We start from the raw sequence: 69985 nt of genomic DNA on the forward strand, positions 1-69985 counted from the left end.
GGGCCTGAGGCTTCTCGAGGACACAGGCGCCACCCCCTGGACCTGCAGCCTGGCCAGCAGGCAGGTGCCAGCTTGTGTCCGCTCAGACTCTGCAGCCCATTCCCTCGACAACCTCAGGGTTGCATGGATTTGAGTCGTGTCCTTATTACACAGAGGGTGCCTCTAAACCACTGTGCTCGTGACCAGCCATCCCCGCAGGCAAAGGCGGAGAGCTTGGGCGCCCTGCCCGCCTGGCTCTGCCTCCCTGTGGAGTCTGTGCTGCTGTAGGTCACCCCTTAGGCCCAGAATTAGCCTGTATATCGAAGATGCTCAGGGCAATGTCACCAAAGACCAATTATGGCCCAGCCCTGAGTACCCATTCATTGCAATATAAGCCCACCCTTCAGAAAGAACTCCTTTAAAAACTGCCCTGACCAGTGTGCTCAGTGGTTAGAGCACCGGCCTGCGCACAGAAGGGTGGCAGACTCAGTTCCCAGTCAAGGGCACTTACTGGTCAGGCGTGTGCATGAAGCAACCAATAGATGTGTCTCTCTCACACTGATATTTCTCTCGCTCTCCTCCCCTCCCTCCCTCCCTCCCTTTCACTCTCTCTAAAAAGAAAAAAGGAAAAAAAAAGATCAATAGGAAAAATATCCTCCAATGAGGATTAACAAAATAATAATAATAATAATTTTTTCTTACAAACCTTCCTAGGAAGTAATTCCAATAGCAAAATACTATTGGGTGTTTTTTTTGTTTGTTTTTTGTTTGTTTTTTTTTTTGGGGGGGGGGGGGTCATATTTTTATTGATTTCAGAGAGAAAGGGAGAGAGAGAGAGAGAGAGAGAGAGAGAGGAACATAAATGATGAGAGGATCATCTATCGGCTGCCTCCTGCACACCCCCCACAGGGACCGAGACTGCAACCCATGCATATGCCCTGACCCAGAATCAAATGCATGACCGCCTGATTCATCAGTGGACGTTCAACCACTGAGCCACACTGGCTGGGTCTATTGGGTTTTTATAACTGCTGGAAAGAGCAAAACATCCACCCACAGAAGTAGAACAGCGGCTGGCGGCCTCCCGGCGCCTGGCCCCTTCCACGGAGCTGCTGCCCTGCCACCCGGCTCAGTGGACGGACTCGCACAGGGGCCGCACCACATGCTGCCCACCACAGGCCCCAGGCTGTCCGCGGAGGGCTCCCCTCTGCCCGGGGTGATGGGGACACCGTGGGAGGCACAGCAGATGGGAAACCAGATCCTGCTGGCGTCACCGAGCCACTCAGATCAAACCAAGCCCGAAACTCACCCCACCTCTGGACTTTCCAGTTTCAGGAGCCAAAACCCTCCTCTCATTGTTCAGACCATCTGAACCGGGTTTCTGTTACCTGGGCCGTACGCACTCCCTCCTGGCACAGAGCCAGCGTCACTCATGTGTGCGGTCAGTCCTGAGGCAGCGTGACCGCGGGCTGCCCCCTGGACGGCGGCCCCCGGGGGGGCGCTCTGAGCCGAAGGAAGTGAATGAGCTGTAGGACATTCTGTAAACAGCTAGGAGGACAGGGGTGGGTGGGGACCCAGGGAAGCTGGGTGGGGGGTGACCAAACAGCTGCCTAGGCTCTGTGCAGACAGAGCCCGTGCTTGTTGGGGACCCCACATGTGTACCCCTTATTCTAGGCTTCTTTTCTGTTCTCATATAACTACTCAGAGTCCAATGAGGTGGCTAAAAATGGCTCCATGCTTAATAAACTAACTGGAAAACAAACCCAGCACTAGACTTCCCGGAGAACTGGGCTGTGGTCTGTGAAGGTCTGTCCTCCAGGTCTGCCTGAATAAACGGGACCAGGAGCTGCTGGTGCCCACACCCCAACAGGGAAGGCCAGGGGCCTCCACCTCCCCAGGCAGGCGGCTCAGAGGTGCCTGCTGAGGAGGGCCTGCCAGCGACCCCGCCAGAGAGGCCAGCCGGCACCGGGCCCAACTCCATGCCCCAGCCACGTAGCCTGGACCATCCTGCCTGGGGCAGGACAGACTGACCCAAACCTGTGGCAGGACAGATTGACCCTCTAGCCTCCAAAGTCAAGTTCTTCCCCCGGGCTTCTCGCAGGCAGAGCTAACCGCCAGCTGCCGGCGCCAGCGGTAACCTCCACGGTGGACAGCCATCTTAAATCACCCGACACAGCGCGTTTCAGATCACACAGTGCCCATGATGGGTGCCTTCACCCCCGCCCTCCAGTCTGCTCCGCCACACCCTGCACCTGGCAGCTGCGGATCCTGCCTGTGCCATGTGATGTGACCCAGACAAGAACCACCAGAACCACAGCGTTATTATAAAGATATATTCCATAAAAGAGCTTGGCAGTCAAAGAAAAGCATCACACGTCCCAAAACGCAAGCATTCTTCTTCCCCTAGTCTACAGGGAAAATTGTAGGAAAAAAAAAAAGGGGGGGGGGGGAGAGAGAGACATTATAACAGTATCATCAACAAACACCCACCAGCTACCCACAGCGGCACGCGTGCCCACCAGGCGGAGGCGGCCTCCGTCCACCACGGGGATGGAACAGGACCCGGCCCGGAGGAGCAGGACCCGAGCCGCAGCCGCCCACCGCTCCTTCGGGCTCCGCACACACGGCGATTTCATTTCCGAGAGCCAGCCCCGCGCAGCCGGCAGGAGGGCGGCGGCGTGGCCACAGGATCCCGGTCGGGGAGAAAGGAGTCACCTCAGAAGTTACCATCACAATGTCCCGGCTTCTCCCAGCGGCAGCCGGGCGGGCAGAGGCCGGCCAGCTCTGCAGGGAGCTCCTCTCGTGTGGCCGGAGGGCCGGGGAAGGTGCGGGCGCCCTGGCTGGGCTCCCGGCCTCGCAGGGGAGGGGTCACATTCAGCTTCCAGGTGACAGGTTCAGTAGCACCAAGACCGGAAGACAGTACGGCCGAGCGGAGGGCAGTGGTGCGGCGGGGGCGCCTGGTCTGGGGATGGAGGAGCAGCTGGCGGGCGGGGCTGGTTCTGAGACTCACAGGAACGGGAGGGATGGCTTCAGTCCCAGACACAGTGTAAGGCTGCTCGGGGAGAATGCCCGAGGAAGCAGATGGAGTGAGAACATTCTGGCCCCTATAAATAAACTATTTACACGCGTTAAGAAAAGGAAAGCGAGTCTCGGAGAAGAGCCCCGCCTCAGTCCCTCGTGCCTCCGGGGCCTGAGCCTCCAGGGCGTGATGCTGAGGAGCCTGGAGCAGCTCTGGGCCGGGCTGGCCAGGAGGGAGGGCAGAAGGCCGGGCTCACCGCACCGCTCCACGCACTGGCTCAGGCTTACTGCGCTTGGACACGGCCGAGGATCCTGCAGACCCTGCCAACCTCCGAGGTCCACCTGATGCCCTGTCCTCCCGAGAAGCCCGTTCGTGCTGCTGGTCCCCTACCCAAGTCCCACTCGCAGAGGACACGGCGGCCAAAGGCGAGCACCGACGTCAGGGGTGGAGAGGGGCCAGGGGCCTGCAGACACTGGGCTCCAGGAGGCCCCGCCAGCCTTCCGGCAGCCACAGGAGCCGGTCCCTCGGTCGCCACCTCCACCTCCACTGTTCTGTCTCTGGGCTGACCCCGCAGGGAGCCCCATCACAAGTTCCTTCCGTTCAGAGGGTGAAGAGGAGGCCCTGGGTCTTCAGCACCAGCAAGCAGGGTCAGAGGTCGCCCACGCTGATGCCGAGGACGGTGCTGGCTCCGGCAGGGCGGCCGCTCCGCTCCCTCCGGACATAAAGCTGACATGGAGGGCTCTGGCCTCCACACGGGGCTCCTCAGAAGTGATGTCCGGCCTTCACCGCCTCGATGTCTGAGATCAGGGTCTTCGCCAGGAAGATGCCAAATATCTGAAACGAAGGCCGGCAGAGGCAGCAGCCGTCAGCGTGGGACACAGGGGGTGTGGGCCCCGTGGGCAGGGCGATGAGGGTGCCGCACACCACAGCCCGACACAGGACACAGCAGGAGGAACCGCGGGCCGGGGGGCAAAGCGAGACCAGCCTACAGTGAATGGCGAGCCCCGAGCTGTGTGGCTGCACCCCTGGCCCTGAAGGGGCGAACAGCAGGCACCAGAGGCGCCCAGGGTTCAACAAAGAAAAAGACAGGCTCCCCCTGATTGGCTCAGATTCGCAAAGAGTGACTCCTGACCGAGCCCTATAAACCTGACTCCACAGAAAGCCAGGGCGGCCTGACCCCGGCCGGGAAGGCTGATGGGAACAGACAAACGTGACCCTGGCCTCCTCAGAAGTTCTACTTTTTATCTCCCCTTTCCATTCTCGTGGTTTGTATTTGATGAGCTGATTCCTTTGCCCGCTTTGCAAGTAAATGTTTTCTTTCCTTTTCTGGATGCTTCTGTCTCCCAGCCTTCTGCTGAGATCAGGTGCCTTGCTGCTGAGGGAGGGAGGCGTGTGTGGGAAGCGGCAGGCGGCCCCACGCCCTCCTCAGACATCTTCCTCACGGCCAGGCCAGAGCCAGCGCTTTCCAAAAGGTGCATCTCCAGACCTAACAGCACGGCAGCCCCTGAGGCTGGTGCCAGAGGCTGCTGGGGGCTGCGCCTGCTTGCCCCAGCTCTGGGCACGCCGGGAAAACAGCTCTGACTCCCTGAATCCCTGACTTTCTGCTGCCCGTTCTCCCATCAGACTCTCGCCAGGCTGCTCCCCCGAATCTCACTGCCCCTGGTCACCACCACCTTCCCCCCGTGGAGTCTGGGTGAACGGAGCAGGTGCAGCCGCGGGGGCAGGGACAGACCTGGAGCAGGGAGATGGCGATGAAGACGCCGGCCACGATGTAGATGTTCCGCGGCAGCCAGCCCTCCAGCGCCGGGATGCAGCCCTTCGTGAAGATGAACTCGTCCCACTTGCTCTTCAGCTGCAGGAACACAGCACAGACCCCTGAGCCAGGACCCGATGGGCCCCCCTGCACAGGGCCCCTCGGGGGCAGGAGCGGTGCCCAGGCAGACAGAACACAGAAAGAATGTGGCCTCGGGCAGTTTGTGTCAATAACCTGCCTCGCCTACAGAGCCCCCGAGGCCTGGCCCGCCTCCCTCCTCGCTGCCCCATGGCCTCCAATCGGCAGCTGGACCGAGTCAGGAGCTCCTGCAGCTGCATCCTGAGCCCCTAAATAACAGACACCCCTGGGCCCCAAGAAATCTCTTTTAAAATGTAGACTTTGTCCCCAAAACCTTTGTTCTCTTTCCAATAATAGAGCAACTGTGAAGTTCTGTGACTACAGCTCTGAGGGCTTGAAATCACAGCCACTGCTGCTCCGGGCGCGAGCGCTGGCCACTGCCTCCCCCCCCCCCCTCAGGTAGCCCCGGAGCTTCCCCTCCCCTCGTCCCCCCTCTCCAGCTGCACCGCAGCGGGGGCAAACCAGAGGACCGAAGCGACCGGGGCTCTCACCTGAGTCCTGACGTCATAGCCACACTGTGTGTTCAACACTTTTTGCTGCAAGAAAAGCAGAAACATCAGTCACTCTTGTTCCCTGAGAAGCTGGTGGTCGAGGCTCTGGAAGAGTCACAGCCAAACACCGCAAACCCCTCACCCATCCCAGCCTGGCCGCCGTCCTCCCGGGCGAAGGGCACCCGTGCAGCTGTGGCCACGTGGCAGGAAAGCAGCCAGTGCCAACATAAGCACGACGGGCGGCTACCGCTCAGTCGAACGTGGGGTATGGACACGAGGTTCAAATTTCACATAATTTTCACGTGTCACAGAATATTATCCTCCTTAAATTTTTCAACCATTTTATAAGCTGCTGAAACATTGTTGACCGGCTTGGCCGGCCCTGTGCTGGGAGCCGGCCCTTCAGCAGGGAGGCGGCCAGCCCTGCAGCAGCACCAGGCCTGTGGTCACCGGACGTCCTGTGAAGGCTTAGCCCCGGCACACTCTCCCGGCTCCTTCCCAGGTTTCTGACCACCACGGGCTGGGCTGTGGCTGGGAATGAAAGCAGGTGAATGAGGAACCACAGAGCAGCGTGCTCTGCCACCCCAGTGCCACCCACAGCGCCAGAGGGCTTTCTCTAAGGACTGAGCGTTCCCTTGTGGAGGGAGAGGGAAGAGGGCAGACCAGGCTGCGTACACTCGGAACATCGTGCCCAGCACCCAGGTCCGAGCCCTCGGGGAGAACAATCCTGCTTTTCTCCTGCTTCTCCCGGAACCTGGAGCCAGTGGGCATGCAGGAGAGCCCGGAAGGCGAGCCTGGCCCCGTCCGCCTGCAGGGAGCCGAGCGCCGAGCACACAGCACTCACCGCGGGGTCGGGCACGCAGCAGGAGAAGGGCACGCCGCACTTCTCGCGGCTGTAGCTGGCGCCGCTGCAGTTGAAGTAGACGTTGAGGTCCCAGTCTTCCGGGCTGTACGCCCCACAGCACTGGTTCTGCAGCAAAGACAGGCTGTGAGGCTCCGGCCGGCCTGGCCGCCATCACAGGGCACCTCTCCCTGGCACACACATGGCTAAGCGCACCTCTCCCCGCTGCACCGGGGAGGGCAGCCCCGGCCGTCACCGGCACAGAGATGCCGAGCGACGTGCCAGGCAGCCCTTTGCGAAGGGAACTGCAGCCACACCCTGGCTTCCACAGACTGGCTCCGCGTGGCCCGCCTTGGCCCAGGGCAGAGGCCCCGCTCTGGTCCTCCTCCACCTCAAGCATTCCCTCCCCTCCCACCTCGGTCCACAGCTGGGGTCTCGCTGACCTCGGAGGCCCCTCTGCACACGGGTGTGGTCCTCCCCCTCCTCCCCCACGCAGGCCCACCTACTCCCACAAGAACAGCTACCCCGCCACCCTGCCATCCTGCCACCCCGCCACCCGGGGCAGCTACCGAGAGAACCCCCTTTGCCTGAAAGTGTAAAACCAACCCTGTGGGAAGCACCGTGCCTGGCGGCGCCGTCCAGGAGCAGCCCCGTCCCGGTGGCCACGGCAGGGGTGGCCACGGCAGGGGTGGCCGTGACCACAGCACCCCCCCCCCCCGGCTGCTGGGTTCTTATGTGCTGATAAAGCCCACCTCCCACCCCCACCTCCGTGACTCCAGCTGCTCTAAGGATCACATGATATTCACCAGGAGGAGGTTTCACAATTCACTGGGAACCTCAGGGACATTCTACTTTTAAAAGGAAAGGAAGACAAGGGAGAAACGACCATGTTCCAGGCCAGTGGGGGGGAGCCAGCAGCCCGCTCGATGCCATTGAGCGAGGAAATGCAAAGAGGAGACGCGAGGCTGGTGAAAGACACAGTGAGAAGACAGGGAGTGGCTGGGATGGATCCTGTGAGGCAGCCGGGCAGCAGCTGCCCCTGGAGCTCTGCTTGCTGCCCAAGGACAACAAGGAGGAGCTGCGGGAAAGTCGGCCAAGAAACAAAGGCCCAGTGAGCTGCTCTGGGGCAAGGCCAAGAGGAAGACGTGGTCCAGAGGCCAAGTCCGGGAAGGTTAATATCCCAGTTTTGTCTGACAGCAGCACAGGACAAACCGTAAGAGGCTCCCAGCTATTATCAGCTTGTGCCTGGCCGCTGTCTCTGAGGCAGAAGAACGCGGCTCCGTGGCCAGGGCAGCCCAGCGGGAGCTCCCAGGACAGGATTCAGTAAACTTGTTTCTGAGCCCAGAGCCAATAACTTACACCAGCAACGCCAGGGGGTGGGGGAGGCCCCGCCGCTGGTGAAGATGCAGGAACAGGCCCACAGCTGTACATTTTTATCAACAAAACTTGGTTAAATTTAAAAAAGAAAGAAAAGCAAATGGCTGGGCGAGGTGACTTTCACAGACTCACACAGGTAACCCTGCACAAGGAAGGCTCTCTGGTCACATGACCGGGTTTGGCTTTATCCCGAGATCCGTGAAACAAGGCAAACAACACGTGTTGGTAAATAGTAGGAGCAGAGCACAGTTATTTTTAATGCTCCTTGCTCATTTTCTCCCAGAACTAACGTGTTCCATACAAAAGTGCCTGAGAAGCAGGCTTTCTGGCCGAGCACAGAGCACAGATCATGCAGGAGCCGCCGCTAACAGGCCAGCGAGGCAGGGAGTGGTCCTCCGTCCAGGCCTCCAGGTAAGGGCACGGCCCGGGGCGAGGCCAGCTAGGGGAAGGCTGGGCTGGGCTGCTGAGGCAACCGCGCCCCCCCAACCCCTCACCCTCCACCTGCTCCAGGTCGCAGTCCTCTCAGACAGGAAGGGAAAGGTCCCTGGAGGAAGGACACAAGAATAGCCGGAAAGTGAGTCACGTGACTGGGGAGGGGAAGGCCTGGCCCTCGGTACCCACAGTGCCCAGGGGGCTGCAGCACCTGCATGGGCAGGGATCGAGAGGTCTGGGCCCCGAAGGACTGGGCTCCTGGGGGAAGGTGGCCACGGCACAGCTGGACTTGCCTGCCCAAACCAAAGGGGGAGAGGGCACACGAAGAGAAGCCTGACTGCCCAGCACCCATGAGTAGGCAGAGCCGAGCGGACCAGCGGCAGAGGCGGCCCTCCGAGCCCCACGCTCCGGGCTCCTGAGAGCACACAGACGCCTGCCCGGAAGCACGCACTCTCGGGGCGCCGCAGCGGACTTACCGCTTTCTGAAGGGAGTCGATAAGGTTCTGCAGGTCAATGTCGTCCCGGTAGGACCTGATGTTGCTCTCGAAGAACTCTCGGAACCGGTCCCTCACCCAGTCCTGGAACAGGAAGGCCAGCACGGCCACGGCCAGCTCGAGGAAGAAGATGAGCACGATGGTGCCGCAGAACTGGGGACGAGACGAGAGCGGGAGTCACCACCCCGCCCCGCGGCCGGCCCTGCCTGGCCTTCCCCACCTGCATCACTAGCTCATCCCTCCCCTCACCACGCACTGCTGGTGAGAGAGCCACCGGACAGATACTGAGAAAGTCCCAAACCAACTTGTCAGCCATTTCCTCTGCAGGAAGCCAAGGCTCACACAGGCTGCCTGAGGTCACAGACCTCACCCAGGGCGGTGAGTTTCCTGGCGGGCTCGGCACCGCTCAGTCGGTATGTAGGATAATCAACGGCACAGAGCTGGCGCCAGAAGGTCCACACGCCTCCCTCCCACCATGTTCACTGGCCTTCCTGAAGCCTAGGACAGAGGGTAACAAGCATGCATGCACATATACATACATGCACACATGCACACAGGACTTCCAAAATGGAATTTCCCTTCACACAGAAGCAAGATACAAAACATAACGCTTTTAAGAAAAATAAAATTAGGAAAAACCACACGTGTTTTGCTCAGGAAAGAGGAAGCTTGCTTGGTCTAATGAATTCAACAAATAGCATGTTGTAAAACACAACTCTGGCGTGTCCCCCTCAGGTGCTATTTAACGGAATGCACTTCAAAATAAGAGAGCTTCTAAATAGAAAGCTAAACTCCCGTGACTTGTTCCGCCAGCACAAGCAATACCCCCTGGAGGAGGGAAGTGCTTTCCTCACTGACTCACGGACAGCACCTCCTGCTCTCAGCCAGGAAGGGCAGGGGTGAGCAGCAAACAAACAATTCCTCTGGAACTGGGGGAGGAAGATAAAAGGCAAGAGGGGAGGGCGTGGCGCAGACTCGTCCCCTGGGAGCTGGGGGGGGGGGGGGCAACTTCTCTCCTGGGAGGAGGAGCCTGCTCCGTGGATTGTGTCCTGGAATCTCACCACCTGGGGCGGCAGCACCGGGGCCCACGGAGGCTGTGAGAGCTGCTGCCAGCGCCCCGGTAAGGAAAAGCCTGCCCGCGGAGCCCCCCCCCCGCCCCCCTGCCCCCGGGCCACTCACAAACTTGAGCAGGCAGATGTTCTCCCGCAGGGCGCCCACGCAGCCGGCGAACCCCAGCGTGAACATGACCACGCCCACCACCAGCACCAGCACCACCGGGTCGATGCCATGCAGCCGGGTCACTTTGGTGAGGTCGGACAGCACCCCCTGAAAGGAGCAGAGAGCAGGGCGGGGTCAGCCTAAAGACAGTCCTGGTGCGGCAGGCTGGGCTGTGTACGGAACGGAGTGAGGACAGGCTCCTGCCTGGCAAGCCAGGGAGCGTGTGGCCCTGCCCTCCTGCCCCTAGAGGCCTCTCTGCCCAGCAGATCCCTGCCCACCTCAGCCCCTGGTCTCCGCCCAGGCCTGGGTGAGGGGAGCCCTGAGGGGCCCTGGGACCTGTGGTCAGGTCACGCGGAGCCGGAGCCTCGCCCTGGCCTCCACATCTGGCAACTGACTGCACTCAACTGACGGAGAACCCACTGTGCCGAGAGGAAGGGGGCCTCGGCGTGGGAACACGCAGCAAGGCCAGGAAGGCAGCTGTCCCTGGAGCTCTGTGGTGACGGTGCCATAGCTGCCTGTCCACATGGCAGCCCTGGTCACTGATGCCACCGAGCACCTGAGACACATAGCTGCCTGTCCACATGGCAGCACTGGTCACTGATGCCACCGAGCACCTGAAACACGGCCAGGGGAACTGAAGAAATGAATTTTAACTTGTATTTTATTTTAACTAATTTAAATATAAAATCACATGAGATTCCTGGCAACCAAAACAGACACAGCAATTCTGTGGGATTCTAAGGAGGAAGGAGAAAACAGCAGCCAGACCAGGCCACCCAGCTGGGCAACCAGGCCTAAGCGCCAGGCTCTGCTGTTTGAGCTGCTGCTGTTCCAGAGGTGGCCACACGGTGGCGCTATGGGCTATGGCTTGCACCTGCTTCCAGGCCACTAGGACAAAGGGACAGTGCACCTCAGCTCCCGCCTGCCCTTTAGGGGTTCACAGGCCACCATGAAGGGGTCCAAACCCAAAGGCGGGCTTTTCCAGTTCCTAAGGCAAGAAAGCCCTCCGATCCTCCACCTCCACCTTCTAGAGAGGCTCCACTGAGGAAAGAGAGCCCTGGGCCAGAGGCTCAAGGTAAAATGTTAGTCCCCACTGTTCCCTGCCGGCCTGCGGGGCCTTGTTCCTTCTCTCCCCTGCTACGAGGGCCTGGTTCAGCCCTCACCATCTCCCAAAACCCGCCCGCCCACAGAGCAAAAGGTCCCCAGAGTTCCCACTGCCCTGCCCTGGAGAGTCAGAGCCTGTCTCTCACCTGCCTCCACGGGCTGCGCAAGGAGGCGCACAAGGCCCAGGACCCCTGCCCACAGGGCTGGTAGCAGAGCCCTGCTCCCCGGTTTGAAGTCTTTCTGGGGGAGGACAGAGCTTCAGGAATAGACACAGGGACCTCCTGCTCCCAGAGGCTCAGACCTGCCGGACACAGCTGCCAACCACCCAGGGCGACCGGGAGCTTTGGGAACGGGAAAAGGACTCTCCACACTCACAGGGCTCAAAACCCGGCCCCCAGCCCGGCCCCTGCCCACTCCAGGCTCCGGACCCACACACCCGCCTCCATCCAAGAACTCCCTAAAGATGGGTGACTGCAAATCACGGCCTGGCACGGAAATGCCTGTCGGGGAGGAAGGGACCGTGGACGCTGAACCAGCCTGGCTCTGGCTGCCGATGCTCAGGGTCCCAGTGACAGCCACACTCACCTTTTCGCTCCATGCCCACAGTCCGGCTCCGAGGAAGGCAACTCCAGCCAACTGAGCAGGGGTGGGGGGAAGGGCGGGAGAGAGAGGGAGAGAGAGAGTTAGGTTGGAAGATAGCATCATGAACCGACTCCTCAGAGTACCATGAATGGACTCTCCATAGGGCCAGCAGGAGTGGCAATGGCTCATGTCCATCCTGGTGGATCAGGGCCCCGGGACCCTGCAGATGACAGGGTGTGGACCCCAGAACAAGGCTCTGAGAACCACAGCTACCTTCCCTGAGCATTTAAGCAAACTCCTTCAGCCCCCGGCTCCACTCGGAGGCAGAGGTCCCAGAACACACTGCCCGGCCAATACACTAGTCAGAGCCGGCAGGCCCCGGCTGCGGACCCCCTTCCACAAGCACCCCCATCCCACAAGCACCCCATTTCAGTGCGGTCTGTGTTACGACATCGCCCAGGTGCCCCCACAGGCTCCGTGCAGCACAGCCTGGCACCAGCCCACCCGGCTCCGGCCTCAGGCCTCAGGCCTGGACAGACTCAAGCAGCTTTCTCGCCTCTCCTCTACTCCCCCAAACCCTCCCCCCCAGCCCCCGCACACGTGTGCTCGGGATAGGCTGGGGCCCTCATTACTGTTAAAATAGGCCTGAGCTAAGCCACCTGCAGGAACCCACTGGGGTCAGGCTGCCTCAGGTGTACCCCCGCCCCCCACACCCACAGATTCCTGAACGGGAGGACTTTCCCGAGGGAAACAGCCCTCCTGGCCGCAGTTATCAGCCTCCTGCTTGCTGTCTCACTCCTCACACCGCCTGGCATTCGCTGCCGTCCCCCAGGTCCTCGTGGGAAAGAGCAGAGCCAGGGTGTCCGTGGCTCTCACCTCTCCCATGCGGATCCTCCGGCCTCAGGGCGGCCTGACCACGCCGCCCACGCCGCCTGGGAGGGAAGAGAGGCCCGGAGAGCAGCCCTGGCTGTCTGGGCAGCACAGGCGGTTCAGAGAGGTGGGCATGCCCCCTTCGGAGGGAGCTCCCGGCTCAGCCTCCGTACGGTGGCTCCCGCACAGCCTGTGGCCGAGTGAAGAAGCCGAGCGGGACCATCCGCCACCTCACTGAGGGGAGCACGGGCCACAAAGAATGCCAAACGGGGGCGGAGGGCGCACAGCCTCCTCCTCTCCCCAGGCTCAGGGGTCAGTGAGCCTGAAGGTGAGCGTCACTGCCCAGGGGGCCCGGAGGCTCCCCCACCCCGAGCCCCGGGTCTCACTCCCTCCGGCCACCGCTGGGCGTGGAGGCTGCCCTCAGCTGGTCTCCAAGGAGCTGTCATTCCGTCTCCACAGACCACTCAGCTTTGGGCCACGAGGCACATTCCCAGGCATCGTCCCTGTCACTCCTCCTCCCCCTCCTCCTCCTCCTCCTCCCCCTCCCTCCCTCCTCCTCCCCCTCCCTCCCTCCCTCCTCCTCCTCCTCCTCCCCCTCCCTCCCTCCTCCTCCCCCTCCCTCCCTCCCTCCTCCTCCTCCTCCTCCCCCTCCCTCCCTCCTCCTCCTCCTCCTCCTCCTCCCCCCTCCCTCCCTCCTCCTCCCCCTGCTCCTCCCCCTCCTCCCCCTCCCTCCTCCTTCTCCTCTTCTTCCTCCCTCCCTCCTCCTCCTCCTCCTCCCCCTCCCTCCCTCCTCCTCCCCCTGCTCCTCCTCCTCCTCCTCCCCCTCCTCTTCTTCCTCCCTCCCTCCTCCTCCTCCTCCTTCTTCTCCCCCCTCCCTCCCTCCTTCTCCTCCTCCCCCTCCTCCCCCTCAGAGCTCTCTAAAGTCTGCCGGTCCTCCCGCGCAGGCCTGCCCCGCCCCAGCTCTCTGGATGAGGTTCACAGGCTTCCATCCCCTCCACATTGCACACCGCTGACCACACCCCCGGCTCAGCCACAGCTGCTCCACGTCAGACCTCGGCATCTACTTGCCTCGTCACCTGAGCGCTCGAAGGAGTCGTCAATCTGCACATGCCCCCAACTGGACCCTGCCCCTGTCCCGCCCCCAGCTAGCTCCTCTACAACTTAGCCCTCATTACATCATGGCACCTACTCAGTCACTAAGACAGAAAGCCTGGCCGCATGCTTGGTGCCTCTTTCCCTCCAAGTTCCTCCTTTCAGGCCCTCCGCTAGTTCTCCCTCCAGCATTCGTGGCCAGTTCTCCTCCTGCCTCTGCTGCCACCTGCCCATGCTCCACCTGGGCCTCCTCACAGGTCCCCAAGCAACCACAATGATCTTTTACAAGCACAGAGCACACGGCTCCGTACCCTGCAATGGCTTCCGTCACCCCTCACTCAGAACAAAAGTCAAACACCTCGACACAGCCCACCAGGACCACCAGGGCCAAGCCCACCCTCACCGTCATCTCCCACCCGTGTCCCCTCCCCACTCCACCCCAGGCCACGCTAGCACCGGCACCAGTTCTGAATTCTGCCCGTCTCACGGCCGCTTTCCTTGGCCTCGAATGTCCTTCTTCCCTCTCCCCCCCTGGCCCGTCCCTCCGTTCACCCAGGCTCTCCCAGGTCCCCTTCTCAGGAGCCTCCTTTCCTGGTCCAGGTGGACAACCCCCCCGCCCCAATCCTGACACCTCCGTGCTTGCTTTCCTCGCCGTCAGCCAAGACCACAGGAGCTACCTGTCTCGTGTCTCTCCCGTTTAAGCTCTCTGGGCAGAGAGGTTTTCGGTTTGTTCAGGGTTGTACCCCAAGAGCTTGGCGAGGACTCGGCCTTGTAGGTATAGAGCAGGTGTGAGCGTGTGAGTCGCCAGAGCCCGGAACGGAGCAGCCTGCCCTGGTCCTGCTGCTCCCTCCCAGCACACTCCGGGTCTAGCTCAGTCTGCATGCACCCCAAGCAGGAGCGGGCCAGGCAAAGGCCCAGCTAGCCGGGTCCGAGGCCGGCCCCACACGGGGACATAGGGTCAGAGCAGGTTAGGCCTGGAGGCTGTCATCCGATCCCCTCCAGCGGCCCCAGCCAGCACCCAGCCTACCCAGCTGGCTCCACGGGAGACGGCGAGGAAAGCCCACCCTCCAGCCTCTGGGCCCAGTGACTGCGGCGCCCCCCACTGGGCACAGCTCTCCTCTCCGGGCTGTGCTCGCAGACCAAGGGCCGGCGCTGCCTCCACTCGGCTTACAGGAAGGACTCACGTGAACCTGCACCGGGAAAGCCGGAGCGGGGTCACATGTCAGACCCGGGTTTAAGGAATGCTGACCCGGCAGACAGTCTGGGCCCAGCACTGCGTTAGAGACGAGCTGGCTGAGGAGGGCCAGACGGGAAGTGGCCTGTCTGGGAGCTCACGGGGCAGCCCTGTGACCGCCAGGCTCGCCGCAAACTCTCGTACCGATGGTCGGTGGGGCTGGGCATGCTCACGGGAGAGCCGGTTCGCCGGCCCCGGCTTCGGAGCAGCCCTCCTCGTCCCTCTTCCAAACCGAGGCCGCGCCTCCCAGACAAAGGCCAGCTCCCCCGCCCGAAGGCAGGGCGCGGGGACGCACCGCAGCGCCAGGGGGCAAGTAGCACCAGCCTTCCCTCGGTGCCAGGCCCCCCGTTAATCACTGAGCACCCGAGAGGCCCTTCCATAACCATCACACGGGCACTGTTACCCCCACTGTTCAAACAAGGAAACTGAGGTGCAGAATGACTTGGTTATTTGTCCAAAGTCACCCGGCTGGCTGGCTGGCTGGCTGGCAGCCACGAGGTAAGACCAAACCTGAGTTCCCGCATCCCTTCTCTCTGGCCACACGGAGGGGCCGGTCAAGGGGCCAGGGGTGAGGCCGTTTCTCAAGGGGCTTCTGAGCTGTGCGACTCTAAAGCCAAGGACCCCACTGTCCGCAGGGTGGTGGGATCGCTGAGTCCCAGCCAGGGCTGGTGCCTCCTGGGAGGGAGGGGGTGCCCTGTAGAGGTCCCGCCTCAGCCTTCCCGCCAGAGACAAGGCCCCGCCTGCCCGGTCAGGGGTGCCGCACAGACCCACCCGCCGTGCGAGCTGTGCTGCTGGGCCCCGGAGGCTCCTGCCCGGCCGGCCTGCTGGGTGCAGGTCCCCAAACCTCTCCTGCCGGTGTAGTGAGGTTCCTTACGAAATTTCATTCCAGTGTATGGCCATACTTGGGCCTCTCCTGTGGGCCCAGAGGGCCTTGCTCAACCCGCTGGAGGCAACCCCCGGCCTCTGGCGCTGACACTCATAAAGCCCTTCCTTCCCCTGGGCCCCCCCGGGGGCCTGGAGAAAACCAGAAGTAACCCCAAGAAAGGGAAGGTTGAACCAACAAGCAAGCAGCACAGGGCAGGGTCCTGGCTCTCCACCCCCCTCTCTCCACCCTCCGCCCTCTGCCCTCATCCTCCGCCCTACAGCTTCCTAGAGACGGGACCTGTGTGGGCACCTGCGTGGGGACCGTGGGAGTCGGGGAGCCCCCTAGGCCTGCTTCCCTCCCTGGGTCACAGAGGGCGGGAGGACTGAGGGAAGTGTCACAGGTGATGTACGGAAGCCTGGGGCACGGCGCCATCTGAGCGGCCCGGCCTCCTGGGGGACAGAGCAGAGGCACGAGGGGCAGATCCACGGACGGGACACATACTTGGCCCCTCCTCGCCCCTGCACTGCCCAAGAAACCTCCCCGCACGAGGCTCCATCCTAAGGCAAGGTCCTTCCTTCCAGAGGCACCTGTCTCTTAGGTCTCCGGAGACAACAGCACATCAGAGTTGAGGGGAACAGCCTTCCGGGGTTTCCCAAGGGGGACAAGGAAAGACTGATGGGAAGGAAAGGGGTGGGGGGAGAAGCTAGCACAGTCACCTCTGTCCCTAACTCACCGTGGCCTTGAGCAAGCCACCCCTCCTTCTGTCTAAACTGTCACCCAAGTCATGCGGGTGGAGCCCGTGGCTCCGGCGGCTCCAGAAGGGGAGCCCTGACTCCAGGCCTGGGGAGCGGGGAGAGCACCAGAGATGCTCGTGCCACGTGAACAGCCAACGATCACACACCGGCCAGAAAGGACGCCTGAGCCGGGCCCACGCCCAGCCGGGCCCAGAGGCCAGTGGGCTGGGGGACACCAGGGTGTCCGTGGGGTCAGGAGGCCTTGCCCTCAGGACTGTGGCCACGCTGAGCCCTATTAGAACAGGGAATATTCCTTTCAAAATGGTCCCACATTAAAATGGTCCAAACCGAGACACCTCTCAGTGGGAGGCTGGGAGCCAGAAGGGACGCTGGGGCCCAGCTTCCTCACGGGGAGAAGCAGGGCCCGGCCAGCCGGTGCCTCGCACAGGGTCACACAGCGGCCTTCCTCCGGCCGGAAGGGCGGTGCTGAGCAAGCAGCGCCTGTGCCCTGCCCAGCACCGCCCGAGCGGCAGGACTCCCAGGGTTCAGACCGGGGCCTCTGCCTTCCCAGATAACAGAGCCCCCCCTCCGAGCCCCGCCCAGGAATCTGACTGTGTCAAGGCCTTTGAAAGGGAGGAAGGAAGGAGGGCAGACTTATCTAGGGGAGGTGACAAGCAGCTCCTCAAGCCACTAAGAGGAGGAACCCCAACCCAGCCGCCCCGCCCCGTCCCTGCCACCGCGGGCACAGCTCAGTGACCGCAGGGGGCGGAGAGCCGAGATGCGGAGCCAGGTCCGCACCGGGGAGTGAACGCGTGCAGCTCTGCCTGCTGTTCCAAGGCCGCACCTCCACCAGGAAAGCGGCCGCAGATGAAACGCAAATGCACGGGCAGGACTGTGTCCACTGAAGCTGTGAGCACAACAGGCAGAGCCAGGTGTGTCCTGCTCAGCTATCACCCTGAAACCATCTGGAGCTGGAGACAAAACAGGATTTCCTTCAGCTCGGCCGGCCACGTGAATCCCGGGAACATCCCTACAACTCAGGTCCACAACCCTGGGATCCTATATAACAACAGCCTAACGTGCTAAGTGTCCAGTTGTCTGGTCGAGTGTTCAACCAATCAAAGCGTAATATGCTAATGATGTGCTAAGGCCACTCAACTGCTCACTATGGCATGCACTGATCACCAGGGGGCAGACAGCTGACCAGTCGACTAGTAGCTATGATGTGCACTGACCATCAGGGGGCAGACACTCCGACTGGTAGGATAGCTTGCTGCTGGGGTCTAGTGAATTGGGACTGAGTGAGATGGGCTGGACACACCCTACAGCCTTCCTGCGTCCCTCCCCAGCCCCAATCTTGCACCGGTGGGGTCCCTTGGCCTGGCCTGCACCCTCCCACAATCCGGGACCCCCTCAGGGGGATGTCAGAGAACCGGTTTCAGTCCAACCCTGCAAGCCAGGCCCAGGAACCCCACTGATCCACGAATTCGTGCACCAGGCCTCTAGTTTCTTCATATTAATCTAACCCGTCTTCATAGCCTAAAACTGTAAATGACACAAAGGATACATTTCCACAAAGAAGATCACACAACAATGAAAATGAATGCTACAACTACACACAATGGCATGAATGAACCTTACACACAATATTTAACAAAAGGTGGCAGGCTAAAAGGATACAATACTGGTAAGGAAGGGCTATGAATGGAACTGAATGTTTGCTGTGCTCCCACTTCAACTCCACGAGTTGCAGCCCTAACCCCTGGGATGCCACTGGAGGATGGGTTTTGGGAAGTGATTAGGGCTGGAGGAGGTCAGAGGGTGGGGCCTCCGTGACTAGTGTCCTGTAGGAGGAAGAGGAGCCAGAGCACTCTGACATGTGAGGACACAGCCCGAAGACAGCCATCTGCAAGCCAGGAAAAGAGTCCCCATCGGACTGCCCACGCTGGCACCCTCACCTCAGACTTGCAGTCTCCAGAACGGTGGGAGAATAAGTTCCTGTAGGGTACCTGCCTGCCTTGGGTACCCTGTTAGGGCAGCCCAAGCTGAACAAGACAAGGAGAATACTTAGGTGAAAGAGCTGTACCTAGCATCTAGTCAAAGTTAGTAGCGAGGCAAAAAAAAAAAGGGGGGGGGGGGGGGGAGGGGGATGTGACCTATAATAAAGGGGTAAACCAGTAAGGTATGATGGGAAATTGAATTAGCAAAGATTTTAAAACAAATATGGTAAATAGCCTCAGGGATTTAAAGGAAAAAATAAACAGAATGAGGAGAGAAATCAAAGCCTGATCGACCGTGTGACCATTCAAATGTCCCCCTGGTAGCTATGGCGCGCACTGACCACCAAGGGGCTGACGCTCAACGCAGGAGCTGCTAAACTGGGGTGACCTGACAGCTGCAGTTCTCGGATGATGCATCCAGAACCAGAGAGGAGGGCGCCCAATTCTGGGTTCACCCGAGAACCACCCTCTCACAATCTGAGACCCTTCGGGGAAAGTCAGAGAGCCGGCTCCGCCCAATCCCCACAGGCCAGGCCAAGGGATCCCACCTGCGCAGCACAAATCTGTGCTCCGGGCCTCTAGGAGAAATATAAAAAGGACCCAAATGAACTATTAGAACTAGAATAAAGCCCAGCCAGTTAGCTCAGCTGGTTGAGCATCATCCCATGCATGCATCAGGAGGTCACCAGTGAGATCCCGGTCAGGGCACATACGCAGGGTGCAGGCTCAATCCCCAGTAGAAGGCATACAGGAGGAAGTTGATCAATGATTCTCTTTCATCATTGATGTCCCTATCTCTCTCTCCCCACCTCCTTTCCTTCCTCTGGAAGAAAAAAAAAAAAAAAAAAGAAAGAAAGAAAAAAAGAAAGTCAGACTGAGCCAGAGGAGGAAAGAAAAGACATATGGCACACAGAGTATGCATGTATATTTTAACCACTGAAATGAAAATATGCCAAATGTGTGGGATGCAGAAAGCATATACATAAAATACTTATACTAGGAAAGAAAGATTTATAATCAATGACCGAATCTTCTACCTTAGATGCTAGAAAAACAGCATAACAATTCCAAAATAGGAGATAATAAAAATAAGAGACATCAATACAAATTTTTATTTCAAAAGAAATCAGTGAAGTTAAAAAAGAAAAACAACAGAAAAAAACATCACCCAGAGAAGGCAGATCCCCGAGTCACACTGCTTTGCGGTGGCAGGAGGCGGGCCGGAGGCGGTGGGCGGCTGCCTGCAGAAGGGGGACCTGCAGAGGGCTCAGGGCAGCTTCCAAGTGGGGACATGTTTTCTGTCTTCACTGGGTGACGATGGGGGTCCCCTGGGCACCCAGTTCTCAACACACCCAAGGGTACACTTGAAATGGCCAAATGTTACTGTCTCATTAACACCTCCACGGGGTGTTGTTTTCAAAACGCATTTCTGAGGGAAAGGTACGAACAAGATGGAAATGAGATTCCCAGGCCATGCTGAGTAGGTGCTGGCAGCGATGCTGAGTCACACGCACTCCAGACAGAGACCTGAGACCACCTGTGAGCCAGAGCCGGCGCCCCGCGCAGAGCAGTGCTCCCCAGAAATCCCCCGGGATCAGCCTCCGGCGCCCAGGCCCTGCAGCCCAGCTCCACAGGCAGCAACTGGCCAGGAGAGCCTCCGGTGAAGCGGCCTTGGCCTCCGCCTTCGCAGGCGCTGGAGAACACGCACACACACAGTGATTAGCTGTTCTGCTTCTTAGGAACTGGGACAGCCCTTCTGGAGAAACGATCCGGACTATGAATACGTCAGGCCATCGAAACAACCAACACACCTTCTGACCCATTTATCTCCCTCCTGGGACTCGACTCCAGCAAATCATCCCTGCCTCCCGCCCCCTCGCGGAAGAATCTGTATTCCACAAAGCCAACCGCCACATCCTTATCCGGGGCCATAAAAAAAAATGAAAACAACCTGAATGCGCAATCCGGGAGTTTCCAGAAGCACATTCAGGAAAACCGAGCACCTGGACGTGCTCCACGCGGGTACGAGGCGCGGAAGGCAGGCCCTGGCTGCTGCCGGAGGAGAGCTGAGCACAGGAGGGAGGTGTGCAGCGGGGGTGTCTCCTGCAGAACTTCCAAGCAATTACAAACGTTCATGAAATAAAACTTGAAGCCAAAACCGGTTTGGCTCAATGGATAGAGCGTCGGCTTGGGGACTGAAGGGTCCCGGGTTCGATTCCGGTCAAGGGCATGTACCTTGGTTGCGGGCATATCCCCAGTAGGGGGTGTGCAAAAGGCAGCTGATCGATGACTCTCTCATTGATGTTTTTAACTCTCTATCTCTCTCCCTTCCTCTCTGTACAAAATCAATAAAATATATTAAAAAAAACAAAACAAAAAAAAAACCTTGAAGAGAAAACGGAACCACTTCTCAGCAGTGAAAACAAAAAGACACGTCACGAGAAAACAGAGACGGAAGGGGAGGGACATATCCCCTCGGACCTGGGACCAGGCCTTGGGCTGTAACATTACACGCGGGCCATCTGTCAGCCCAGCATAGAGGCACTGATGGTTCCCCCGACCCCCCCCCCTCTGGGGGGAGGCCTTGCCTCAGGGCAGGAAGGGGAGGGCACACATCCTGGTCTGCCTGGGACACCTGTTGTTCCGCAAAATTCTTACTAACTCTCTTAGCAAGGTAAACCTCAGGCTTCCCGGCTTGGACCACAGATCACAGGAGGCATCTCACCCGCTGGCGGCATCCATCACTGTGAAGGGCGGCGCCTCTCGCTCAGCAGCGGGCTGCACGCCGGGCCCCGGAGCTGACCCTGCGCTTTCTGAGTCACCGAGGCAGCCACGGCGGTCCCTGCTCTCTGGACATGCACTGTCTGTGCTCAGGAGCGGCCTCAGCTCCTCACTGTTAACCAGTCCTCCTCTGAAGTAGATGCAGGCAAGGCCTTCACCGGACCCCGTGCCAATCACCCTCAGTGTGTGTGTGGGAAGCACCCTGGCTCTGCAGACGCCATCCGATGACGCCTGTACAGGACTCACTCGGGGGAGCGGGAAAGCGAAGTTCTCTGGGAGCCAGTGAGCAGAAGGCCGCCCACCACCCCTCCCGGCCCTCCTGCCTCCTTCGCCTGCGAGTCCAGGGGCGTGTAAGCATTTCTCACTGTGGCAAGTGGCATCATGTCAAACTGCCATTTTTAAGTGTACAGCTGGGTGGGACCGGCTCGTTCAAAGGGTTATGCCACCATCACCACCATCCACAGAACTTTTTTTTAAGTATATTTTTATTGATTTCAGAGAGGAAGAGAGGAGAGAGAGATTCATTATGAGAATCATTGAATTACTGTCTCCTGCACAACCCTTACTGGGGATGGAGCCAGCAACCCAGGCATGTGCCCTTGACTGAAATCGAACCCGGGACCCTTCAGTCTGCTCTATCCACTGAGCCAAACCAGCTAGGGCCATAGAACTTTTTATCAGGCAAAACTGACACTGCACCCATTGAACAATAACTTCCCCATTCTCCCCTCCCCCCTCTCCCTGGCAACCACCATTCTACTTCCTGTTTCTATGAATCTGGCTGCTCTGGGGGCACCAATGAAATGGAATCACAGTATTTGTGCTTTTCTGTCAGCTTATTCATTTCCCACAGCGTCCGTCCTCAAGGTTCATCCACTTGTGTCGAGACTGCCTTCCTGTTTAAGGCTGAAAAATGTTCCAGTGCATCACAGCCCAAGTTTCGTTTACCCATTCATCTGGCAGGTGATACCTGGGCTGTTTCTGCCTTTGGCTACTGTGAATAACACTGCTATGAACATGGGTGTACAAATATCACTACAGACCCTGCCCTCAATTCTTCTGGGAATATGCCCAGAAGTGGTAGTTTTATTTTTTAACGTTTCAAGGAGCCACCACACTACTTTCCACAGCAGCTGCACCATTTTACAGTTGCATGAATAGTGCACATGAGTTCCAATTTCTCCACAACCCTGCCAACATCTGTCATGTTCCGTTCTTTTCGTAATAGTCGTCCTCATGGGTTTAAAGTGCTATCTCTGTGGTTTTGATTTGCATTTCCCCAAGTCAAAATGAGATTTTGCGCTAGAAACAGGTCTAACACAAACAAATGATGGTTATAATAATGTTGTAACATGTAAGAAATGCTGATGCCCTCAAAGTGCTGTGCTGGCTGGGAGCGCTGTTTCCGGACACACCTGCGATCGGACCAGGTGCCGTTCAGAACAGACACGGACATGCACATCCGCCCGTTTCACCCTAAGGAGCCAGGATTACCGTTCCCGGCTTGGAAAACATCTGTCCCTAAACTGGAGAGAAGCTTAAGAAAACTGCAGGAGTTACAGGTGTTTGTCATAGAGACTGTGGCTGTGAAGACAGTGCGAGGGGGACAGACTGCTAAATGAAGCCTGCGCTTGTTCAGCACCTGCAAGTGGTCTGAGCAACAGCAGGCTGCCCTCCGCACACGCAAACCGGCCTGCTGAGCCCAGGCACTGTCATCTCGTCCAAACAAACCAAACACTGTAACAACTCCCTGACTGTGCTTGGCTTCACAACCTCCGAGGGTGTGGGTGTGGGGGTAGAAACGACGCGAGATTGGATGAGTTGGTAATTTTTGGAGCTAGGATATGGGAACATGGCGTCCATTATCCTCTTTTTTAAAAAGAGAACTACTCTAAGGAGGTAGGGGTTTTGCATATCATGAGACATCTCAGCAGCCTGTGGGGCAAGCAGCAGGTAGGTGAGATCAGTATTTCATAATGAAAACACGAAGCTCAGGAGGTCACTAGTTCTAGAGAGTCCAGACTGGCCCCATGCGGGTCCCTGAGGGCTCTGCAGCCCAATTCTTAGGTCTCACGCAGGCTCCCAGCTCCTGGGCAGAGGACTACAAATCACCCAGAACGCAGCAGGGAAGGGCCAGGTAGCCTCCCCAGCCAGGTGCCTGGCATCCCTCCTCCCCTCCCCCGCCCCACAAACCTCCCCACCACCTCATTTCCTGAGGGTTCCTTTTTGTCCCTTCCATTCTGCCCAGTGCACACCAACTGAAAATGAACTCTCGACCATGCGCACTGCCAATTCTGCAAAACTCCCAGCAAACTGCAGCAGCCTTCAGCCACCAAACAAATGGCCACGATTCTGGACTCAGGAGCTCCACTCTGTGAATCTGGTGCTGCAAAGGTGCTACCCGCAAATGAGCACAGCTTCCCACGAGCAAGGGCTCTGTTCCGAAAAGCCTCTGAGGACATGGGGACATCAGGACCCTGAGCCACGGCAGTGCTGGGAGAGGTTCCCTCCAGCTGCAAAAACCAGGATGAGAATCGGAGGTCAGGGCACAAGGCCAGGAGCACAGCCGGCGGGATAAGACAGCTGGATGTGCAAGTGGCCGCCGTGTGAGACGGCCCGCCTGGCAGGTGGCGCTCCGCCATACAGCGGCTGGGGCTCTCCACACAGGGAGCAGGCAGGTCTGGAAGCCGCACACCTCGAGGGTGGGACAGCCAGCGCCCCATGAGGAAGGGCCCTGAGACATGTCTACGAAGGAACCACGTCCCATGCCGGGCCCTGCCCTACTTCAGGGCAATGACGGCATTGGGGAAATGTCTGAGCTCAGGAAAGACCTGGGTGAACGCCCTGCCGCTGAGTTCCACCCTAATTCTCCTGGACAGAAACCCCACAACCTGAAGATACATCCTCAGGAGGTGGTGCTGCATAATCAAGGGTGGAGGCCGGGGAAGTGTCTGTAAGTCCGCCTTGTTCTCCAGAGCTTCAGGCCTAACAACGGTGACAGAGGTCACCAGAGGCTGCGGGGAGCACTCCATGAGGTGTACGGATGTTGAGTCGCTATGTTGTACACCTGAAACTATACGATATCGTCAACTACAATTAAGAGTAAGTTTCAGGAAGCCAGCTGGCATGGAGGGGGAAAAAATTCCTACTTGGAAGGCTCCCTCTCGGGACTTCACAGCATAAACCTCATCTTCCTTTTACCTCAGGCCACTCGCACACAGCCAGCGGTGGAGAGGACTTGCCACCAAACCCTGCCTCCGCATCCCAGGGCTCAACAGCCAGGTCTCCCTTCGGTCAACAGGATCTCATCCTCATCCGTCCCACCCCTTCCTGTGATGGGGGTTTAGACTCCAGAATGGTCACTAACATAGGAGAGTGACAGCTCTATATACCTGGCTAGGAGGCCATCCAATCCCTCCTGCCCCCAAATTCCATCTCAGCACACGGCCCCACCATCCATCCCCTCACTCTGCAGCACCATTCCAAAATCAGATCGTGCCATCCAACTTACAACATACCAAGAGTCGCTACAAAAAGTAGAGCATGCCGAAACCAGTTTGGCTTAGTGGATAGAGCGTCGGCCTGCGGACTGAAGGGTCCCGGATTCGATTACAGTCAAGGGCATGTACCTTGGTTGCGGGCACGTCCCCGGTGCGGGGTGTACAGGAGGCAGCTGGTCAATGTTTCTCTCTCATCGACGTTTCTAGCTCTCTATTCCTCTCCCTTCCTCTCTGTGGAAAATCAATAAAATATATTTTTTTAAAAATCAATAAAATAGCCGAAACCTGTTTGGCTCAGTGGTAGAGTGTCGGCCTGCGGACTGAAAGGTCCCGGGTTCGATTCCGGTCAAGGGCATGTACCTTGGTTGCGGGCACATCCCCAGTAGGGGGTGTGCAAGAGGCAGCCGGTCGATGTTTCTCTCTCATCGACGTTTCTAGCTCTCTATCCCTCTCCCATCCTCTCTGTAAAAAATCAATAAAATATATTTTTTAAAAATTAAAAAAATATAAAAAATAAAAAAGTAGAACATGACTCCATCCTCACTGAGAACCAGATGGTCCTACCTGACCGGGCTCCTTCGTGCCCCTGTCCTCACTGCCTCCTCTCCTCTGTGCTCACTCAGCGCCAGCCACATGGCCTTCTCCTCGTACCGGGCATATGCCAAGCTCACTCCTGCCTCAGGCCTGGAGCTTTCTTCCCCAGATCCCCTTGTGGCTGCCTCTTTACTCACATCCAGGTCTCGGTCCACAGGTCCCCTCCTCGGGATGTTCTTTTCTGAGGTCCCCAGTCCAGGAGCCGTTCCCCTCCCTCTCCACTGCTCAGGAGCCAATACCACTCCTGGTTACACACGGCACCGCAGGGCAGGGCTTTATAGCCCTTGCCCAATCTAAGCTTCCAGAGCCAGGACAGGGCCTAGCCCACAGGCTGATGCAAACAAAACACCCTGCCCGGATGACTCCCTGGAGCAGTGATGGGGGAGACAAATATCTGGACCAGAGCCCCAAGCCATCCTGAACCCCCAAGGCTGGGGTAGCCTGGTATTCAATCACCAGAATGCCTGGACCGCTCAGTCTGGTTTTCCATCACCGGGGCCTTCCCCATCACAGCACTGAAGGGTCTTTTTAAAACCTGTTGCTAGAGCAGGGATCATCAGCCCTACCCACCATCCCACACAGCCTCAGAGGGGCTGGCAAATCCAAAGCACATGAGGAACCATGGTTCACTAGCGAAGCACTAAGCAAGGGAAGGCAGCCGCTCCCATGCACTCACCCAGAAGACGATGTTGTAACTGAAGAGCAGGTACTTGTACCAGCAGCTGACCTCAGCGTTGGAGTATCTATAATAGTGCATCTTCCGAGAAGCAGGACCTGTGGAGAGATGTGGGAGCCATGAGGCAGCAGGTTCAGCTTCAAAACACTGGCAGTGAGGACACCACCTGCCCACAACCACAGTGAGAAGCTGCCGAGTGGCTGCTGTGCACGCCCTTTCTCAGAACAGCGGTGCCCAGCAGGGACGTGAAGCCACATCCCTCTAGAAACGGGCGGTGTGACTGCTCACCACCCCTCCCACAGAGCCACAGAGCGGGATCCACAGCCCCAGCCGTCACCACCATTCACCCCGCCCTGCCCCGCCCTCCAAGAGGAATGGGCGATGGTCAGATGGTCAAAGGCCTGCCTGGGCAAGTCCCCCTCCTCTCCACCCTCCCCCTGGTCAGCCCAGGCCTCAGCATCCCCAACTAAAACAGGACCTTAGTGGCTGGTCCCTAATGTCACTGGTGTTGAGGAGACCAGCTGGCAGCATCAGAATTATTGGTTCTAAACACAGATTTGAACCAAGAGATCACGGTTTGATTCCCAGCGGGGGCACGTGCCTGGGTTGCAGGCTTGATCCCCAGTAGGGGGCGTGCAGGGGACAGCTGATCGATGATCCTCCCTCACCACTGATGTTTCTATCTCTCTCCCTCACCCTCCCTCTCTGAAATCAATAAAAATATAAAAATAAATAAACACAGTTTTCAGGGCCCTACACTCTAGAGCAGGGGTCTTCAAACTGCGGCCCGCAGAGGAGTCTGATCCGGCCTGCCAGGTTTTGTGGGCAGTGAGCGCAGCCGAGGTGTTACAGTAGGAATTAGTAGTTCATATAGTCCGGCCCTCCAGCTCTCTGAGGGACCGTGATCCGGCCCCCACTTTAAAAAGTTTGAGGACCCCTGCTCTAGAGGTTCTTCCCCTACTTGTTGATTCCTCCCTGTTGAAAGAGAAGGTACTCGACTCACTAGCAGGGTGGGGCGAGCCTGCAGCCCAGTCCTCCCCCACATAACCTTGGAGCTGGGAGGGAAGGCTGCCTCGCGCCCCTGCTCTGCTCTGTTCTGTTTTGCAGGCCAGGGCTGCAGAAGCAGAGCCTGAAGGTCAGGGTCGCACACAAGAGGGGCCGAGTGTCCACATGAGCACAGCCCAGAATTTAAATGGAAGGAGGTAAGCAGACTTGTTTGGACTCCAGCCCGAGCCACATCCTCCTACCCGGGGCTGGCTGGCCGGTTTGAGGGAATACAGCCAACGCCGAGCTCAGCCCTGTGCCTTCAAACCTCAGCGAAGGATAAAAGATTGATGAGCACCGCTGAGCTGCCAGCCTGAGGTGTGAGCCACATTCACAAAGAGCCCCAAGAAGCCAATAAAGGCCGTGGTGCTGAAACTGCAACCCAGATCAGACCCAAACCTCAGCGAAAACCACTCCAAAGCGGCTGTCATCCCTGACATTTCATCTCATTTGCTAAACTGAGTCACATCAGAGGAACTTAGCTCTCTCCCAGCTAATGAATTCAATTAACACCAAACCCATTTACCTTAGAGCACACGCAGACTGAGTCTGCGCTTCCTAAAAGAAGATGCATGAGCTCATTACCACCGCCAACACAGAAGGCTCTCCAAAAGCTATTTTGTGGGGGCTTCTAGCATTAAAAAACAACTCTCAGAAAAATGTAATGTCACATCCTCCAACCGTCTCCCAAATCCAAAACATTAAAACAGAATAAACCATTTATGAGGCAAATAGAAGGCAAGTGTTTAAAATCAACATCTCTAAACATTAGGGAAAGTTAACATCACTTAACTTCGGAGATAGCTGGGACTAAATAATAAGCCAGAATCCCTCTGAACGCTGCAGGCTGCATATAGGTACACAGGCATGCATACACGCACATACAAACACACACACACGCCCATGTACACTGAGAGAGCAGGTATTTCAGGCCTCCGTTGACCTTCACTTTTGAGTCAAGAGGGGGGAAAAGCCAAAGAACAAAAATATCAATATAAAACAAAAAGTTTTAACATTCCCATACAATTAAAAGGTACACTAAAATAAAAAAAGAAAACATAAATGATGTTATCAGCAGCAATTATAACAAAGGGTAAAAATTAACAACAAAAATTCAGACTTAAAATAAAACACTTGAGTTTTAGAAAGGACAAAGGAAATGGATATTATACTGAAATGTAGTTACCAGACGGAAAAATATGCAACGTCCCCGGAAATAAAACTTAAAGACAATCCAGAGATGTTATTTTGCACCTTTTAATTTAAGAAGATAACCACCACTGTGGCTGCCAGCCCATGTGAGGCTGGTTAGTTCAAAGCAGCAGACTAAACTGTTACCACTCTTTCGTAAGCAACACGGTGAGACATTCAACCCCCTCCTCCCCAAAATGGTCATACCCCTAATCCAATAAATGCATGACTAAGAATTTGCCTCAAGAAAATAAACCAAGAGAATAAAAAAAAAATATGCATCAAGTATGAAATCTGCACATCACAGCTTGCAATTATGAAACCATTTGTAGGCATGTGGTTAAAGGCCAAAATGGAACATGAGAACATGAACATGGCTGCATGGGGTGGTACATTTAAAAGTGATTTTCTAAAAAGGTTTCCATTGATACACTCACCATGACGACGTTTGTATTATCAGTGTACACGGAGCCTTTGCTACTGCTGGAGGGAGGCGGGCATGCCCACTTGGATGACGCTGCCTCCCCCCGCCCCCAAGTGTGGTGACCTCAGCAGTCACTGTGAACAGGGCTTGTCTACCTTGGGACTGTGTTAACCTATAAAATCCCTCCTCCTCTTCTGCCTGTCATTTTTTTTTTTTAATATTTTTATTGATTTTTTACAGAGAGGAAGAGGGATGGATAGAGAGTTAGAAACATCGACGAGAGAGAAACATCGATCAGTGGCTCTGCACACCCAGTTCTGGAGATGTGCCCGCAACCAAGGTGCATGCCCTTGACCGGAATTGAACCCGGGACACTTCAGTCTGCAGGCCAACGCTCTATCCACTGAGCCAAACCGGTTTTGGCCTCCCTGTCATTTTTAAAAAATATTTTTGCTGATATTTTGAGAGAGAGAGAGAGGAAAGGAGGAGAAAGACATCGATGTGAGAGCAAAATATTGGTCAGCTGCCTCCAGCACGCTTCCTACTGGGGGATGTAGCCTGCAATAACCCAGGCATGTACGGGAATCAAACCTGCAACTTCTCAGATGTTTGGGACAACTCCAAGCCAACTGAGCCACACCAGCCAGGGCTCTTCCTATCATTTTAATTACAAAAGTAGCACGTTTAATCATAAAATATTTGTAAAGAACAGGAGTGTGAAAGGTGAACTGGCAATGAGAAAACACTGCAAACGGCTCTCACACTGTTTGCCACGGCCCACACACAGAAAGCAACAACAAAATCAATCCAGGGCACACGTACTTGCATACTCAACTAAAATGAGTTTCATGAAACAATACTGCCCCTCATTACATGGCATGCATTCTAGACTTGCTGTGGTTTGAATTTTTCTTTTTTTCAGAGAAAAAAAATTATCCCTGCACATGATCCAAGAATCAACTATTGTAAAAGCTGTGCTGAGAGAAAGAGCAGGTCCGAAGCCCCGGGCCAGGCCTCCCTTTCCCGGACACTTTCAGCTTCTCACCGATCTCCATGTTGTCAGAGACAAAATCACAGGCCCTGCAGGCCTCACTTGTGCTCCGATCCCTTTGTGCCAAACCGAGAGTTAACACCTGATCTAACTGCAGTTTCTACTTCGGCCAGAAACATGATCTTAATTAGCCAGGCCTGGATTTTCTGGTCAAGCACCAGTAAGGTAATCTGTCACAGGGGCCCCTCCGGTCCCAATAGAAAGCTGAGGCAATATGCATGATAAAAACCCTCTCACTTCCTCCAAAGAAAAGGCCCTAAAATAATTATTTCTTTTGTTAATAGCTCCCTCATCTCACCTCCCCCTCCCCCCATAAAAACCTTCCACTTTGTAAAATGCCTCAGAGCACCCTTCAGGCAGCTGGATGGGATGCTGCCTGATTCATGAATCGCTTAATAAAGCCAATTAAGTCTCCAAAAATCACTGGGTTGAATTTTTTTTTTCTAATAATGCTTACACCCCAAATATCTCTTAGAAATTTCTGTATATAATATGCTTGTATTACTACCCCTGATTTTTCCGTTGTAGTTATTACCTGTCCACTTCCTACCCTGGAAAACAAGAATATAACTACTCTCTTTTCACTCCTACAAACCACCTCTCCCCTAAATCACCGCCTCACACTTCTTTCCCAATTACAGTTAAGTCCAATTATAATTGTGTTGTAGGCAGTTACACAGATGAGAGCAAAGCAAGGACACGACCCGGTGCAGAAGGTCACGGGGGGGGGGGGGGGGGGGGCTGGAAATCCCCAGGTGCCCAGCAATCAATGGCAGGGTGGGACCTTGTCCCCAGGGTGACTTTTCCTCCCCCAGAATATCGCTGGTCATGAGGTTTGGACCCCTGAACCTTCCTCCCTAGAGAGAACGGCTAGGCCTCAGTTGTATTTTGGCTCCAGGCCCAGAGAAGCAACAAAACCCGCCACAGCTGACGTCAGGACCAGATGAATAATGACCCCTGCCCTGGTGCCAGCCCATCAGGAGAGACCACAATGAATGGGCACACCTGGGAAGCCACTGAATATTCTATGAAGATCTTCCCCCTGGGACCTCCCCTAAAATCTCCACCCTGAAAACCTTCTGGAGGACCAGTGCTCTCTCCCTCCAGGGAGCATGTGCATGCCTTCCCTTTCCCCTCCCCCAGCTCCCTACCATTAGTCTCCTCACTCCCAGCCGGAGGGCCCTTCCTTACCTCCATACTTGTTTCCTAAGCCCATTTATTCTGGGAATGACTTCTTCTACCTCTGTGATTTACCAAATCAATGTTCTCTTACATTTGGGTCTTGCTCCGAATTCTTTCCCAGCCAGGACCTACCCCGGTTGTAGAACCCTGGTTTGGTCAGACCCCATTGGTCAGACAACCTGGTGCCGTTCCACTGCCTACAACGGTTAAAACTATAGCTTTGGGTAGAGAAATTTGCAGAGTTTACATTATTATGGCCATATGAGCAAGCCATATAAACCATAATTACTTTTCGTGTACAGCATTTTGTTCTCTGGAATTAATAATTCTGATTTTTCTATTTGCTTACTTTTCGGTGAATTTATTTCCTCTCAGTTAAGTCCATTCACATCAGATGTTCTACCTCTACTTCTTCCAGAAGAACCCTCTCCTGGCCTTCAGAGCTGCTTCCCCCTGGACCGGTGCCCAGCCTCCCCTTTCCTTCCTGTGGGATACAGCCCATGAGGCATCCAGTCTTTGCTCACCTTGTGGGAAATCCCTCAGTGCAAAAGGCAAGCTTCTCAGACCCTTATGTCTGAAAACAGCTTTATCCTCCCTGAGTAACACTCTGGCCGAGTATGGAGTTCCAGTCAAAAATCATCGCACTGAATGATGAAGCCATCACACTCTTGGCATCATCTCTAATCCAATGTACTGAGAAGCCCAGACTACCAGGTCCCCGATCTCTGCGCCTGCCCCGCTCTCTCTCCGTGTAAGAGCAGCACACTGACAACTCAGGGTCCTGCTCTGGGTCTATCTCCACCCACTTGGCTCAGCATCTGATGAAACCTTCTGACAGGGAGATCTCTCCTGATTGGCTGGTGGGTGTGGTTTGAGGGCATAGAGGAGGTACGGTCAATTTGCATGCTTCTCTTTTATTAGATAGGATGATTCTGTTAACAGTTTTGCTCTGATCTTATTTGTTTTTAACTTTTATCCTTTTTTTGTTTTCTAAATTTTTGTAGTATCTTATGCTCATTGCACGGATATAATATTTCTCTTATCTCTCTGAGAATATGTCTAATTGTTTCCAAGATGCCCTTCTCTCTAAATTGACTAATTTGTGAACAAAAAGGGATCACAGGCTAACCTAACTCAGGGAAGGCCTGCATGGTAGTGCTGCAAACTCAGAGACCTAAAGTAATCACAAAGGATGGTCTGAAATTAAAATCTTTTCATTAAAAAGCAGTTAATAGTAGGCAATCATGTCCTAGGCCAGTATTTTCCCTGACAAAGACCAACTTCACTCTTTACTAAGCATATCATCTTTTTTCCATCTAAGATAATATACCTGTGGAATTCCACTCATCCAGTACTGTGGAATGTCAGAGTAACTTGTAACTTCCCTTTTTCTGGACCCCTCAGGATATAACCAACGTGCCAGGACAGAAACCACAAATCTCCTGATTGTTATTTTTATCTTGTTAATTGTTGACTCACCTATATAAAAGTAGTATGTGTCTATCATTTTACTTCTTATCCAATCCCAGAAGTCCCCCCATTGCTTTCTCCCACCTCCCTAGTAAATAACCAATGGATTTCATGTAGCCCATTTACGTCTCCTCCTTTGATTGTATAAAACAAGGTGAAAAAACTCCATTCTCTGGAGCATTACCTCAATATGTTGAGATTGTGCTTCTTGGCAATTGTCAATATTTTTGGCTCAAATAAATTCACAAAATTATTTATAGAGCCCTAACCAGTTTGTCTCAGTAGAGAGAACATCGGCCTGTGGACTGAAGGGTCCGAGGTTCAATATGTACCTTGGTTGCAGGCACATCCCAAGTAGGGGTGTGCAGGAGGCACTGATCGATGTTTCTCTCTCATAGATGTTTCTAACTCTCTGACTCTCTCCATTTCTCTTTGTAAAAAATCAATAAAATACTTTTTTTTTTTAAGTTCTTTATAGGTTTGAATGTTTCTTAAGTTAACACTTTAAGTTGCTGTTTTTCCTTTTTTTTTTAGGCACTTTCTTCGTATACTAATAAACCTTGGTAATCCTCATGACTAAAAGTGACTGAGTCCTTAGACAGTGTGATGTGGTGAGGCCATTTGCTGGGAAAGTTTATAGCATCATTAATTTTTTTCTTTTGGGCCAGTCAGGTCCCCAGTCTTTCATCTTCTGCCTGGAAGGTAAGGGGCTAGCTGTCAGTATTCTGGAAGCCAAGGGAAGGTAGAAGACTGGGGAATGAAGATGGTCTTCATATAAACCTCCAAGAATACCTCCAGGCCCTTGGTTTTCCTTTCTGCAGAATAAATCCCCCATGTCCAGCTAGAGGAGAGGCAGTCACCAAGAACCATGAAGAAAAGTAGGCATCTAACTGTATCAACTGCTTTCAAATAATTCTCACATTTAGCCACCTCTGAAGCTCCTCCCCCCCATATCCTATATAATAAAAGCCTAATATGCTAAGTATATGGTCATCCATTCAACCAATCAAAACATAATATGCTAATGATATACTAAAGCCACTCAACCACTTGCTATGCTGTGCACTGACTACCAGAGGGCAGAGTTGACTGGTCAACCAGTCACTATGATGTGCACTGACCACCAGGGGGAAGATGGTTGACTGGTCGACCAGTCACTATGACATGCACTGACCACCAGGGGCAGATGCTCCAACCAGTAGGTTAGCTTGCTGCTGGGGTCCAGCCGATTGGGACTGAGTGAGAGATGGTTGGACACCCCCTGGAGCCCTCCCGCAGTCACTCCCCAGCTGGTCAACCTCCTGTGTCCTTCCCCGGCCCCGATTGTGCACTGGTGGGGTCCCTGGGCCTGGCCTGTATCCTCTCCCAATCTGGGACCTCTCCCAATCTCAGGGGATGTTGCAGAGCCAGTTTTGACCAGATCCTGCTCAATGCAGAAGCTGTGCCCTAGTGGCCAGTGTGCTCCCACAGGGAGGATGCTGCTCAGCCAGAAGCCAGGCTCACAGCTGGCGAAAGCAGCTGCGGGAGATGGCAGGCATCCCCCGAGGGCTCCTGAACTGCAAGAAGGCGCAAGCCTCTATCAGGCCCCCACCCCTGAGTGCACGAATTTCATGCACTGGGCCTCTAGTAAAATAATAAAATGGTAACTCCAACACCTACATTTTAAATTGGGTCATTCATCCATCTATTCCTGGCTTCCTGTTGTCTCCTCCCCCCTTCTCTCTGTCCTTATAGATTGATTCCTTTAAAAAAAACAAAACTAAAAAAAACACCTTAATCTTCACTTTTGTGGGGTTTAAGGATAAAGCAAAATTAGGGGCATCCACTCAATCCATCATTTTTACCCAGGTCTCTAGGAAATCTTCAAAATATTTTTAGTTGCCAGATTCTTACTGAGCAAAGTAAAAGAAAAAAGATACACAAGAAGTATATTTTGTAATCTATAAAAGGGCAAAAAGCCTGCAGACAAATTAATGTGACTAATCAATTAACCTTAAAGTAGGAAAATTATCTGAGTTGTTGCAAAGTAATTGTGTGAGTCTTCTCCCGGTGGAGGGCAGCAGTGGAGAGACTGCGAGCATGAGAAGTGCATAATTGCATTGCTGCGGGTCAGAGACAGAGGCTTCCGGAGTGAAGGGTAGTCTGGCTGACAGCAAGGAAACAGCACCTTAGTCCTACGACAGCAAGGAATTGGATTCTGCCAACAACCTGAGTGAGCTCCGAAGTGGGATTCTTCCCCAGAGCTTCCAGAAAGAAACGTGCCTGCCAATACATTAACAAGGCCCTGTGAGACCCTACGCACAGAACTCGGTTGAACAGTACTGTACCTGGACAACCATCACCGTGTCCTAAGCAACAGCCCAATTTACCCTCTGCCCCTCACTGTCCAGAGTCAGTCACTCAGCAAGATTCAACCTTTCCCCCAGGTCTTTGAGAGCGTCAGTCTTGACACCTGAGCTGGTCACCAGCCCCTCCCAGGGCAGGGCAGCCATATTCCCTAGGGAGCTGGGCATCCTGCTGCACCTCCAAGGAACACAACCTAGGCCCTGGACATGCCTACCATCCAGGAAGGGCGTCCTCAGAGTCCACCGGGTGCTGGGGACCATTTGCAGGCCCAAGGACATCTAGGAGGGCACAGGTGACTATGCCAGGGGAATGGACTCCACTCCCAGGGAAGGATTCGTGGTCACAAAGGCAGGTGAAAGCAGGCCGCCTCATTGCACACGAGAATCTCACCCCGAGGACAGATGCACTGCCTCAGCCCCAAGGCACCAGCACCCTCTGAGAGGGGAAGGTCCTCCCCACTGAGTCAGTTACTCCTCCTCACTCTCAGACTCACCCTCACCCTCTGACTCACCCTCGGAGTCAGAAGTGACTGTGTCCCACTCAAACCCAAACCACTCAGGTCCTAGCTGCCCGTGCCCAGGGTCTACCAGAAACACGAAACTAAGCAGGGTGGCGGCAACCACCCCCAGGGACCAGGGAGTCTGACTCTTCACAAGAAGACACCACAGAGCTGCACAGGGTCAGGGTGGGCCACACAGGTGTAGGGAGAGGGAGGTTCCCAGGGTTCTGAGATCCTCCGGCCCTTGTCTGCCAGCCAGGGATGACCTCCATGTAGAGTTGAGGAAACCCAGGCCATCAGCTCTGAGCCCCACAGGACTCTCCGCCAGCACTGGGGCTCTAAGTAGCCTGGCTTCCTGTAGCAAACTGAATGCAGCCAACACAGCCTCGTGAGTTTCCACCAGCAAAACCCACAGCTCCAAACCTGCTGAGTTCAAAGGAGCACGGAGGGGCCTCCTCGTGAATCTGGCATCTGGCGAGGAGACCTCTGTTACCTCAGTGCTGTAATCGGAAAGAAGCAGAGGGAGGGAGGGAGGGATGTGGGTCAGAGGAGGGAAGGAGGGTGGTGATGGCTCAGCGGGAGAAATGCTGAGCCTGGAATGGAGGCCACTTAATCCAGTGACTTTCAAACTTACTATTTTTATTACTTTTTAAGCTACAGGAACCTTTGTCCAAAAACAACTCTGACCCAAAAACCCAGCATGGAGGCAGACAGAGCAGGTCACTTGTCATTTCGGGTGGCTGGGGAGAGGGCGGATCTGTGAGGTGCACACTTGAAAAGGATGGGCCTGGCTGGGCTGGTCCAAATTCCACAGCACATCAGACTCCCTCGCAGCCTCTCCCCGACTGCAAGCGGAGACCTCACTGGGGCGGACAGACCTGGAAACTCCTTAAGAGGTGTCCCTCACAGCCACCAGTCTGAAGGGACCACCACTGGCCAAACCTGGAACAATCTGACCTTTAAAATAAACCATAATAGCCCTAGCCGCTTTGGCTCAGTGGGTCGAGCCTCAGGCCTCGAACTAAAGAGTCTCAGGTTCCATTCTGAGGTACCTGTCAAGGGCAGATACCTCGGTTGCAGCGTCCTCTCTAAAAATCAATGGAAAAATACCCTTGGGTGAGGATTAAAAATAAATAAATAAATGAAATATCCATGAGTCCATTCCAATATGCAAATAGCTAGGTTAATAAACAAGAGGGGAGACAGGAAAGTTATTTACAGCAGAAGGCCAAATAATAAATGTAGAAGGAACTAATCAAATTAAATCACCACCACCAGTAACCAGAACAGAAATAACTAATTCTGTTAAGAATCATCAGTGGGTTCTGGCTTAGTTTATTCTAACAAAATCACACAAGAACAGAAATGTAGTTTCTCACAGTCCGGGAGGCTGGGAAGTCCAAGGGCAAGGCAGCAGCACACCAGGTGAGGGCTCTTCCTGGTTCACTGTGTCCTCCTCACCGGGGGAGGGCAGGGAGCTCTGGGGCACTCACGCGTTCATAAAGGCTCCACGTCCTATAAGTACCTCCCAAGAGCCCAGCGCCTGGGACCATCCAATCGCGCATTAGGATGCCAATGCTATGTGAAGGGGGCCAGGGCACAGAACATTCAGACTATAACGGGCTCTAAAACTAGTTGATGAAGGTCTGACAGGAAACGGCATGTTGGTATGGTCTCCGACTCTCATAGGGCACTTACCAATTACAAGGAGAACAGCAGTAACTCAGCAGTGGGGAAACCAGCAGGTATCACCTTAGCCAAATGACCACTGATGTCATCACCCATCACCCGTGATGAGCTAAGCCAACACCAGTCCCCCCCGCAACTCCCCTCCCCGAGGGGATGCACTGAGGACACCACTTCGGTGGCACACCTGACACAATGCAAAACCTGCATGATGAGGAGAGGTCAAAGGAACCCAAATTAAGGGAGATTCTACAAAATAACTGGCCTCAAATCTAAATGTAGTTTGTGGCCATTTTCCTTTAAAAAAGGGGTGGGGCCCGGCCAGAATGGCTCAGTGGTTGAGCATTCTTCAATTATGAATCAGAAGATCACGGTTCAATTCCCGGTCAGGGCACATGCCCGGGTTGTGGACTCATCCCCAGTGTGGGGTGTGCAGGAGGCAGCCGATCAATGATTCTCTCTCATCAATGATGTTTCTAGCTCTCTCTCCCTTCTTCTCTGAAATCTATAAAGATATACTTTTAAGAAAGGGGTGGGGGGTGGGAGTGGGGTTGGAGATGGGATAAAACATTTGAGCAACACAGACCCCACACACAGATCTTGAGAATGATTCATGGAGCAGCTCATGAGGGCAGAACCAGCTCGCCCAGGTGAGACAAGGCCTCGTCACCCCGTGAGCTGCCCCAACTTCGCAGGAGGCAGGGTGAAAGGAGGCCTGGCACCTTCCTGGCTTCGCAGCTGCGGAAGGTGAGCTGCCAGCTCATGGGAGGATGGAGCCCAGGCGGCCAGGGAGCCCTGTGCCCTGATGGTCACGGCAGGGCTGTTTCTGAAAACCTGCATGCACATGAAATGCCTACACCCAGAAGCCAGTTGTACACAAGATCTGGAGAATCTGGGCCCAGTTTGCAGGGACATCCCCGACATGGACAAGAACCAGGAGGCCAACGTGCTGTGACTTTTTGTCCACTCTGAAATTTTCAACTCCGCACCCGAAGGCCCAGGGCTCCGGAGACTGGCAAGACTGAAGACCCCTCTCACACTCACTCTGCTCGGCCTCAGGGAGAGGCTTGTGCTGAGGGAGACACCTCGGGACTCGTCTCTACATGTCCGAGCACCAGCGGGCAAGGCACCCAGCACAAGGCTGTGGAGACCAGGAAGAGGTGGCGCAAGACCCGAGCCTGCCTCAGGACACAGTGCTCTCTGCTCACGGGGGGTGGTGTAGGAGGGCAGGCCCGGGCACCGGAAGGAAGGAGGCGGCGGGAAGCTGGTCAGGAAATGCTGCACGGAGCAGACAGCTTGAACATGAACTAGGTGAGCACTCCACGTGTAGACACACGAGCTTGGGAGGAGCGACTGAGCCCTGAGATGGAGACGCCACACTGCAGCCCCTCCTGACAGCTGCCAACAACCCTGTCTGATTGGTGGCAGGCCCAGTGTCCCGGCTTGCGGCTGACACCGTTGGGTGGAGCCACTCCTGAACACCACAGGCGTTCCGCGTGGTGAGGGGGCCACTCTCGGGGAGAAATGAGTCCCCAGTAGCTGGGTCTTCGCAGCCAGCGAGGGAGTGGCTCCAGTAGGTGCAAGATCCGGCCTCATGTCTAATGCGGATCTGAAATGGTCTCTGTAAGAGTTCCCTTACCTCCACCCTCCTCTCCCCCAACACAAAGAACCTACAGAAGAGAATTTAGAACTCTACACATTTACTCCTTTTCTTCCATGTTCCCATGCCTGTAAGGCACAGAGATTGTGGCTCTAAGACGTTAAAAATCTTTGTCTCCAAAAACTGCCGTCTGCTATATATACTGTGTATTAAAGCAAACAGCCTCCTCCGTTCCAAGGTCAGCACTGGGAGCACCTCAAACCCAGCCCAGGACAGGGGCTGGCTCCCCGGCCCAGGCAGAGCCAGTTTCCTGGCCTCCACAGAGCAATGCAAACACTGGGGGGAAAGGTTCACAGGCTAACAAAACAAACAAACTTCCAAACCCGCTACGAAAGTGAAGCCTGCTGGACAAAATACACAAATACAGCAAAGTGCACAGAAAATGTCAAGAGAAAAGAAATGAGGTGGAAGAGTTTTGTTGTGTTTTTTGTTTCGTTTTGTTTTGTTTTGTTTTGTTTTAATGCAAATCAATGGTGGGAAACAGCTGATAAAGCCTGGGCAGAATCTGGAAGGAGAGTCAGCTCAAGATGAGCAATTCAGTCCCTAAAACAGTGTCCCCATCCCTGTCCCCTCCCCGAGGCGAGGGGACCGCAGCAGCTGAACAGGGGTGCCTAGGACTGTTCTAGCAGCCAGCACTCCCGCCCCAGGAGAGCAGCGGTGGGCAGCACTCCTGGGGAAACCGGGGAGGCATCATCTCAAACCTTCCTCCACTGCAAAATACTGCAAAAACTAAGAGCACAGTCCCCCTGCTGGACTAGTTCCTTGTACTTCAACGTATTCCAAAACTCCTTTACAGAACGTTTTGTTTGGACAAAAAGCAAGCAACACTTCCACCTGATTCGGAGGCTGTCATCCAGCCGGGACAGCGGGGCGGGCGAGGGGCACCCAGTGGCCTGGGCGGCTCTGCAGCACCCTTTTCCAAGGAGAGCTCCCCCTACTCCTTGGCTCTGTGCTCCAAAGATGGCCTCGCAAGCGCCCCGGGGAGGTGCCCGCAGCTGCCAGCCAAACCCTCCTGAGACACCCGAGTGCCCAGGATTCTTGCTGTAACTGCACACCTGGGAGGGCAGGGGCCCTGAGGTCAGAGCTGTCTGACACATAAGCCGACAGCTTTGAGAACGAGTGTGAAGACTACAAAACCACAGCACAGACTGAAGAGTGACGGGGCAGCTGGACAAAGGCGTGTGAGCCAGGGCTTCTCACACCTGAGAGTGCATGCACATCCCCGGGAATCTGTTACCTGTGCTCGGCTGCGGCAGGTGTGGGGTGAGACACCGGGCCCCGGCCCGCATCGCCACAGCCCCGCGGTGGTGCAATACTGCCCACATCGGGCCTGGGGGCCGCGCTCTGAACAAGGAGGATGTGAACTAGTGAGAGCACAGCACCAGCACCGAGGAAGGAAAACTGCCAGAGGAGTCGTGGGCGGAAAGCCCACCATCTTGGGGGCGTTCATTTGCAGGGATGCATTCGCCTTTCCCGGAGGAACGCTTTCATTCTGTCACTCCTCAGTACACCCTCTGGATCCGCACGGGTTCTTTTTGTTCCCATTTCACGGCTGTGGAAGCTGCTCCAACCCAATGACCCGCGAGGCTGGGTTCCCAGGGGCGTCTTCCTGGACCGCAGGCCTCCGTGGCACAGGGCAGAAGCTCACAGCCCGGAGCCGTGGGCTGCGCTAAGCCTGGCCCCGCAGACAAAGGGGGGAAGCCGCACCGGAGGCCCGGATGGAGCTGGGGGGGGAAGGCGCATAAAGGGCCAGACACCCACCGACGGGGCACCAGCGACAGGACCATTCTGCCTCCTAACAAAACAGACACAGATTAAACCCTGCCCCAGGAGGAGGGAAGGGGATGCAGAGGGTATCTCTGTCTTACTGTAGTTGTTTTTACATTTAACATCCTGCCCTCGCTTTGGCAGGAGGTCAAATAAAGAGCTGTACTTCCTTCCTCCAGGTTCAGTGTTACCAGAAAGGGAATGTGGCATTTCCAAGAAAAGAGTCAGTGCCAAGGTCTGAGGCAAGACCATTTATCAGGAGGCCCCTGCGAACTGCCAGGCTGGGGTCAGGGTGGGTGGGTTCCCACGTGGAAGCCGCACCCATCTGCACGGTGATCTCTGCCACCGCCAGCCCCTCCGGAGCCAGAGGAAGAAATGCCGGAGGAGAGGCCCCTGAGACACCTCTTACCAAAGACCCCCTGAGCTGGGAAGGAGGTTGAGGGGGACGGACCAGCCAATTTGGAGATAGATTCACAGAACCGAGAGTCACACAGCTGGCAAGTTCCCAAAGTTCCTCTAAGCAGCTCTTCCATTTCCTAGACCCACGCCCACGGAAATGACCACAGAAAGGTCGCTCAGAGTCCAGGGGCACAACGGCCTCATCCCAGCCTCCCACGTCCACGTGCTTTGCCAGGACACCACGCGGCCTCGGCCATGACCTTTCCCAGCCTCGCTCTTCTGGGGCCAGCCACCCTAAAGACGGCGTCTGTGTGTCCATGCGTCTGACAGTGACCAGCTCCTTGTGCTGAGGCCTGTGAAAGCTTTGCTGAAATAAGGGCAGCCCGAAGGGTCATCCTCATGTGTGAGACTTGGCTGATGCGTCCGATAAGACAGCCAGGCTGACCTCAAGACGAATGGGCTCTGAACGGGGGAAATAAAAACAACTCTGTCCAAGGCAGGCGGCTACAGCGTGGAGAGCGGGAGACGGGGTGGGGTGGGCCCCTCCAGAGAGTGGTCCTCAGCCACACCTTCTTCACACGGGGTGAAAGTGTGCCCACCAAAAACCAGGGGAGAGGAGAGACATTCAGATGCTCCCACAACCACAGAGGCCAAAATAAAAGGTCTCCTCATCCACTCCCGCCTCTAACTGCTAAGAACTCTTCCCGCACAGACATCAGGTAGAAGGACCAGGAGGTAAAAGAAGAGCAATCTCTGTGCTTAGGAGGGGCTTTTCCTGCCCAAATCCGGGTGGCGACTGCTCCCAAAGGGGCCAGCGCAGCTCCCCCTCCCCAGCGGTTACCCTCTCCCCTCCAGTTCTCCCTCCCTCTCTCACACCTTCAGTCACGTGAGGCCTCTCTGTGCCCCACTGCACATGCCGCCACCATTCTGATGCAGTACTGGTACCACTGGGGAGATGGGGTTACAGCTGGGGGAGCTGAGGGTGCAGCCAGGGGACTGCATGCCAGTGGCTCAGTGGGAAGATTCATGCCTGAGTCTTAAGGGCTTCCATAGCGCTAAGAGACCGCTGCCTGCTGCCTGCTGCCTGCTGCCTGCTGCCTGCGATTCAAGAGCCCAGAGAGGGCAGAACAAAGGAACATGGCTGTGGCTCAGGCAGTGGGGGAGGTGACAGGCCAGCCTGCCAGCAAGCAGGCTTTTCTGCAGCTGAGTGCTCGAGAGGAACAGGGGACACTGAGCTGAACACTGAGATACAAAGGAGAGTGGGGGCCTGCAAGACTTACAGCAACCCGGACACGCGCCTGGCCCCCACCCAAGGGCGCAGCTGGGCTGGGACTGCTCAGGCAGAACCCACTCCCAGCAGCAGCGGGCAGGTGGCTGACAGGACAGACAGGGCACTCCTGCTCCTTGCCCAGCTGCTCAGAACTCTTACCCAGGGGGGTTCCAGGCACAGCGTGGGGCACCCACGACGAGGGTGGGGGAGAGTGGAGGCAGGAGAGAGATCTTAACAGAGGTACCCCAAAGAACAGGCCCTCCCAACGTCCAGGGGTGCAGGGGCCAGTGGGAGAGGGCAGGACCCAGCAGGGCAGCTCACCCAGCATGAGAACACATGACGGGCCCTGGGGTGGCTCAGATCCCTCCACCAAAGGACTGGGATTAAGCATAATAGGCTCCTGCTGCCAGCAACAATGGCAACACTGCCCCCTCTCCCGGCCCCTCCCCCAAAGGTCCACAATGGGAGGCAGCAGGAAACCCGGGCAGAGCCCATGAATAGCTCCACTGTCAGTCCCAGGCCCCACCTCCCCAGGTCAGTCCTAGCTGCCACCCCACCACAATAGAAACCTCTGTGCTGCCAAGGCCCGAGCCCACACGACAGAGCTGTGGGCATGGGAAGCGGCAGGCTTCTCACAGGGCAGCATGTGACAGCAGCGGTGGGAGGGACAGAGCAGGGCGCAGGCCTCAGACCCAGCAGGTCAGGGTCATGCCAGCCACCTTTCTGTGAAGGGGGGTATCTGCCAGCCAGCCCTAAAATCTCCCTGGTTCTTGCCTTGCCTTGTCAGATGTGGGGCAGCCAGAGCCACACAGGGAGAGATGATGGTCACCTCGGAGGCACACTGGGGCCACAGGGACGAGGAGACAGCCAGAGAGCTCCCGGGACTCCCAGGAGGATCCCGGCAGATGGCTCCAACATATGCCCTCCCTCCCAGGCCTGCTTGCGTCCCTCCTCCCAGGCCTCCCTCCCTCCCTCCCTCGCCCAACCCATCCCAGGAAGATAAACTCATCTGCCCTCACCCCTGGCTTCTGCCCTGAAAGAAAGCTGCCCGCTCAAAACAAAAAAATCCATCTAAGATTTACACCACGTGCCTTCTACCCAGGCTTTTACAGTCACAGGCTGGCGATCAGACCCAAAGAGGCCTGAAGCAGCTAGAAGCCATGGCGCAGAGGCAGGAGATGGGGAACCCCAGAGCAGCGGAAGGTCCAGGGAGGCCAGGAGGGGAGGCCTGACCCTCACACCAACCCGACACTGCTCTTCTGAAAGCTGATTCCCAGCTCCGGCCTGTTTCTCAGCCAGGGCTCCCCAGTCCGGTCCCGCCCACGTCCTGCACACTCCTGCAGCTGCTCCAGTCCACAAGATGAGAAGCACGTTCCCATCCCCATCCTCATCCCCTTCCCTCTGGCTCCGGCTGCCTCTTTACCCTCCTCTATCACAATTTTGCATGCGCAGGCAGCATGGCCCACAGGGCACGGCCACAGGCTGCAAACAGCAGGTGCTGTGAGACTGGCTGACATGAGCTGACACAGAGAGGGTGCGGTGGGAACCAGCACCCTAGCACCCACTGTGGTCCCTCCAGCTCTACGCTCCAACTGCAGCCATACAAGATCCCGCCAAAGGAAAAACTCTGGATCTATCGTTCCCCCTTCTGCACTCAAAACAGCGTGTTTCTTCTCCCCTGAAGCACTCAGCGCCTAAAACCCTCAGCTCGCTATCTCCACGCCAGAGCTAGGAGCACTTCCTGCAGCTCAGCCCCAGAAACAAAACACTGGACGCAACCTCCGTGCCCATCAATAGGGGCTAAAGTGACTGCAGTTACCACAGAGGAGTAGCATGCCGCTCCTGAAAGGCATGGCCTAAACCATGTGCGCTGAAACGGGGCAACCCCAAGGAAAACTTTAGAGAGAAAACAGTAAGTGCAGACAGCGTCGTTAGCAAACCCAAGGGAATACGCAGGAGCCACATGCAGAGACGCATGGCTAGGCACCAGCATCTGTGATGGAGCCCCCGGGGAGCAGAACTGAGGGGTCAGGGACGAAATACAAATTCCACTGTGCATCCACGGGTTTGGCATCATGTATGCGTTTTTTAAAATAAAACTGTTAACCTAAATTAACACGTAAAATCCCTACATTTACTTCTGGAGACACCAAAACTTTCACCTGGAGCTCTCCGCAGGCAGTGTCTGGTGTCTCTCCAGGGGGGGGGGGGCGGCGGAGGGAAAGGGAGAACCAGCCTCCAGAACAGACAGAACAGACTTACCAGCTCCAGAGAGCGAACTAGCTCCCTACCCACAACTCCTCCCCGAGTCCCAAAATAGACGTTTTCCTAGGAAGACCAAGAACAGATCCTGACAAAGGCAGAAGGGAAACCTGAAGTCGTTCCACACGAGGACCATCTGTGCCTGATCCGCGGGGGGAGTGCAAGACTCCCAGGTTCGGGCAAAGGGCTCTGCAGGAACCCTCCCCAGGGCTCTCCCAGTCAGCAGGAGGCCCAGGTCCGAGGGTTCTGAGCCCAGCCCAACGGTAGCAGCTAGAGACAGCTATTTCAACAGATTTCTACGCCTGGCCCAACTCCAAGAGCCGGCTAAAAACAGTTTCTCCAAAATCCCAGCTCAGAGCCCCAGTCCCGTAACCAATGAAATCCGTGTACCTTCAGGAAATGGAAGCTGCAGAGTGCAGTCGTGAGAGGGGTTTTGTATTTATTCCCTACTAAGGGATGCAGTATGTTGTTGAAAGCTTCCTCTAGCTGGCGCATCAATAAATGCGCTGCGCTAGAAGCCCTGATGTACTTCCTCCAAGTGATTTTCCCTCTAAGGAACAATACAATAACCATCCCAGGCTCCCGTCCCCTTCTCTGGGCTGACAAGGCCTGCTCGAACCAGGCCCGGCCTGGCCACCAGGGCGAGGCCATGTGGGGGGCAGGGAGTGAGTACCTAGCAGCACTCCCCGGTCCGTTCCCTCCCCACCAGGCCACCAGAGCGGGCACTAAGGTCTATAACCTCAGGCTCACAGACTGCCCAGGCCGCAGAGACAGAGACTGGACAGAAAGGTGTGTGTTTGGCTTACCTATCTCGTAAGATGCTCTTTGATGCTCAACGTCCAGTAAGTAGCCCCCAAACTAAGAAGCACAAAGGAGCTTTAGAATCACACTGGCACTTGGAGCCCTCAGACCTCGGCTGCTGGGAATAAGTTCCGCCCCCATCACACACCAGGTCCACCGTAGTGTGAGGCCTCGGCAGCTCATGCACAGAATCCTACAACCCTCCGTCAGACCGAGACCAGCCCCTCCGACCGTCTTTCCACGTGAGGGGACAGGGCTCCACCCCCAGTAGGCGCTGATCCTCAACAAACCAAATCCTGCCGCACGTCAGGTGGCACCCGTCTTCCCACGGAGAGCTGCGGGCCTGCCCACCCCAGCCCTGTACTGGGAACATGCTACCTCCTCCCCTTGCTCCCTTGGGAATGAATACCCTACCACTAACACCAGCTCTCTTATTGCCATGCCCCTCAACAACTTATCTGGGCTTACAGCATCACTGGTGTTTCACAGGAAGCAGCTAGGACAGCAGAAAATGACTGGCAGGCAGGACGCCGCACAGAGCCAGCCTCTGTTACCCCCACTGTTACCTCCCTGCGGGAGCGGAAGCCAATGGAACCTTCGGGAAATCAGGAAGGCCCCACCCACAGCCAGCAGGCTTTCTTCACACACCCTTTTTTCTCACAACAGGTTCCTAAAAAGCGGGCTGTTGAGACAGGAGCAGAAGACACACCAAACAGGGTCAATTGTGCAGGTCTGGCCAAGTGGAGGAGGGGCAGAGAGCTGGGAGGAGCCTCAGGGGTTGGGGGTGGGGGTGGGGGGTGAGGTTGGCTGGTGCAGGGATCACAAGGCCTCAGACAGGGGAAGGAAGAGGGGTATCCGGCCAGAAGGCCCTGTAGTGCACAGTCAGGAAGGGGGAGATCTCCCTGGGCTTCACTCAGCAAAGCAGACAATGAGTCCCTAGGGGAGAGGAGGGAGCGGGAGAGCTCCGTAAAGTTGTCAGACAGGTTTGCCCAGAATAGGCAGAGCAGGAAACACAAGGTACAGAGGCCAAGGAGGGAGGGCTGTCCAGAGTCAGGTGGCTGTGATCTGGCACCCAACAGATCTGGGAGGCAGCACTGGTGGGCCCAGGGGAACCTGAACTCCTGGCCTGCCTATTGGGTTGAATAGGCAAGAATCCTATTGGGTCAATTAACAGAGAATTACCCTCTCAGAAATCTCCATCCATGGACCCTTCCCACTCTGCTCCTTGGCTATAAATTCCCACTTTTGCTTGTTACACTTGAGGTTGAGCCCAATCTCTCTCCACTACAAAACCCCATGATAGCCCTTAAACCTATCACAATAGTCCTTAATAAAGTCTGCCTTTTGTTTTACCAAGTGTCATAATAACTTTTCTTAATAATATGGAGCTCCACGTCTTCCTGGCCCCCTCACCGGGAGTGTAAGAACCCCCGCAGCTGGGGTTGGCCTCCCCACAGAGCCTTAGGGACAAACCCTGTCCACCTGGCCACGGGGTGAGAGGCTGAAACCAGACAACCAATCACAGGCCAGCCAGACCCCAGGGAGGTCACCTGGAGAGAAACAGGGTCTCTTCCCGGCCATGGTCATTCTGTGGGCAACCAGAGCCTCTCCCTGGCACAGAAGGAGCAGGGTCCCAGTTGGGGGTCAAAAGACTCCTGCTGCCCTAGCTGGTTTGGCTCAGTGGGTAGAGCTTCGGCCTGCAGGCTGAAGGGTCCCTGGTTTGATGCCGGTCAAGGGCTCATGACTGGGTTGCAGGCTCGATCCCTAGTAGGGAGCATGCAAGAGGCAGTTGATCAATGATTCTCTCTCATCATAGATGTTTCTCTCTCTCTCTTCCTCTCTGAAATCAATAAAAATATATTTAAAAAACAAAAATCACTCCTGCTGAGGAAAGTCCCATCACGGTGGCTCCGCTGTAGCAGGTGTGTGGGGCCCAGGGGTCCTCCCAGGGAGGCCCAAATCTGAGGCTAAGGTTTTCGCTTGCTTATTTCCCTTGCTGCTTCCCAATAACCCCAGGTGTCCCGAGGTGGCCTGCGGGCTTCTCATGCTGTAAGTGCGGGCCCCGCACCCCACACCTTGGGTCTGTGTCCTGGATAGGCTGCTGCCCGCTGCCCTCCCTGGCTCACCACTCAGACCCCGGGCTCCTAGTATAGATGAAAGAGATTAAGGGGACACTCATGTAATTCTGGCTGCTGTGACGGTGTTAGGGTTAGGAACTCCTCAAAGGCGCTTTCTGGGCTCTGCAGAGAAGATGAGCACAGGCTCCCCTAGCTGGCACACAGGGAAACCCAGAGGAGGTTCGCCGTCTCTCTCCTCTGATTCACTCCCGCCGCCCCTTGTCCTGGCCTGCCTCTCCCCAGCCTCACTGAGACAGGAAAGCCCAAACTCCAGGGACACCGAGTCTGAGGCGACACCAGGAACCCACCTCTCACCCAGGACCCCAGGGGCCACTTTAGAGCCAATGGCTCTCAGCCACTTGGCCGGGCTGGCAGAGCCCACGGAGGGAGGAGTCGGTCCCTTCAGCTAAGCGGGAGATGGACGCCGGGGCTCTCCCCGCTGCCCAGGGAGGCAGAACAGTCCTCCAGGAGCGAAGTTTTAACTCCAGCCTGCCCGGGCCCGCTGAGGCTCAGATTGCCAGGCCCACTGCCTCTCAGAGGAAGACCACAGCACGGCCCAGCCGGGCCCAGCCCCAGAGTGGAGGAGGGGGGTCCCCAGAGCAGCTGCTGGTGAGCACGCTGCAGAGAGTCCCAGTGCCAGGCCTACCCCGGGGCTCCAGCTTCTTCTCCTCAAACCTGAAGGGCATGCCTCTGCTTCACAGACCCCAAGCGAGGCAGAAAGGGCAGAGTCTTCACATTTTACAGATGGGAACACCAAGTCCAGGAGGAAAGATAAATAAAGTCAACGAGCCGAAACCGGTGTGGCTCTGGATAGAGCGTCAGCCTGCGGACTGAAAGGTCCCAGGTTTGATTCCAGTCAAGGGCATGTACCTTGGTTATGGGCACATCCCCGGTAGGGGGGTGTGCAAGAGGCAGCTGATCGATGATTCTCTCTCATCGATGTTTCTAACTCTCTATCCTTCTCTCTTCCTCTCTGTAAAAAATCAATAAAAATACCAAAAAAAAAAAAAAAAAAAAAGTCAACAACTTACCTAGGTCACTCCGCTAGAAAGTAGATACAGCTAAAAGCTGCCTCCTCACTGTCCAGCCCACAGCTGAGCAGAGCTATTCATCTTCACGTGCCACTGGCCGGGGCGCCGAGCACTCCCGCCGCAGGGCCCTGCTGCTCCGGCACGGCCGCCCTTGCTTCATCGGGCCCCAAACTCATGGTGTAAGGGAGGAAATGGATGTGGAGACAACGAATGCCCCACCCGATTTGGGCAGAGAGGACTCTGCTATCATGGGAGCTAAGACAAAGCAGCACACAGGTTTGCACCAAAGATTCTCAGAGCACTGCTCTGCACAGTCTCCTGGGGTCTCTGATGACCAACCAAGAATGGGACCGCTGTTTAGACAGCCATCACTTCTCCCTCTATTCCCGGTGACAAAGCAGGGCCCTGAGAGAAAAGGGAATGTAAGTAAGGACACTGAGCAGCCCACAGGGCAGAGGCCTGCGGTCTCACCATTCCACCAGGGTTTCCGGGCCCTGCTGGATGTCACCAAGCTGTGACAGAGCACAAAGCAAGGACCAGAGCGTGGCCAGCTCTTCAACACCCTGCGAAGGCGATCCAAGCGAAAAATGCCATGAACAAAGGGGTTCTACCCCCTTCTACAGCCAGAGAGACAACCCTGCACTCACGCCTGTTCTCCATGTGACTCCGTCCTTCCTAACCTTACCACCCCTCCTTTCCGCACCCCCAGACCTGCAAGCCCAGCCCCAGCCCCGGAAGTGGACGTGGGAGGGCAAAGCCACAGGGGTGCCTCTACATGCTCCTGCTTCCAGGCAAGGCCCCTCGTGGCCACATACAGGTAGAGGAGCACAGGGAAACCCAAGGTCTGATGTGCCAGGGCAGGGAGGGGAACAGGTGCCTGCTTCCTTCCCAAGGCCATTAATCTCACTCCACAGGCCACCGAGGAACAGGGATCATCATCCCAGTTCACAGCTCCGGGCTAGGCGCTGAGCGCCCGCTTGTTATGAATTCCTGGCCTGGGACACACCACTAGTCCTTGGGCCCACGGATGAATGAATGAATGAATGACCCAAGGAACCTGACGCCCCTAACAACTCACATAACTTACCCAGGGCCCAGGAGCAAGCTGCTTCTGCACACTCTCTCTCGCTACCCTAACATACATTCTTGTCCACCACAGCCCTGCTGTTCAAATGTGGCACCTCAATTCATCTTTGACCTAAACAATACTTGTTGATTTACTCACGATCAATGTTCCTGATGCCACAGGAACATGTAACTCCTGGATCCTTGAGAAGAAGTCCCAGTGGAGGGCATCGTGGTAGGCAGATGGCAGCATTCCGGCTACTCACCAAAAGTTTTCAACCCTCTTGCCCTCCCAATTCAGTAGGTAAGGAAGTGTAGCCATGACTGCTCTGGGCACTGAAATGCCACCTCTAGGTGGAAGGTTTAAGGGCTGGAATGAGATTCAGCATTCTCTCTGTCCTTCTGTCCATGTGGATAGGAATGTTTCAATTAATCCACGTGAGTCCCACAGTGAGAACATAAAGCAGATATGCAATAGGTGTGGTGTGAGCAAGAAATAATCCTCTGCTGCTTTAAGCCCCTGAAATGTGGGGACTGAAACCACAGTAAACCCTGACCGACCTAGACAGTCACAGACACGCGCCAATTTTCTGTGCAGCGTGCGTCTTCCCTTTCCCGAGCCCCCAGCACAGGGAGACAAAAACTCCATCCCCCATGGGCAGGGGCTCAGGGATACCTGCTATGTGCCCAGACAGACGAGATGCTTTCAGAAGCGGGGGATATAAGGGCAACCTGCACTAGACTTACTAGTTCTGAGGTGGGCCAGGCTTATTCGGTGTAGGAATCAACTTTAATCACATCTGAGAAGACAGCATTATCTAGATGAGAAGTGAGGAAACCCAGTCACACTGAGACCTTGAGCAAGTTACTCTGTGACCTCTCTGGACTGTAAAATGGGGCATTCACATTATCTACCCTACTCTGTCTTTTCAAGGATGAGCTGAGTTAATACAAGTGAAGTTTCTGGGATGGGGCTTGGTATAAGTCTCAAGAAATCCACTATTGCCAAAACCGGTTTGGCTCAGTGGATAGAGCCTCGGCCTGCGGACTGAGGGATCCCAGGTTCGATTCCAGTCAGGGGCATATACCTTGGTTGTGAGCACATCCCCGGTGGGGGTGTGCAGGAGGCAGCTGGCTGATGATTCTCTCTCATCGATGTTTCTAACTCTATCCCTCTCTCTTCCTTTCTGTAAAAAAATCAATAAAATATATTTTTAAAAAATTTTTAAAAAAGGAATCCACTATTACTAAATGCTAAACCTTCCAGGTAATTGCTGTAAGCTTGTCTATCATCTCCATGAGATTTCAAACACAGCAGAGGTTTCCCTGGACTGGCACAGTGGCACTCTGTAGGCACTGCCAAACGGAATTCTACCTCAGCTGAAGTTAAACAAGCAACAAATCAAATCTCAAAACCTGGTAGCCTCGAGTTAGACCTCAGGAGATGTTCCAGAACCCAGGGCTCCCTGCCCGCCCTGCTCCCTGGCCTCCTGGGGACTTCACCACAGACATGCACAGTGGCCCCCTCCCCTCCCACAGAGAGCATGTGCTTTGTCCTCCCTCACCTGTCCTGAGAGAATGGCACCTGCACCCGCTCCTTCCCATGACCCTTCTGCCTCGAGGCAGCCTCAAACCCCCAGAGCAGCAGCGGCCTGAACTCTTGTGGGTCTGGAAGCTGCTGCGAAGCTGAACTCGCGTTCAGATCAACACCGTGAGCACCGACTCCATGTCCAGCCCGGGCTCTAAGACCACCCAGCTTCAGCCCTAACCACCCCCTCCCCCACAGTCTCAGTCATGCTTTGTTAAATAAATCAATGATCACCTCTGGTGACCCAGCGGTGGGGTTCAGAGATGTAGGGATGAACAGATCTGAAAGTGGGGACACAGTAAGGGAAAACCACACTGGTAGTCTGGGCTTCCGAGGCCTGTGTCCAGACCCTATGGATCCTCAGCTCGGGACAAAACTCGGTGACAGCTGGCAGAGACGCTAAAAGAGCGTGTCAGGCAATGATGGAGGAACATGAGCTTCATTCTGAGAGTGGCGGGGCCTAGGAGGATCCCTAAAGGGAAAGGCACCCCAGAGGCTGGCTGAATGTAGAGGAGGTGCCGGGGTACTGGGCGGTGCTCTGATGGCCTAGCCCCAGGTCTCTCCACAAATAGGCAAAGGTGGCCCAAGCGCTCAGCAGGCACTCAGTTCCCCTCCCTACTTCGAGGTCCAGAGGCAGGGGGAAGGCTCCTTTTGAGGACTTGGCAGACAGCTCCCCCCACCCCTATCAGCCCCAGGGCAGCCCCCATCTCTGAAGGGAGAAGACCCCTAGCGAGCAGACCACAGGAGCGAGGGCACTACAGAGGCTCCAATGCAAGGCGTTCAAGGCTCTGGACAACCTGATGCCAGCAGCGCCTGGGGACAGCCAGCTACCAGGCCAGCACCAGGGCAGACAACTGCTCCCCCCCACCACCCCACCCAGCCAGGCCCCTGCACACACCCAGCATGGACTGCTTCTAGCCAGAGACCAACTTCACTTCCCGGAGGTACGTGTCCCAGCGGTCCTAGAGCCAAAGTCTCTGCACATACACACACTTTCCAGCCACCCGCATCCCTGCCCTTCCGAGCCAACTCAGTAGCCAGACCCAAATCGACCGGAGCTCCAGTTAGGTCAGGAGTCGGACTTCACTCGCAGGCACAATCCCAAACGACTCACGCGAAGCAGCTGGGTCCCCACCGACTCAAACTCCAAGCTCGTGCCGGGCAGAGGGGCACCCACGGCAGGTTCGGGGAGTGGGGGGGCGGCCCCCAGGTCCCCGCCACCCTCCACCCCAGGCCCCGACGGCGGGGCCTGGGTCCGAAAGGGCACCCACCCCGGGCTCGCAGCCGGGGACCCAGCAGAGCCCGAAGCGCACGGTCCAGCCCCTCCTCCCGGACCCGCACCACCGGGCCGGCGCGCACCCGTCCGGAAACGCAGAACAGGCGAGGGCGCCCGAACCCCGGCTGCCGGCGGGGGGCCCGCGGCGGCTGGCTCCGCCCGGCGCCCGAGTTCGTCGCCGCGGGGTTCGGGCCGGGCCTCCAGCCCCTCGCGAGCGATCTGGGCGAACAAAGCCAGCGCCGCCCGCGGGGCCGCCGGAGCAGGAACGAGGGAACGCCAGGGACCGAGCCGGACCTGGGGAGCAGCCCGCGTCCCCAGAGGCTCGGCCTCAGACAATGAGGGGCGCGGGGCCCGGCGCTCCGGCGGGGCGCGGCGCGCTACTCACCCGGGCGCAGCGGCGACGGCGGCGGGGCCCGGCTCGGCCGAGGAAGTTGGAGCAAGTTCGGCGGCGGCGCGGGGCGGGAGGGCGCGACTCCGGCCGGCCGAGCGCGGGGCGGGGCGCGGGGGCGGGGCCGGGGGCGCGGCGGCGGCGGGGGCGCCACTTCCCGGCCCGGCGCCGCCCCGCCCGCCCAGGCCCCGCCCGCCCAGGCCCCGCCCTCCTATCGCCCCGCCTCCTATCGCCCAGGCCCCGCCCTCCTATCGCCCCGCCCCCATCCGCCCCGGCCCCGCCCGCGCGGCGGCAGCGGTGGTGGGCCCGACCCGCCCCTTTGTGCTGCGCGGGGTGGGGCCGGGGCCAGGGGCTGCGCTGCGCACCGGGAACCGCCCCCGAAAGCGCTCCGCCGGGTGTGCTGCACGATCCCGTTCGGGCCCCGCCTCCGATCCGGCCCGCCCGGAGCCTAGGAAAGGCGTGATTTTGGGGGGTCCAGGGCGGCCCCATCTCGAGGAGTAGGGGGGTGACCGGGTAGAGGTGGGCGCGGAATTAGGAAGATGGCTGTACTGGCAATCCTTCCGGGCCCGGGAGGCCAGGGCCGGGGCTGCAGGCTTCAGGAAAAGGGTAGTAAATTAACGTGTTTTTTTTATTTCTTTGCGAACTGGGCAGTGAAGGCTCCCGCCGCCTTTTGGCCTTGGGCTAAAAATACCTATCTTTCTTTGGATCGCCCGCTGAGATTGGTTCCTCGCCTCCATGCCTACGTGCTGGCTGCGAGGATTCTTGAGGCAGGAGGTCAGGAAGCTGGAGGAACCATCTGGAGGAAGCGTGTTCACCCTGCTGGCTGGGTTCTGGTCCTAGCCCACCTGTAAAATGAGGCACAAGGTCACCACTGATTCTTAAACTGTCACGGGGAGGAGGGAGAAGTGGTTTGCTCTGTTGGACAACAGAAAATGTAGGTCTATTAAAACCGGGCCAAGAAACTGGTTGCACCACATTCTAGTACAAGCAACCATCAGGTTAAGTAACCATCAGGTTAAGTCAATGTAGAGAGCCTATCTTGAAACAAAGACTATTCAATCCATTGCCAGTTTTTGTGTGTGTGTGTGTTTATTATTCTAGAAGCCGATGCATGAAATTCCTGCAAGAGTAGGCCTTCCTTCCCACCCCCACCCCCCCACCCCCAACCCACTGCCGGCACCAGCTTCCCTTACAGCTCCAGCTACGTACAGAAGGTTGTTTGGTTTAATTAGCATGTTATGCTTTTATTATTATAGATTATTATTATTATTATTATTATTGAGGCTGCAGCCTGTCTGTGACACCCTAGAAGCTCAGGGACCTCCTTGGGGAACCTATCCACTCACTCATGTCAGCAGATAATGAGTGCTAGATTGAGTGCCTGATCTGGGCCAGGCCTGTTTTGATGATGGGGGATACAGCAATTAACAAGACTGCTGAGGCCTCTTGCTCCATAAAGCTTATTGTTAGTGCGGAAGACGAATAATTGCAAATTGAAGTAAATGCTGGGGCAAAAGCAAAGAGCTGGGAGAGAGAATAAGAGCTGCTAGTACTTTCGATGGAGCTGCCAGGGGAAGTTTCTCTGAGGAGGTGATGCTGAATTCGAAGTCAAAAGAATGAGGAGAGAGCCTTGGAAAAAGCCGGCAGAGACACTCCAGGTGGAGATCAGTGTGTGTGCTGAGGCCCTAAAAAAGGTAGGCTTTGGATGTGTCAAGGAGCTGAAGGAAAGGCAATATGACTGGAATAGCCAGCCTAGGAAAGAGGATCGGGATGATATGGGGAGGCAGGCAGGGGCCAAGGTATACAAGACTGTGTCAAGAAATGGAGACTTGTCATTAAACCATTGAAGAGTTTTACACAGAAGACTGACATGTACCACTGTGTGAAGAATAAATTGGGTGGGTGGCAGGCTAAAGTAAAAGGAAGGGGACACTTAGATTGCTGTGGCCTTCCAGGCCAAAGATGGTAGTGGTCTGGACGGAAGTGGTGGCCACACTATGATGATTAGTTGAGAGATGCTATTTGGGACATAGACTTGACAGGACACGTTGATAGGATGAATGTGGGGGTGGGGAGAGGAAATGGGAAAACCAAAGATAACTTCCAAATTTCTGGCTGTAACAAATGAATGCACAGTGCTTCATTTATTGGATGGGGTGGCCTGGAGGAAAGAGACTACATCTCAGGGAGGAACATTAAGAATTCTGTTTTTTTGGCAGAAACCGGTTTGGCTCAGTGGTAGAGCGTCGGTCTGCGGACTGAAAGGTCCCGGGTTCGATTCCGGTCAGGTTCATGTCCGTTGGTTGCGGGCACATCCCCCGTAGGGGGTGTGCAAGAGGCAGCTGGTAAGTGTTTCTCTCTCATCAACATTTCTAGCTCTCTATCTTTCTCTCTTCCTCTCTATAAAATATATTTTTTTTAAAAAAAGAATTCTGCTTTTCTGTTGTTGTTTTTTTGGTGCCATGACTCGGATTCGGACCCAAGAATTCTGTTTTAGCTCTGCTGAGATTGAGGTGCCTGAAGCTCAGAAGAGATGCCTGGGCTAGAGTGAGGCTTTGGGAGGCATCATCTCAGACATTGAAGCCATAGGATCTGAGATCACCTAGGGTGAGGAGATCCTTTTATAATAAAAGGTTAATATGCAAATCGACCAAACAAGGGAATGACCAGTTGCTATGACACATACTGACCACCAGGGTGGCAGATGCTCAACGCAGGAACTGCCCCCTGGTGGTCAGTGTGCTCCCACAGGGGGAAGTGCCGCTCAGCCAGAAGCCAGATTCATAGCTGGCAAGCGTAGCAGCAGTGGCAGAAGCCTCTCCCATGGAGAGTGGGCCTAAGCCATCAATTGGACATCCTCTGAGAGCTCCCAGACTCCCAGAGGGAAAGGGCTGGGCTGAGGGCCCCCTCCCACCCTCAGTGCCCAAATTTCATGCACCAGCCTCTAGTAGATACAGAAGGGGAGAAGGTTCCGGAAGGACTCAGAGCAGTCAGACAAAGGAGCCAGAGCAGGAAAGAAGAGTGGAAAAGAGAGGCTAAAGAGGTGAGAGGAGGACCACAAAAGTGCTGTATTCCAGAAACAGAGAAAGTGTTTCCAGAAAGTAGTGGTCAGCTCTGTTAGATGCTACTTAGAGATCAGGTAAGATGACTGACAGGGAAGGAGCCATTGACTTGCTACATGAAAGTAAGCAGTGAATATGATAAGGGCAGTGTCCCTGGAGTCTCTAAGAGGGGTGGGAGCCAGGCCTTGTAGAGCTATCGTGTTTGTACAAGTTGTCTAACAGGGAACAGAAAGGGGTATAGAAAAGGTTATGGCATCAGAAAGGTTTGGCAGAAATTGCTAAATGACTCTAATAGTCATTCTCCCTCTTCATTCAGCATAGAATTTCAAATTCTAGCTGGCCACATATCTTCCCAGAATAAAAGCAACTTTCTCAGACTCCTTTGCAGCTAGGTATGGTAATGTGGCTCATATCCAGCCAACAGGAGGTAAGTGGATATGTCCATGAGAACTGGCTTGAAAAGGCAGTGGTGTGTTTTCTTCAGCCATTGCTCTTTCCTGCTCACTGGAATATTAAGTATGTAGCTGGAGCTCAGGTGGCCGCATTAGATTTTGAATGGAAGCCATGGTTGAGGATGTCAGTGGAACTAGTGAGTCTACATCTGGCTCCTTGTGGGTAGGGAACCAGCATACCTGCTCTGGGCTACCTACCTCTTGACTTTGTATATAAAAAATATTTATGTCTTGTTTAATCCTTTGTTTTCTGATGCTTATTTTTGATAGAATACAGAGGGTTTTGCTAAAAGTGGAGATTACTAGAGCAGGTTTGCAGAAGAATAGGAGAGAAGGCAGGAGGAATGATTCTGAAGAAAGGGGAAAAGGAAATGAGGTGTGAGCACTAAGGGAGAGGACACCTGTGATGGAGAGGTACCTCCGCCATTATTAAGGAAGGGAGGGTGGAGGCAGAGATGGCTCCAGTAAAGGTTGGGATTGGAAAAATGATCATTCACACCTGATAATTTCTACTGACTCCTGGATGTCAAGGAGTCATGAGCTTAGAACAAGGAAGGAGAGGGGGAAGCCAATTTTGTGAATCATGAACTAGGTTAGTGGTTGGCAAACTGCAGCTCTCGAGCCACAGTTTGCCGCTCTGTTGACTAATGAGTTTGCCAACCTGAACTAGGTGATACTGGAGGTCTTGCCAGCCTGAGATAGCTCCATTCTGGATCAGCAGGTATGAAGAGGTTGAGGGAAATGCTCAGAGAGCCAGCATGACCTCCACCCCACTTCCAATCAGGCCTCACTTCACAGTCGCTTATGACACCTGCCTACCATTCCCAGCTGCCATATGCAACCCACTAAGCTTTACCTGACCCATTTTTGCAGCACGGTGGGGGAGGAAAGACTTCAGAGAGCATCAGAGATATTCAGAGCAGAGCAAGTCCATTTTATTTTCCTTTATTAAAAAATGCAAGAGGATGGCCGAAGCCGGTTTGGCTCAGTGGTAGAGCGTAGGTCTGCGGACTGAAAGGTCCCGGGTTCGATTCCGGTCAAGGGCATGTACCTTGGTTGCGGGCACATCCCCGGTGGGGGGTGTGCAGGAGGCAGCTGGTCGATGTTTCTCTCTCATCGACATTTCTAGCTCTCTATCTCTCTCCCTTTCTCTCTGTTAAAAATCAATAAAATATAAAAATTAAAAAAAAATGCAAGAGGAGTGAGCTGTGGGCAGCCCCAACTAAAAGGGCTATATTACAACGGCGACTTAGTTTCCAGGCTAGCCCCTAGAATTGTAATTGACAAGAATGTAGCTGAATTGTAATGCATGTTGCAAGCCTGAGATGTGGATTCTGGGAATAAAAAACAGTACAGGAAGGAGGAAAAGAAAGAAGTGGAGAGTTTCTTCCATTTTTCCTGGACCTGGAGTTGGCTATAAATAAAATTTTGTTTTAAATTTATTTTTTAATATATTTTTTATTGATTTCAGAGAGGAAGGGAGAGGGAGGGAGGGAGGGAAGGAGAGAGAGAGAGAGAGAGAGAGAGAGAGAGAGAGAGAGAGAGAGAGAGAGAGAGAGAGAGAGAGAGAGATAAACATCAATGATGAGAGAGAATGATTCATCAGCTGCCTCTTGCACACCCCACCCTGGGGATCGAGCGCACAACCTCGGCATGTGTCCTGACTTGGAATTGAACTGTGACCTCCTGGTTCATAGGTTGATGCTCAACCACTGAGCCATGCTGGCCGGACTATAAATAAAATTTTAAATGGAGGAGCTTTGCCTTTATTTTCCTCTGACTTCCTTCTTACCCTCTGTTCTGGTCCTGGTCTGGTCCCTTACCCAGTGCTGCTCTTACTCATTTTGGGCTCCACTCTGCAGCACCTCTGGCCGAGGGTGAGTGTAGGGGGAAGGAACTTGAATAGAAGGACTTGCTGTTCACTCTCTCCTAATTCTCAGCCCTTTAATCTTAAACAAAACACTTTTCATCTTTGAGCCCTACTTGTCTTACCTATAAAGTCAAGATAATAATAAAACCCACATCACAAACTTCAAGTAAGAATCAAAGGAAATAATGTTTATAAAACATCAGGTAAGTTGTAAGGAACTCTATTTGTTATCTGGGATTGATGCCTTATGAGGGCCAAACTACCCAGGATCTTCCCATCAGCCAGAGTGTTTGGATTGGAAGTAAGACAATCCCACTCGAACTAGCTTAGGCCGAAGGAGGGGAGACTGCTGGAAGGATACTCACGTCACTCACAGAATCCAAAGAACTTGGAACCAGAGTGACTCGGGAAACTGGGGGCTGACCGTTCATTACCCAGACCAGGAGCCCCTCCCTCTGTTTCTCCTAATGCTCAAAGTTTGCCCCGTGTAGGAGATGGGACTGAATAACTCTATCCTCTAGGTTGGCATGAACAACTTCCAAGGAAAGACTCTGATTGGTCAAACTCTGGTCATATGCCTACTCCTGGGTCAATCACTGTGGTTGAGAGAGGATTCCATAGCTGGACCAGGTCTGGGACACATAGAGTAACACCTATGCCCAAGACAATAGTTGGATGTGTAGGACCAACATAATTCCTCACAGAGACTTATTTATGTATGACTGGTATTCCTTCAGCCCTGAGCAGTCACTGAAAGATATTAAGCAGACTAGTAAATTGTTCCATTTGTGCTTTAGGATCCCTAAGGCTGTAGTAGGAAGAGTGGACTGGAGGGAACAAGATTGGAGTAAAGAATAGTTAGGAAGGGAGTTGCAATGATTCAGGAAGTTGATGATGAGGAAATGGAAAGAGGTGAATGGGTTAAAAAAAACATTTAGGAGGTAGAATTGAGAGGTGACTAATTGTTTAGGAAGATGAGAAATAATGAGACAATCATAGTCTGGCTGCATAGACAGTGATACTGTTCCCCGAGACAAGGAATCCAATTGAGTGTGTGTGTGTGTGTGTGTGTGTGTATGAGTGTGTGTGTATGAGTGTGTCTGTATGTGAGTGTGTGTGTGTGTGTGTGTGTATGAGTGTGTGTCTGTGTGTGAGTGTGTGTGTGTGTATGTATGTGTGTGTGTGTGTGTGTGTGTGTGTGTGTTTGGCGAGGTGTGACGGCTTGGGCTTCTTCCATTTGAAGCGTCCCTGAACAGAGGAGGGAAGCCCAGTTTGCTGTTTGGAGTTCAGGAGAGACGTCTAAGCAAAAGCTATAAATTTGATATTTGTGTTCAACTCCTATAATAGCAACCCAACTACATTGCCTTTTGCCAAGTGGTTTTTGTTGCTGTTTCTGCTGCTATTGAAAAAACTCTGACATAACAAAAAGTCTAAAGGTAAGCAGAAAGATGCAGATCGAAAAAACAATGAAATATCACCTCATACCTGTCAGAATGGCTATCAATAACTCAACAAGCAAGTGTTGGTGCTGTTGTGGAGAAAAGGGAACCCTCGTGCGCTGCTGGTAGGAATGCAGACTGATGCAACCTAGAAAACAGTATGGAATTTCCTCAAAAAATGAAAAATGGACCTCCCATTTGACCCAGTGATCCCACTTCTAGGAATATATCCTAAGAAACCCGAAATAACTATCAGAAAGAATATATGCATCTCTATTTTCATAGCAATGTAATTTATAATAGCTAAGGTTTGGAAACAGCCTAAGTGCCCATCAGCAGATGAGTGGATAAAAATACTGGTACATTCACACAATGGAATACTACACGATAATGGAAAAGAAAGAACTCTTACCATTTGCAACAGCATGGATGGACCTGGAGAGCATTATGCTGAGCAAAATAAGCCAGTCCAAGAAAGATAAGTATCATAATCTCACTCATATGTGCAATCTAATGAACCAAATAAACTGATTATCAAAAATAGACCCAGAACCCTGGCCTGTGTTGATCATTGTCCTTTGCACCAAAAGATCACAGATTGGATTCCTGGTCAGAGCATATACCCAGGTTGCAAGTTTGATTACAACCAATGGATGTTTCTCTCTCTCTCTCTCTCTTTCTAAAAAATTAATAGAAACATTTTTTTTAAAACAGACCCAGAAACATAGAAGCATGAACAGACTGTTGAACCTCAGAGGGGAGGGTGAGTGAGAAGAGATCAACCAATGAACTTGTATGCATATATGCATCACCCATGGACACAGACAATGGGATAGTGAGGGCCTGGGTGCAGGGGAATGGGAGCCGGCTAGAAGAGGTTAATTGGGCTGGGGGGGAGGACCTATGTAATACTTTCAATAATAAATATTTTTAAAAATAAATTTCAAAAATAATAAAGGAAAGCAGGGCAGGGCTCTCAGTAACTCCACCACGTCATGCAGACCCCATCCATTGTGTAGGGTACCCTTACTGGGAAGCATTCATCCTCAGAGTCAGCTGGTGGTAATCCATTGGCTGCTCCAGCTCCAGCTTCCCACCTGCATTCCAGATGGACAGGACATACAAAAAAGGATGAATGAGCAGCACCTGTTATGGGAAAGCAAACCTTTCCCAGATATCCCCACAGATGGCTACTCATGCCCCATTGTCAAGTCTGGTCAGATGGCAAGCCTTAGATCCAAGGGAGGCTGGGAAATGCAATTTAAAAAAATCAGGACCTTGAGCCTGTGAGAAAGAAAGAAGAGGATAGTGGATATTGAGAAAGCAGCACATGGGTGATAATTAAAATCATGGGAGTAGAGGAAATTATTCTGGGACTGGGAGAAGAGAAGGGAAAAGGACTGAGGCAGAATCCTGATGGACACAAAATTGGGGAGGATCAGGAAGGGAGGGAGGGGAGAGACCAAGGAGACTGAGAAAGTGGTCATGAGATAGGAGGAGAGCCAGAGGGCGGTGTGTATGGAGGTCCAGGGAAACAAGTGTCTGAAGAAGGAAGCAGTGGTCTTACGTTTTCAGTGCTACAGGGTGGGCCCACTAGACAAGGCTGGAGAATGACTGTTGGGTTTGGCAGCTCCCACGGACTGGTTCATTGGAATTGTTTGAGCAAAGCCATTTAACAGTGCACTGGAGAATCAATGAAGATGAGACAGGTTGTTAGCTGGAAGATGATGAGGGTAACAGGCTGCGGGAGGGAACTTTTTGAAAAAAGGAGAGATGTGAATATGTTTAAATGATGAAGGAGGCAGCAGCAGAAAGAGATTAAAGTGTCTGGAGGAAAAGCCAGATGTTTTCTGGAGAAGGTGAGAAGGATTGGGTTCAGAACCAAGAGGGCAGCCAGAGGCGGACAGATGGAGACAGGAGGAAAAATTCCGTGAGGATGCAGATGTTTGTGAGTTTGGTGTGAGTTTCTGAACGAAGGCTTCCATTTCTTCCTGGAAACAAGTTTCCAGGAAAAAATATAAGTGAGATTTTGCTGAGATCCAAGGATATCAGAGAGACTTAGGAGAAAATGAGAGAAGCTTCTAAGAAGGGGCAAGCAGGAGGGTTTGAGGAAGCCCACCAGGGGCTAGAGACCCTTCATCAGTACTCAGCAGCTGGGCTAAGTGCAGATGTAGAGAACACAGTAAGATTGATCAAAGTTTGGGGTTTTCCCAGGAAGGCATGATAGAAAAACAGTGGTACAGAGGACTCAAGAGTATTGGAAAGAAAGCACTTGAGTTGTTGTGTAGAGAGTCTTGGCTAGTAAGAAAGAAAAGTGACAGCTGGGGCGGGGGTGGACACAGGTGGAGAAAGGAGATGAGGGTAGGCTGGGGGCCTCGGTGACTGCAGCAGATAGTTGTGGTCAGACAGAGATCTGTATCCATGGGAGTGAGTGGTTGAGATGGAATGATGGGATCAGTGGCCCTTGAGGGGAGGAAATTGGGACCAAGAGGCCAGTGTGAGCGTGGATCGCCCCAGGAAGGTATGGAGTGCAGGCAGTGACAGTGAGCCAGATGGCAGTGTCTTTGGTAGACCTTTCATTCCAAGCTCGGTTTTGTATTAATGTTGCCAGTCTTGGAAAAGAGGTCAGAGAGCCCTGGGGAAAAGCGAACAGAGAAAAAAAAAATGATTTTTATAGTCTGTCACCCAATGCCTGCCCTATTTGTCCCAAAACAATCTATTTTAAAGACTCTGCAAACTTCAAAGGGCCTCTTGCTCCCATTTGCATCTTCAGCCATGAGACGTCTGTCCTCGGACCATGTTCCCTACTAGACTGTAAAGATCTGTGATAGGAGCATGGATATGTGTGAGCCTAAGACACAGCAGAGCACATTTTAGCACGATAACCGATGGTGGTGACAAGGAGAGCCATCATCTCTCTCACTCAGTTGTCCTGTCCATAAACCAAGGGTGGGCGAGGAGAAGGTTGGACCCTCCGCCCTGGCTGTGAGTCAACCATACTGTAATCACTCCAAATGGGAGAAGACTGTTTTGCCGAAGAAGGAAGTCTCAAATGTGGCCAGAAAAGACCTCAGCAGGATGCAGCCAGTCAGAGAGGTTAAGAGCAGGGATCCCTCAGTCAGACTGCTGGGCTCAGCCCCAGCTCTGCCCCTGAAAGCTGTGTCCCCTCAGGGAGCGACAGGATATGCACACATGTGAAAGTCACCTGACGGTTTAAAAACCGTTTTTTCTGGAATAATCTCATGTGAACGAACCTTCCCAAAGCTCTGAATTTGTAAAACAAACGTGAAAAGGAGACTCAGCGGGAATCTATACATAGTAGAACTAGAACTATCAGTTCTATGTCCAGACCTGAATCTCCTATTTGTCTCCATTTGACACAGGAAACTGCCCTGGGGAGTCATGATTAGGGGATCAGCTAAGTCCCCGGGGCCTCTACCAGGAGGGACCCAGAGAGGACCCACTCCACCCCCAACCGGAAGGGAGAGAGGTACCTGAAGCAGACAGCGCCAGTCCTTCTCACAGCTCCCCGCTTTTAGCTGGTTCCTTGGAGGAACCTGGCTAAAGGTTCTCTGGAAGCTTTACTGGGCTGCTGCCACCACATGCGCACAGTGCCACGTAGGGGATGGATGGCTGCGTTTACAAGACACCTTGTGTGTGTGTGTGTGTGTGTGTGTGTTGTGTGTGTGTGTGTGTGATGGGGGGAGACAAGCAGGACTCTTCAGTCCTGGTCTGACACTGTATATTTCTCCTTCCTCCCTGGAGCACACGTTCTCTTCTCTTTCCTCCTCCACTTACCCACTCAGGGAGGACCCCATACTGCACACCCAACTCCTATTAGTATCCTGACCTCTGAGTATCCTCATTTCCTCCACCTGTAAGTGTTGCTGCACTTCCCAGACTTTGCACTGTGGGGTGAAAACACTAACTTTTCTCCCACCTTTCTAAGATAGTCTGGCTTGAGTAATCAAATCAACATGATCATTAACAGGAGAAAATGTCCAAATTTTACTACGGATGCATACACGGGAGTGTCCTAAGGATAAGAGACCCAAGGACGCCTTGGGCATTGAGGCTTATCTGCCATTCTGGACAGAGGTGAGGGGAGCAGGGCCCTAGGCTTTCAAAGGGAATGCCAGCAGTTTACAGGTAGATAATGAAGAGCAAACTTGGCTTACCGTGGGAATTTGTGGCACAGTGATATACATTTACTTTATATTGTGATGGTAACTTGATTCTCCCTTCATTTAATCAGGTTTTTCTATCTGGATTCCTTTAGGCAAGTAAAGGGGAGGGTCAAAGGTTATTTCTGAATCTTTAATTTCTTTAAAAAAATAAACAGTTTAAAATCAATACCCCAAAAGCATCTTTTGGGGGTGGTGAAACTTTAGTCCCCCTCAACACTAAGCCCCTCCCTTACATGCACAGACACAAACACACCCACGCTATCTCTGTGAGCCCTCTGAGGCCTCAGCCACTCCTGAGCCCTTGGGTATCTTCTGGCTCCTGGTCACACCTCATGATTATCACTGGATTGATCTCTCTCCAGAGCCCCAGCTCCAGCTCCAGCCTGGAATGAAAATCTCATCCCAAAATCCCCCTGCCCCAAACTATTAGAAGTTCATTTCACTGAATATCCTACAGAGGCTGGCTGGCCGGGTCACTGCACCCACCTCTCTAACCCTAGGCCCTTTATCAGCTTCCCACCTCAGGAGAACGAAAGACCAAGAAAAACTTGCTGGAGCCAATACCGGTTTGGCTCAGTGAATAGAACGTCAGCCTACAGACTGAAAGACCCCAAGTTTGATTCATGTACCGTGGTTGCAGGCACATCCTCAGTAGGGGGGTGTGCAGGAGGCAGCTGATCAATGTTTCTCTCTCATTGATTTTTCTAGCTCTCTATCCCTCTCCCTTCCTCTCTGTAAAAAACCAATAAAATGTATTTTTTTAAAAAAAGAAAAGAAAAACTTGCTGGATACCAAGAGTCAGGCCACACACGGAATTGAAACTGTCCCGAAGGCACCTGATTGCACCCTGCATTCCGTCCACATCACAAGCCCAGGGACTGGGCCCCCAACTCCACTGAGGATAAGAGCTTCCCGCTAGCAACTGCATACAAGGATGAAACTCCAGCTCCTGGGTGCTGCCATCATCGACCCACTGTCCCCTTCCCATTGGATATTCTATCCCCCATCCTCTCCTTTAAATACATTTAGCCTGCCCGCATGTACCAACCACCATGTTAACCTTTCAGCCCCCCTCCCCCACATATGGTGACTCAGCCTGTCACCTCCTAGCACCGGGTGGCCACAGACCACCCTTCAAGACCAGGGGTTGGGATTTGATAGGTCAGGAGGGAACTGCCTTGCCCAGGGCTCACCAAAGCCCCTTTCCTTGTTCCTAGACAACGGGTGAGTGGTCCCAGCTCCAGGCGCCTGTTGGGGTCAGTGGAAGCCTCCCTTGAAATGGCCTTACGGTTCCATTTCTCAGCTCACCCCATCCTGCTTCCCTCACTTCCCACTCACACATCTCTGGATCAGCTTCTGTTTCCTGTGCCCTTGGCCTCCACACATGACATCACTTCCTCTTACAAGGTCTTTGCCTGTGTGAGGACATGCAGGGAAGTAGAAATCCACCCAACCTAGCCGAAACTGGTTTGGCTCAGTGGATAGAGTGTCAGTCTGCGGACTGTAGGGTCCCAGGTTCGATTCCAGTCAAGGGCATGTACCTGGGTTGTGAGCACATCCCCAGTGGGGGGCGTGCAAGAGGCAGCTGATCGATGATTCTCTGTCATCGATGTTTCTAACTATCTCTCTCCCTTCTTCTCTGTAAAAAAATCAATAAAATATATATTTTTTAAAAAAAGAATCCTACCCAGACAAACCCTCAGGAGAAGAAGCCTGGAGGTGTCCCCACATCACCAGCTCCCCATGTTATTGGTGGAAGTGGAGCTCTCGCAATGTCATGAGGAAAAGAATTTTCTGAGACTCGAACCAGGGATAATATTAATTCGAATGAAAATAAACTCCTGGGTTTCCATTTGTCCCATTTCCCTCCATCCTCTCATGTAGGAAGTCTGACCGTGTCTTCAGCAGGGCCAGAGTGAAGGCCACTGCCCATAGTGTTCACTCCATTTTAAAGTGCAGGCCAACATCCTGCGTGTGACATCTTCACGGCCGTGGGCCTGTGGCTGCTAAGGTCATGGCTGTGGAGAGAGAACTTGTGACTGCAAGGGCAGAGTGTGGGTCTTGGAGCAAGGGAGAGGAAGAAGCAGGGGAAATCTGTTTGGATTTTACAGGAGCTCCTTCTAACCAACCAATCAACTTTCCAAGATTTTGCACGCTTCTGATGGGGTCCACCCCCTACTCGAGCCAATGTGGCTCTTTGGCCCCTTGAGTGTAGCTCTTCCACAAAATACCACAGCCTAGGTGAGTCTATTTAGAAGAACTGGCCTTAAAAGAAGTTTAAGTTTAAAAATTTGGCTCTCAAAAGAAATTTCAATCGTTGTACTGTTGATATTTGGCTCTGTTGTTGCTGATCACTGCCCTAGCCAATCCCTTGTTCCCCAGGCTAGACTGACAGACAAGCACCTCCCATGTGCCATCCAGACTTCAATTGCGCATGTGCCTAGCTCCCCCTTCTCACCCCAACCAGTCAGTCCTGATGGGGGACGGGTGTTAATCCCCGCGGAGGACAATGCTGCCTCCCTGGGTGTGAAGCTGCCGCTTCCTGGTGAAGCAAACAGGCTTATGCTCCCCAGCTGAATATGCTCAGCAATGCCTGACTCTCCTTTCGCTCTCTTCCTTTTACTAATATTGATGTCTAGCTAATGACAACACTGTTGTCTCACTTTGTTTTTACTGTTCCAGCTGCTTCCGGCCAACTGGTCCCCCACGTCCCCTCTGGGTTCCTGCCCGGCCTCCTCTGTGATCACTGGATTTTGCCCCAGCCTCTCTCCGCCAGCACATTCAGGCGCCCTAAGAGCTGCTGATTACTCTGGTCAGCTGTCACCATCCCCATCCCTTCTGGGGCAGGTGCCTGGCCAGCTCATGAGATCCAGACTTGGATGGAGGCCAGGACCCTCCTGGGTCCAGTCTCAGTTCCTAGGTCGGAGCTCTGCAGAGGCGCCCGGATGACAGGTGGAGAGTGGCCTGCATCAGATGCCCAGGAGAGGGCAGTCATGCCTGGTGGATGGGTACAGAATGTCTGTCCCTCCTGCTGCCAGGGCTGCTGACTGCAAATTATAAAGAAACAAACTGCGGCCTGGATTAGCATTTGTAGCCAGTTTTACTATGAGTTTGAGATCTGGTTTTGTGATGGTTATATTTCTATTTGCCAATTTTTAAGGGTGTTTGAAACATTTGTGGACAGGATCATTAGGATTAGGAAGCGTGTAATTGATTACATTTAATGCTTAAATGTTCAGGGAAATCTACTTTATGAAAATTATAAATTTTCAATTTATTTATTGTGGAAATAGTATGTGCATATTTAGAGACATGTTAACCGTTTCAGTTTTCCTATACTGCATATTAGACAAGGTGTGGAATTGGCCGTGTTTCTCTGGGCAGAGCTCCCGGACACCAAAGAACTGCCGTGGGGAGCTCTGCGGGGGGTGCTGGGAGTGCATGGCGGGAGCAGACCTGTATTGTCTGTGCACCAGGGGGTGGGAGGGTGTCTGTCCTGTGTTCTGCCCACAGCCCAGCTGCGGCCAGTGGGAGGCGCTGTCCCCATGCACTGGGACAAGGGGTTCACTGCCCATGGCCTCTCAGCCCTCACCCATGCAGGACTGAAGTTTGCCCCCACGAGCCAGGGCAGGGCAGCAAAAGCCTCTGCCTGGCAGAAGCTTCAAAGGCTCAGCTTCAAAGGGCAAGCTGCACTGCCCACTCAGGAGTTGGCTGTGTCTCAAGGCCCTGCTCCCCAGCCCCTCCTGCCCTCCCCTCCTCTGTGCCTGAGCAGCGCTGGGGCAAGAGCCTGGCAGCAGAATTGGCCTCCCCCGTGAGCCAGCCTCGCACAGGGAAGGCCACCTGGGTCCACGTGGAGCAGCTCTTCCAGATGCTTATCTGAGTTAGCCTTCCTCCCCCGGCCTCGGCCCATGCTGGCCCTGGCTTCCCCAGCTCCGCAGACCCAACGATTTTCTCTGGTTTGATGTGGCCTGAGTTTCACGCCACAGCCATAACCCTCTCTGAGGGTGTGAGCATGAGAGCACAGGAAGACGCTGGTCAGTGAGCTAGCCGTGGACGTTTCCAAAGCTAAGGTGGTGCTATTTTTATCAAATTATTTAAAATGTTTAATTAGTTAGTTCACTCACATGTAACAAATTTACAACTCAAAAGTGCATAAAGGGACATTTTCCTTCTACCTGTGTCCCCAGACACCAACACCCCATTCCTAGAGGCAAATACTGTTACTAGTTTTTCATATATTTTTCCACTATGATTTTTATGGCAGACACTTGCTTGGTTGAGCCCTCAAATTCATTGTTTTCTTTTTTAAGTGACGGAATCACCAAAGGTTAGCTAATACAGAACCATCCATGAGAAAGACTACATTTCCCAGCCATCCTTGCAATCAAGTGCAGCCCTGAGTCCTGCTCAATGGGATTGTAAGCAGAGTTGATGTGTGGAAAAAGTACACTTAGCATTTGATAAAATTCAACATCTTTTCTTTATAAAAACTCTCGTCAAATTAGATGCAGAGACGTTCACATAGAAAGCTAGATGTTAATAAAGAAAGGGAGCAAAGGGAAGCAGACATCATTAAGCATAATACAGTAGGAAGCTGAATTGGACAATAAGCCTGCTTGAATCACTCGGAAGTTACAGCTTCACATATTCCCCAAGGCATCCTCTACCCTCAGGACCTAATGCCCTAAGCGGGCAGTGAGGATCATTACCAGGGGAAGGATAAAAACAGGAGAATTCCGCTGCTGGCACGTGCCCAATAGAAGCCACGATGGCCCAGGGGAGGTGCTTCTACCGTGAGGCCTGTACCAAAGGAGCCAAGATGGGGACCGTAAAGGCCTGGTCATCCCTCCTGGGAAAAGGATCAGGTTGGCTAAGGGACACAGAACCCTGGAAGATCTAGGAAATGGATTGGTTGAGGTAGGACCCAGTGCTAGCCTGCTAAGGATTGAGAAGTTGATTGGTTAGTTTGCAGAGATGCCTGGTCTGTCTCAAGCCTGAGACGATATAACCAAAGAGCTCTCTCTCTTATTCGCTTGCTCAGTAGCGAGCATTTCCTCTCCGTGGCAGCCATATGGCCCTAGCAGCTGCCCGGGGCCTGTGGCCACACAAGCCTGGGCACAGCGCTGGCCGGAGCACAGCTGGGAATATGGACTAAGCTGGCTGGATGAGGACAGAGACATGGACTGAACCAATGGCGCAGAATGTCTGGACGCTGGCCCTGTGTCCTGGCTTGAGGTAGACAGAGTTGGACTGTTGTCATGGAAGGATGTGGAGATAGGACACCAGGGCTGACCCCGGACAGTCCTTTGCGTTACTCCAGCTTCTTGTATATACCTCACCACTGAGCCTTTTCCTCCCTGGAATGCTTTTCTCATGACCCCTTGAAAAGACACCATTTCCACTGGCAATATCAGTACTGTCTTCAACATAATAAAGATTGTACATGACAAGCCTACAGCTAATATACTGAGTGGTATAAAGTTAAAAGTACTTCCTCTAAGACTAGGAACAAGACAGGATGCCCATTCTCTCCATTTCTAGTCAGCATAGTATTGCAAGTCCTACTTGGAGCAATTAGACAAGAAAAAGAAATGAAAGGAATCCAAACCAGAAAGGAAGAGATGAAATTATCTCTGTTTTCAGATGATATGATATAGAAAACCCTAAAAACACCACAAAAAAACCTGCTAAAACTAATAAATGAATTAGGTTAAGTTATAGGATACAAAATCAAGATAGAGAAATCAGTTGCATTTTTATCTACTAGCAACAAACTATCTGAGAGAGATATAATGAAAGCAATCCTGTGAACCAACTAAGCTAATAGACCTCTCCACCCAACAGCGAGTACACCCTCTTCTCAAGTGCTCATGAAACGTTCTTCAATATAGGTAATATGTTAGGCAGTCAAATATGTCCTAAACATTTAAAAGCAATGAAATCATACAACATATGTTCTCTGACCACAATGGAGTGAAATTAGAAATAATTAACAGAAGGAGATTAGAGGAATTCACAATTATGTAGATATTAAACAACAAGCCCTTAATAAACAAAAGGTCAAAGAAAAAAATCTCAAGGGAAATTAGAAAATATTTTGAGATGGATAAAAATGAAAACATAGCATACCAAAAATTATAAAAACAACAATGCTTAGTGGAAATTTACAACTGTAAATACCTACATTTAAAAAGATCTCAAATCAGTAACCTAACTCTGTACCTTAAGATACTAGAGAAAGAAGAGCAAACTAAACCCAACACAAACAGAAGGAAGGAAATAATAAAAATTAATGTCAAAATAAACTAAACAGAAAGTAGAAAAAATATATAGAGGAAATCAACAAAATCAAAAGTTGATTCTTTGAAAATATCAACAAAATTGAGAAATCTTTAGCTAGACTGGCAAAAAAAAAATACTCAACTTATTAAAATCATAAATAAAGCCGAAACTGGTTTGGCTCAATGGATAGGTCGTCGACCTGCGGACTGAAAGATCCCGGGTTCGATTCCGGTCAAGGGAATGTACCTTGGTTGCGGGCACATCCCCAGTGGGGGAGGGGGGTGCAGGAGGCAGCTGATCGACGATTCTCTCATCGACGTTTCTGGCTCTCTATCTCTCTCCCTTCCTCTCTGTAAAAAATCAATAAAATATATTAAAAAAAAAAAAAGTGGAAATGATGGG

The 69985-nt window shown here is 53.9% G+C and overlaps 1 protein-coding gene across 2 annotated transcripts; it reads right to left on the reverse strand.

The window, feature by feature from the left end:
• Positions 1-2300: 2300 nt before the first annotated feature.
• On the reverse strand, positions 2301-52433 carry TSPAN14 (tetraspanin 14). Of its 2 annotated transcripts, none has more exons than XM_084904681.1 (9): positions 52289-52433; positions 25775-25872; positions 11432-11482; positions 9704-9850; positions 8507-8677; positions 6225-6350; positions 5381-5425; positions 4731-4850; positions 2301-3832 (listed from the first exon to the last, which is right to left on the reverse strand). In XM_084904681.1, the coding sequence occupies exons 2-9, from the start codon at positions 25853-25855 to the stop codon at positions 3761-3763; spliced, it is 813 nt and encodes a 270-aa protein (XP_084760807.1). In that variant the 5' UTR covers positions 25856-25872; positions 52289-52433; the 3' UTR covers positions 2301-3760. The 2 variants fall into 2 exon arrangements, with proteins under 2 accessions (XP_084760807.1, XP_084760808.1); XM_084904682.1 differs by lacking the exon at positions 52289-52433 and adding an exon at positions 44832-44992.
• Positions 52434-69985: the final 17552 nt, after the last annotated feature.

Source organism: Pipistrellus hanaki (genome assembly GCF_964339955.1).
Source record: "Pipistrellus hanaki genome assembly, chromosome: 14".
Classification (NCBI taxonomy): Eukaryota; Metazoa; Chordata; class Mammalia; order Chiroptera; family Vespertilionidae; genus Pipistrellus; species Pipistrellus hanaki.

Coding starts and splice junctions, on each gene's coding strand:
- TSPAN14 (XM_084904681.1), bottom strand. CDS start 25,855: ATGCACTATTATAGATACTCCAACGCTGAGGTCAGCTGCTGGTACAAG. Junction 8,678..9,703: donor ACATCTGCCTGCTCAAGTTT/GTGAGTGGCCCG, acceptor TCTCGTCCCCAG/TTCTGCGGCACCATCGTGCT. Junction 6,351..8,506: donor TCGACTCCCTTCAGAAAGCG/GTAAGTCCGCTG, acceptor TCTTTGCTGCAG/AACCAGTGCTGTGGGGCGTA.